This window comes from Arvicola amphibius, chromosome 14 (genome assembly GCF_903992535.2).
Source record: "Arvicola amphibius chromosome 14, mArvAmp1.2, whole genome shotgun sequence".
Classification (NCBI taxonomy): Eukaryota; Metazoa; Chordata; class Mammalia; order Rodentia; family Cricetidae; genus Arvicola; species Arvicola amphibius.
Window position 1 is genome coordinate 23,445,471 of NC_052060.1, and position 60,948 is coordinate 23,506,418.

At 37.5% G+C, this 60,948-nt stretch overlaps 4 protein-coding genes across 8 annotated transcripts in view; 1 reads left to right on the forward strand and 3 right to left on the reverse strand.

Annotated features, from left to right (window-relative positions):
- Positions 1–2,212, reverse strand: part of LOC119800917 (pancreatic alpha-amylase-like) — a 7,952-nt gene extending 5,740 nt beyond the window's left edge. For 2 of the 3 annotated variants that reach the window (XM_038311293.1, XM_038311292.1), the window contains exons 1-4: positions 2,045–2,212; positions 1,581–1,727; positions 668–856; positions 1–60 (exon numbers count right to left, since the gene is read on the reverse strand). The exon at positions 1–60 is cut by the window's left edge. In XM_038311293.1, the coding sequence (XP_038167221.1) occupies positions 1–60; positions 668–856; positions 1,581–1,727; positions 2,045–2,212 (564 nt within the window). The remainder of the gene's footprint in view (positions 61–667; positions 857–1,580; positions 1,728–2,044) is intronic. The other variant, XM_038311294.1, reaches the window with a different exon arrangement.
- A 27,908-nt stretch (positions 2,213–30,120) lies between these two features.
- Positions 30,121–31,191, reverse strand: LOC119800672 (endoplasmic reticulum membrane sensor NFE2L1-like; the record flags this gene model as incomplete). Its single annotated transcript, XM_038310848.1, has 1 exon — positions 30,121–31,191. A coding segment is annotated over one exon (1,071 nt), but the record flags the coding sequence as incomplete, so codon positions are not given.
- A 3-nt stretch (positions 31,192–31,194) lies between these two features.
- On the forward strand, positions 31,195–32,186 carry LOC119800673 (endoplasmic reticulum membrane sensor NFE2L1-like; the record flags this gene model as incomplete). Its single annotated transcript, XM_038310849.1, is given in 3 exon segments — positions 31,195–31,405; positions 31,408–31,685; positions 31,687–32,186. Coding segments are annotated over 3 exon segments (873 nt in total), but the record flags the coding sequence as incomplete, so codon positions are not given.
- Positions 32,187–36,259: 4,073 nt separating this feature from the next.
- On the reverse strand, positions 36,260–44,463 carry LOC119800909 (pancreatic alpha-amylase). 3 transcript variants are annotated; one of them, XM_038311283.1, is made up of 10 exons: positions 44,296–44,463; positions 43,814–43,960; positions 42,902–43,090; positions 41,987–42,052; positions 40,557–40,690; positions 39,726–39,848; positions 39,534–39,633; positions 38,005–38,123; positions 37,772–37,897; positions 36,260–36,449 (listed from the first exon to the last, which is right to left on the reverse strand). In XM_038311283.1, exons 1-10 carry the CDS (start codon positions 44,461–44,463, stop codon positions 36,260–36,262), a joined length of 1,362 nt encoding a protein of 453 aa, XP_038167211.1. The 3 variants fall into 3 exon arrangements, with proteins under 3 accessions (XP_038167211.1, XP_038167210.1, XP_038167212.1); XM_038311282.1 differs by having other exon boundaries at positions 41,822–42,052; XM_038311284.1 differs by lacking the exon at positions 41,987–42,052.
- Between the last annotated feature and the right edge of the window lie 16,485 nt (positions 44,464–60,948).

The window sequence follows — 60,948 nt, forward strand, 5'->3', positions numbered from 1 at the left end:
ACGAACATAATCTTTCTCAAGTGCAAGATCCAGAAGGCCAGACAGACGACAGTTTCTGACCTATTTTTTAAAATGATTAATGTATAAAAAGTCATGCATTGTTTTTGAATTCATTTCTTTCTTCAGTCCCTCTTTCAATTACAAGTGCATATTTTCATATTGCCTTACTTAGAATATAGGATATTGCCTTTCCTTAGAACATGAGAATATGAGAAGTACTGATGTTTTAATTTGGACCGAGATTTTAAAATATATTCTGTGATAGATAAAGAGAATATCAGAAAAGATTGATGAGAATTTTAGCTGGTTTATTCTTTTTATTTCTCTCTCTCTCTCTACCCCTTTTTTATTTAATGTCTCCATCCCTTCTCTCTCTCCTCTTTATCCATACTGCAATGTTTATATAATTGATAAAATTATGCTTTTCAATTTTTCAGATAAGGTCACCAAAGAGCATGTCTTCATTTTATTACTGATTTTTGCTCTATACTTAGAAAATAATACAAAAAAGTCCAGCACATTTTTCCATTTCTAGTTTTCAAGTTTTCTGTCATAGTGACCTCTTTTCCTATGGAATCTGAATATGTCTAGTAGTAATTTATAAATTGATTGTGCACATCTAGATACCTAGATTCTTCTTTATTCTGATTAATATTTCTCTCATTACCTCATTAGCATCATTGTAGTTATAAATTTCTCCGTTGCATTTTCCATCATTAAAATCCCAACCAGAATATGGAACTCCTGGGAAATCCCTGTCATTGGCATTGTAGTAAGTTCCACAGGTACTGCTTGTCCCTGCACGATTGCCTGTGCCACACATGTGGTTGATAACTGCATCTACATAAATACAGACCTGGAGAAGAAAAATGCATGCTTCAGCTAGACTCAGGAATCTAGTTTCAATGGCAAACTCATAACATGCTAGCAAATCTCCAAAATATATCTTCTGATTCCTTATAGATACATTTGAGTAAAAAGAGTCAAGTAGGAAAGGAAACTAATGTGAAGTAAGATCAACAATAGTCCTAATATTTAGAAAAGAATATAGAAATCTTAAATGGAGCTAAACAGAAAGTATTGCAATTATAAACAAAAAAATCAATTTTTGAGAAAGCAAAGCATAGTATAAAATGAGAATATTGTATTTCAAATTTTGCGGGATCACTAGAAAATCTTAGATTACAATATCTGCTATGTATCTGAAGAACGAAAGGTAATTAGATGTCTCTTCATTATAGGATAAAGTAGATACTTACCATTAAAAACAATTATGGCAAAGCAAACCCAAGAATGTGGGAAGAAAATGGAATCATATAAAATGATTTAGTCCTCACATATGTTACAATGCCGAACAGAAATCTCTTAAGTATTTGTAAATATTAATCTTAAAAGTTAATACTTTACTATATTAAAGAATTTTAAAGGTAACAATGAGACAGAAATACCTTTTTAATAATAGATAAAAATGCAATGTAAGATTTCAGAGACTTAAAATATTCTAGTCAATGGTAAAGAACTTGAAACAAAGAGAAATATTGTATATATAATAACTGTAAAGAAAATGTGACTTCACTTACACCAACATTGTTGCACCTCTTCACCATGTCCCTGAATTCATCTTCATTTCCAGATCTTGTGCATATTTTGTAACTAATTGGTTGGTATCTTTCCCACCATGGCCTTGGTGGATCATTAACCACAATGTTTTCATTGGGTGGAGAGACCTACAAATAGAACTATTATAATTAGTGCTGGATTGAAGCTTTATTTGCATAATTAGATCTTGTAGAAATCTATCAGTGATCCAGTGTAATTTTTCACCATCTGCCCATTAACAACCACCTGAAAATATAGAAAGACATTGCAGTCTTCCCACTTACAGTCCCTACAATTAAGTAAAAAGAATCTGTCCCCAGCAAAATGTTTCCTTCCTCAGGAAAGTTATGGGTGAAAAGAAGTTATCCTTCAAAATCATTATTATTAGAATACTCTTTTATGTGAGCACAGTGAACTCTGCATTTAAATTTTAAACAAATCTTACCTGAACCCCTCCGAATCCCTTAGGACCTAAATATCGCTCACATTCCTTGGCAATATCAACCCAGCGCCACTCAAACAGGTGGACAATAGAAGTCCCTCTACAATGAGTCTGTGGGTAATACTGAGCCCAGCAGAACCCAATGAAGGAAAGCAACAGAAAGAACTTCATTTTACTTTGAAGTTGTCAGAGTTCTCTCTAGTGCCTCTTTATATTCTGAAAGAGGTACATTTGGCAAAGTAAATGTTCATGAATAAATATTTAGAGTACAAGCTATAATCTGAACAAGATTAGCGTCAATGGTGTGAGCAGCTGAAGAATACTCAGAAACTCACATGGAGAATAAACTTAATGTTTTTTTAAGGTCAAGTATTATTTGATTGGTATTACATCTTGTTTGTTATGTCCTTAATAGTACTTTGCAAATTAAACCAAATATGTCTAGGATTTTCCATCTTTAAATCTTTTTATTCCCCATTACAAATAGTCATGGAATCATCAATTCAGCATGCTTTACTCCCTAATTTGGTTTTTTTTTGTATTTTAAAAGCTTCTTTGATTATTAAGAAACTGAAAAGCATGGTGGCATGTACCTGATAACTCAGTACTAGGGAGAAAGAGAATTTAGGATATAGTGGAAGCCAGCAGAACATATATATATATATATATATATATATATATATATATCCCTCAAAACAAACAAATTAATAAGAAGTATGTAAGGGATGACATTAAATTTAAATGCTTCTGGTTAATAGATATATGGAACTATCCTTTATCAATCCATAGGATCAATCACTGTTCAGAGCAGTAAAATTTATTTTGAGAGCTAAGTATCTTTCCGTCCTGAAATAGTACTTAATAAAAAGTATAAATTCACTGCCTTTCACAATGAACTTCAAAACCTATGAAAGGAAATATAGTATAGATATAGTATAGGTTAATAAACAACCGACCCTTCCATTTAGCCCGTGATGAGTTAGTGTTCTCATTTTGCCAAAGAAAAAGTACGTGAGGGCTCTAATGATGAACAAAGCAGGTTCCTATTCTAGAAGTTCCTTTTAGTATAAGAAGAAAACAGCATAAATATTACTAAAGCATTAATGGTGTTAATAGCATAACATAGATGAATGAACATAATGAGCAAAATTGACAAAAGAGTGAGTTTAACATGGATGTCTTCCTAACTCATTGTTTGGGGACTACTCACTAAGAATGTGACCTTGCCACTGGTTTGAATAATGAGTAGCAGAGGATGCTTTGAATTCCAGAGAAAAAGGAATCACGGCAAAGTAACTTTTATAGATGAAAAGAATTTTGAATATTGTAGAAATATTAAAAACAGCAGAAAATGTCAATAGCATTAGAGCTTCTATGAGAGGAAAACCTGAAATCAGATGAGGTTACTGAAGTAGGCCATGTGATACCATTCAAAACAGGAAGAGATCCTTTGAGACTATACAGGGAGTAGTTAATGCTATAATAACAATCATGTCCTCTGTGCTCAATAAATGACTGTATAGACAGGTATTGGCCAAGTAGTTGAAATGAGTAACATCCTCATTTTTACATAAATGAACAATAAATTTGAAATTTTCTTATTCACTCAATTGTAATCCTGAAAAATCCCCATACACATAAAAATATGGACCAAAGCAACAGAGGAATTCAGTCATGTCCATACAATAAATATCAGAAAAGCATTTTTAATAGGTCTAATTGCAATTTAGTGTTTTATATTATAATGTACTATTTATTACAATATAAAACTAAAGCTTTGCTTTCCAATATGATACACTATCAATAATTGGCTATTGACTGTGAAATGTTGTTAGTCTAAAGAGAATTCATGAGTAGTAAAAAATAAACTTTGCTTTTGTTGATAGTATACTAATAGAAGGGAATAATCATTTCATATTGTTTACATCTTTTTTTTTCTGTATCTCAACTTGATTGTTTTTTTTTTCATTCTCATGGTTTATTTTTTTTTATATTTAAAAATTTCCATCTCCTTCCCTCCTCCTCCCCCTCCCTCCGCTCCTCCTCCCCCTTCCCGCCCCTCCTTCTCCTCCTTCCCTCCCCTTCCCTCCACCCATACCTCCCCTCCCTCCCTCTCAAGGCCAAGGAGCCATCAGGGTTCCCCACTCTATGCTAAGTCCAAGGTCCTCCCAACTCCCCCCAGGTCCAGGAAGGTGATCGACCAAGCTGAGAAGGCTCCCAGAGAGCCCGTCCATGCAGAAGAATCAGAGCCCAGCGCCAATGTCCTTTGCTTCTCAGTCAGCCCCTGCTGTTGGCCACATTCAGAGAGACGGGTTTGGTCGCATGATCCATCAGTCCCATTCCAACTGGAGTTGGTGATCTCCCTTTAGTTCTGTCCCACCGTCTCCATGAGTGAACGCACCCCTCACGTTCCTGACTTTCTCCCTCATGTTCTCGCTCCTTCTGCTCCTCATCAGGATCTTGGGAGCTCAGTCCAGTGCTCCAATGTGGGGCTCAGTCACCTTCCCCACCTGTCGCCAGCTGGAGGTTCCCTCACGGTCCTGACTTTCTTTCTCATGTTCTCCCTCCTTCTGCTCCTCATCAGGACCTTGGGAGCTCAGTCCGGTGCTCCAATGTGGGGCTCTGTCATTTTCATCATCTATCGTCAGGTGGAGGTTCTATGGTGATATGCAAGAAATTCATCAGTATGGCTATAGGAACTGGCCTTTTCAGGCTCCCTTTCCTCAGCTGCCCAAGGAACTAACTGGGGGCATCTCCCTGGAAACCTGGGAACCCCTCTAGGGTCAGGTCTCTTGACAACCCTCAGGTAGCTCCTTAAATTAAGATATATGCTTCCCTGCTCCCATATCCACCCTTCCTATATCCCAAGCATCCCATTCCTCTGAGCTCCCCCCATTCTCCCCTTCACATTTTTCTCTCCCCATCTTCCCTTGGCCCAGTCTCGCCCAACCCTCAAGTTCCCAATTTTGCCTGGCGATCGTGTCTACTTCCCATATCCAGGAGGATTACTATATCTTTTTTTGGGAGTTCACCTTCTTATTATCTTCTCAAGGATCCCAAATTTATAGGCTCAATGTCCTTTAATTATGGCTAGAAACCGACTATGAGTGAGTACATCCCATGTTCATCGTTTTGGGTCTGGGTTACCTCACTCAGAATAGTGTTTTCTATTTCCATCCATTTGCCTGCAAAATTCAAGATGTCATTGTTTTTTACCGCTGAGTAGTATTCTAGCATGTATATATTCCACAGTTTCTTCATCCATTCTTCCACTGAAGGGCATCTAGGTTGTTTCCAGGATCTGGCTATTACAAATAATGCTGCTATGAACATAGATGAGCATATGCTTTTGTTGTATGATTGGGCATCTCTTGGGTAGATTCCCAATAGTGGAATTGCTGGGTCCTGGGGTAGGTTGATCCCGAATTTCCTGAGAAACCGCCACACTGCTTTCCAAAGTGGTTGCACAAGTGTGCATTCCCACCAGCAATGGATGAGTGTACCCCTTACCCCACAACCTCTCCAGCAAAGGCTATCATTGGTGTTTTTGATTTTAGCCATTCTGACAGGTGTAAGATGGTATCTCAAAGTTGTTTTGATTTGCATTTCCCTGATCGCTAAGGAGGTTGAGCATGACCTTAAGTGTCTTTTGGCCATTTGAACTTCTTCTGTTGAGAATTCTCTGTTCAGTTCAGTCCCCCATTTTTAATTGGGTTAATTAGCATTTTAAAGTCTAGTTTCTTGAGTTCTTTTTTATTTTGGAGATCAGACCTTTGTCTGTTGTGGGGTTGGTGAAGATCTTCTCCCAGTCAGTAGGTTGCTTTTTTGTCTTAATGACAGTGTCCTTTGCTTTACAGAAGCATCTCAGTTTCAGGAGGTCCCATTTATTCAACGTTGCCCTTAATGTCTGTGCTGCTGGGGTTATACATAGGAAGAGGTTTCCTGTGCCCACAAGTTGTAGAGTACTTCCCACTTTCTCTTCTATCAGATTCAATGTGTTCAGATTGATATTGAGGTCTTTAATCCATTTGGACTTGAGTTTTGTGCATGGTGATAGACACGGATCTACTTTCATTCTTCTACAGGTTGACATCTAGTTCTGCCATCACCATTTGTTGAAGATGCTTTCTTTCTTCCATTGTGTACTTTTAGCTCCTTTATCAAAAATCAGGTGTTCATAGGTTTGTGGTTTAAAATCTGGCTCTTCTATTCAATTCCATTGGTTGACTTCTCTGTTTTTATGCTAATACCAAGCTGTTTTCAATACTGTAGCTCTGTAATAAAGTTTGAAGTCGGGGATGGTAATGCCTCCAGAAGTTCCTTTATTGTATAAGATTGTTTTGGCTATCCTGGGTTTTTTGTTTTTCCATTTAAAGTTGATTACTGTCCTCTCAAGTTCTGTGAAGAATTTTGATGGGACCTTGATGGGGATGGCATTGAATCTATAGATTGCCTTTGCTAGAATTGCCATTTTTACTATGTTGATCCTCCCAATCCAAGATCAAGGGAGATCCTTCCATTTTCTGGTATCCTCCTCAATTTCTTTCTTCAATGACTTAAAGTTCTATCTTGGGGTAACTCTAACCAAGGAAGTGAAAGATCTATTTGACAGGAAATTCCCTTCTTATTTGATGACATCGATGTTCACAGACCCAGTCATTGCTACAAGTTGTGTCTGGATTAATGGTCACTTCCTTGGTTACTCCATTGTTATTAGGTGGTCCAATCCAGTCATTCACATCCTTAATTATTGAAAGAGTCAGGTAATTTGAGTGCTCGTGTCTGCCCAATTCTTTCCACTACAGCAAACCCAAACCAAACCTCTCATGCTACTTCTTTCTTTGCAGTGTTTAATTTTAATCTAAGTCCTTCAGTGTTTTACAGACCTCACTGAGTCCTTCACTTCTGTGCAAAGTCATGTTATCTACTCAATTCAGAACTACAGTACCAGTTCTTAAGCATCTCACTTTCGATCAAAGAATTAGCTTTTCAATATCACTAAAAGCTCTTCAATGTCACATAACATCAAGACAATAAGAGCCAAAAACACTGGCTCCTTACCCAGATTAATAACCTAGTAGATACATAGGGTCAGCTGTAATTTTTAATATCAATTTAAAACATTATCTATATATAATGTCATTTAGAAATCCTTATTTTTATTACTGAAATATTCCTAATGGGTTTTTTTATACTAAGATTCTTTAAAAACTGTATGTCATAATATTGAAAGAAACCAAATGACAACGACTTTATCCTCTGGGATGGTTGACAGAGGGGAAAATTCATGAATCTACACTAATATAATGCTTGTTATCGAGTGATCATCAGAAGTGCTTACGAACTCAATAGTGCATTCAAGAAAACAGAGATACACAGGCATCCAGCTAGACTCAATAAGGATTCTAAAGTTTCAATGACAAACTCACAACCTGTTAACAAATCTCCAAAATGTTTTCTGATTGGCATTTTATATATATATATATATATATGTATATATCTTCATATTTATATTTATATTAAATATATATATTTTAGAAAAGAATGTCAATGTACCTCTGTTTATCCAGAAACAAGTAAGAAACTATTTATACCAAACTGTATGTAGAAACAAACAAAATAAAACATAAACTTCTGAAGAATTGTCCTTGTGGAAGTTTACGAGGACATATGGAGAAATAAACTACTAGTAGTGTAGATGTAGGAACAAGAAACTAGACTTCTCTCCTTATTATAGGAATAAAACAGATATTTTCAGCTAAAGCAATTATGTCAAGAAAAAAACCATAAATTGAGGGAAGAAAAAAAATCACATAAAAATGACTGTAGCAAACACATCTAATCCAGGGCATAACCAAAAGGGAAGAATGCAGGTACAAGGTTAGAAATTTAAATTTCATTTTATCACCTCTTATTTTTACATGTAGATATTCAAGAATTCTGAAAGTGTGACTATACAACAGTCGGGAATTCTGATAAAGAGTAGGTGATTATATTTTATTTTTATTATTATTCTATTTTTATTTTGTTTTCAAATTTTGCAATTGAAATATTTCACTTTCCCCATTCCTTTTCATCTCTCAAATCACAACCCTCAAATTTCAAAATCTATCTCAAATGAAAATCCTAAAGAATAAAGGAACAAAATATGTTCACCAATAAGACTTTTTAATCTTTAAAATTCTACATAAGACTTTAAAGAAAATCTCACCTTACTTATATCAACATTTTATCTCAGAAATGGGCCATAGATGGGAAATGTCTCCTATCATATTTTGGAAATCATTAAAAGTCTGTAATCAATTTCACCTAATTTATACACTTTGTGTTCTAATTTTCTATAAACCCATTTTATAACCTAAAAATAGAATCTCCTCACTGTATTTTTTTCAGGAGCAATATGTCATCCACAACAAGACAAAACTGTCTTTACTTCTTGAAACATTCTTTCTAGTGTATCCACACATGAATCAGATGGCAAAATATCACCCATGCTATGGTAAACTATAGATTCTGGAAATTGCTTGCATATCAGTTCCAATGGATGATTCACAAAAAAAAAAAAATGACACAGGTTGGGGATCTTTAACATTTCCTATGTGAGAACCTTCTACTTATATCTTTTAGCAAGCTGAGAAATACTATTAGTAGTCACTGTAAGGCAAATTTTTCTGTTTTCTTTTTCTTGTCAAATTATAGTGAAGGAACAAACTTTTAAATCAGGAGGTTACCCGTTAGGCAATAGGAAAGACAAAGGAATTCCAAATTGTAGAGGACCAATTTGTTGAATCACCTTATTAACAGCTCTTAAATCTGTTACCATTCTCCATTTCCCATATTACTTTTTAACCACAAATATGGGAGAATTATAAGGACTGGTTGATTCTTCAATATGTTGAGATCCTAGTTGATCCTGCACCAGCTGTTCTAATGCCTGCAGTTTCTCTATTGCTAAAGGCCATTGTTTAACTCATACATGTTTGTCTGTCAACCATTTTAAAGGTAGAGTTGTTGGTACTTCTGAGAATTCACCAATTTTTGTTCTGTGTTTTTGTACAGCCTGAATGGTTGGTGTCTGTTTTTTATAGTACCTGGTCTGTTTCTGTAACTGCAGCAAAGTTTTTCTGGGTATCCCATTGATGTAACAGATTGTAACCCCACAGACATACTGCCATATTAGCCACATATGTTCTCAGCCTACTTCTAAGTTCCTCTAGCCCCAATATTCCCATCTTGGCCTTTTGTTTTTTAACCTGAGACAGAGTTCAAATTCCTAAAAATTGAATATCTGCCTCCTCAAGAGGCCATTTCAGATGCCAAGATTCTGGAGTAATAATAGTCACATCTACATAATTTTCCATTATAATGTTATTTATTTTACTCTCAGCTTTGGAATTTGATCATTTTTAGAAGTCTGCCAAAATATATATTTTCTATTTTCTGTTGAAATTTTAAATTAATTCTCCATGGCTGTTATTCCATTCAGAGCAGTACAGTTTTTTTGTTTTTATCATAGGCATTGTATTTTTTAATTTTCCTTGGGAAGCCTGTCTTCCATGGTGGCTGGAAATGGCGGGACTACGTTCAACCTGAGGGACCCATGAGGAGTTTCCTCATGATAATAGGTTGCCTTGTTTGTTCTTTTTGCTCTATATTCATTGGTTCAGTGTTAATCATTGCCTCATCATCTGCATAATCCAGAAGTTTGGTGACTTCTTATTTGGGTGATTTCCAGAAGAAACACTATGTTTAGGTATTCCCTGTCTACAAATACTTTTCAGATGGAGTATTCCACCACAATTTAAGGATTTTGTATTTTGATGTCTTGTCATAACTTTGGAAATTTCTTCTTCTACCCAATCCTCAGTGTTATAGCCACTGGTGCTGAATTGCCTTTTAAAGAACCAAGTACATTTCGTATTCTAATTTAGCATTTTCAAAAACAAGAGATTCAATAAGTACTCATCCATATTCTGAATGTGCTACCACTATTTGTACAGGTTTATTGATCTTTGCAAAACGCCACTAGAGGGCTCTCTTGGGTTTTGTATAACCTTAACATATGATGTAATTTCCTCATTCTTGAATCTTATCCCAAGCATTCAAGGCTGCTGTGCAGCAAAGGGAGGGATAAAAAGTATTTATTGTACATAGTTTGCTTATCCAGATCTCATAAAAACTCAGAGAGAGAGATTGGAAGTCACCCTGAAGGTACAAAAAAGTGAAGCAGCCAGCCACTGGCTCTTAAATCTTCCTCAGTCTAAAATGTTGACCTCGCCTCAAAGAATGTCAGAAAAGGACTGAGGCTGAGAGTTGTCTACTCCCATTTAATAATCCTCCCTAGCTGTGAAATTAAGGGCATGTAGTACTGGTATATAAATCATGCACCACCTGATTTCTGGTAACTAGTGTGTTTTGGCACTGGTGCTTAACATTTCTACCTCTGATATTATTTGTGTAATGACATTGTTTACATTTGGGGATATTGTCCTCATTTATTGCACAGTTGTTTATTCTCTTAGTCTCCAAGTTAGATAGGTATCAAGAATTATATATCAATAGTCATATATGTTTGTCATATTTATATTTAGTATATTCAGGTTTTTTAGATACATAGAAATTATATTTAATATAGATAGTATAATCTTCGACCTCTTTGAAAAGCTGTAGAAAATGGCCTTTAATCTAACCTAGAGTTTGGTACTTATGAGACACAATCACTCCTGGCAATACCACTCTACTCCCGAGAAAATGTTGAGCACCAAAGGCACTCCACTGGGAGCTTGTCTTCTTCTTGACAGAACTGGCCTTTGGGCAAAGAAAAGCCCATACCTCAACTACTGACAAAGATACAGAATATCCATAAGAGGATAAAACAGGATTGTCTTATCTTGCCAAGACAGGGTAGGACAGTTCTACAAAAAGTTCCTTGCCTTTGAAAAATGTTATGTCAGTTGTGTTAGGCCTTAGCCAAAGTTGGTTGCCTCAACATTGCAAAACGAAACTTTGGGTGACTGCCCAGGTAGTCAGTTGTCTCTGACATTTGTTGCACATTTTGGAAGTTTCTTGTTTGTACTTCCTGGTTGCTTAAGTAATATTACTTCCCTTCTCAGATCTTTGATGGGGTTGAAGATTAGATAATTGTAGTTACCCTCTACATTATTTAGACTCCTTGAAATAGAATGTTTAGCAAAACTTTTGTTATATGTTTCTTCTTAATATTATTTGTTGTTTGTAATTTTATATGTATTATTTGTTCCTATTGAATATAGTTGTATTTGGTTTGGTTCTGTCTTATTTAGACAAAAGGGGGAGATGAAGGGGAAGCCTAGCAAAAAACCTTGTTTTGTAAGGCGTGTCCCCCTTTGGCTAAAGGCGTGTCCCCCTTAGGCTAATATTGACTTATAAAATCTTGCCGGCCTTCGGCCTGCCTGCTCTTTGTTTTCCTGCGCTCCTCCCTGGAACCTTGGATCTGTAAGTTCCCTTTCCTTTCTTTTATTAAAACTGAATTATATATATTAAAGCTTGTCTGGTGAATCATAACTGCTGATCAACCACACACCTTCATGGTTAAAGAAAATGTGTTACACAATGGAGTACTACACAGAAGAAAAAAATAATGTCATCTTGAAATTTGCAGGCAAATTGATGGATCTTAGAAGACATCATATTAAATGAGGTGATCCAGACTGAGAAAGACAGATATAATATTTACTCACTCATAAGTGACTTTTAGACATAAAGAAAAAAACAGCCTTCAATTCATAATCCTAGAGAACCTAGACAACAATGAGGATCCTAAGAAAGACAAACATTGGTCTAATCTGCATGGGAAGTAGAAAAATACTAGATCTCCTAAGTAAATTGGGAGCATGGGAGAGGGTAGAAGGGCAGAGTAGAGGAAGGGAGGATAATAGAGAAAAATATATAGCTCAATAATAAATGTTTAAAAAATTAATCTGAAATACCATCTTACACTTGCTAGAATAGTTAAGCCAAAACCAGAAATGAGATGTGGTGGAGAGGATGTAGAGTAAGGGGAACATTCCTCCAATACTTGTAGGAGTGCAAACTTGTATACCTGCTTTAGAAATCAGCAGTATGGAAATTTCTCAGAAAATTTATCTAGGTCCAGCAATACTACTTTTGGGCATATACCCAAAGGATGCACATTAATACCACAAGGACATTTCCTCAACTATGTCCATAGCAGTATTATTTGTAATAGCCAGAAGCTGGAAACAACCTAGATGCTCGTCAATTGAAAATAGATAAGGAAAATGTAGCACATTTACACAATGGAATACAACTTAGCATTAAAAAAAATCTTGAAATTTGCGATCATAAGGATGGAAGTAGTTAAAACCATCCTAAGTGAGGTAACCCAGTCACAGGAAAATAAACACTGTATGCACTCATTCATAATTGGATCTTAGATGTTATCAAAGGCTAACTATCCCACAGTCCACAATGTAAAAGAAGCCGGGAAATAGGACCCTAAGAGAGATATACATGGATACCTCTGGGAAGGGCAAATAGAGAAGATCTCCTGATTAAATTGGGAGTGTGGGGGGATGGTGGATGGAGAGTAGGGAAGAGAGAAGGGAAGGAGGGAGTAGAATATTAAAGGTTGGGAAGGTTTATTGGGATAAGGACAGAAAGGCATAGAAAGAAAAAGATATCTTAATAGTGGGAAGATATCAAAGTAAGGAAGAACTTTAAAATAGAAAGGATGGGCTGAGTATGAGGATCAGTGGATGATGAATTAAAGTGATGAAAGAGGATTAGCCAAACTACATATGGATGAAAGAGCCATATGAAAATCAACTACTTTATGTAACATGAAGGGGGGCCTGCTCATTGGGGTTTCTGTCCTGCCTGGTACCCCACAGTCAACAAGGCCCATGGAAAATCACACAGAGATCTCTATAAGTTATAAAGCTGATTGGCCCATTAGGTCAGGATACTTATTAGCTCTAGTAGCTTATATTAACCCATTATTCTGATCTATTTTAACCATGTGGCTTGGTACCTTTTTCAGCTGGCAGATCACATCCTACTTCCTCAAAGTCTGGGCAGGACTGGGAGGAATCAACTTCCTCCTTCCCAGAATAATCCTGTTCTCATTACGTCATTTCTACTTCCTGTCTGGTTTTCCCACCCACACTTCCTGCCTGGCCAATCAGCATTTATTCAAAATATGATTGACAGAATACAGACAATTCTCCCATACCAACTTTATGTTATATTAAGACCACTTGTTGGTTCCTGGTTGCTCAGCCCCCAAAATAATCACAAAGAAACCATATTATTTAAATCATTGCTTGGCTCATTAGCTCTAGCTTCTATTGGCCAATTTGTATATCTTAATTTAACTCATTTCTAATAATCTGTGTATTGCCAGGTGGCTGTGGCTTACCAGATAAAGTTTCCAGAGTCTTTCTCCAAAGGGTCTACATGCTCCTCTCTGTTCCTCCTTCCTTCTCCCAGCATTCAGTTTAGTTTTCACAACTTAGTTAAGTTCTGCCCTACTATAGGTCCACAGCAATTTTTTATTCATTAATGGTAATCACAGCAAACAGAAGGGAGTCCCACATCAATTTTTATGGCTTTTTAATTTAAAAAACAACAAAGAAACAGAATTTGAAGAAAACTACTCTGTTTAGTTAGATAATACAGCCATAAAAATAAGTATAATATTAAACAAAGGTGAGTTTCAGGCATGACATAATCCCCTAAAATCACTTGGTTACTGACACACACACAAAAAAGAATTCAACAAACAAGGGGCTAGTTCAATAGAGCATGTTTATCTATGAAAAAACTGAAATTTATGTTGTCTGGTCCAATATTGGCATAACAATCTTAGACTTAACTAATATCTTTATGGGTGCATTTTTTTGACATGACCGATAACAGGACTTTTGATCATGGCTGTAAGTTAGTGGTTGTTAAAATTAACAGAAATAGGGGACAATAAACTACTTTTGTTTCGTCAAGTGGCATACCTAAATGTTTCTTACATATACAACCAAAGAAGAATTGGCAGAAAAGAACTGTTAGGAGAGCCAGATTTCTTCATCAGTTTTGTGTCAGAAAGTATATTACTCTCTCATGAAACATGACTTAAGTGTGATGTCACAGTCCATAGAAAAAAGTAAAGAGGCAAAACCATGACACAGTTCAAACATTCCACATACATTCCAATGCTCAGATATAAATATTACACATGAACACATCATAAAAAAGAAGAAAAAATAAAAATAAGGCGCACACAATAAAAATACACATTAATTGATGCTTTATATGTATTTAATATGCTTCTCACACTTTTGCTTCAATATGGATTACAATAAATGGGTCTTCAACAGAGTTACTAAAAAAAATTGAGCTTTGCCATCACTGCCAATATAGACTTTAATTCCAGTGCAATTGCCATCAATCTTGTCTCCAGAAATGAAATCACAGTATGTGCCAGCAGGAAGACCAGTCTGTAATGTTGTTGACAAAGACCTGAAAAAGGAGTATTAACTTAAATTCACCCCACTCAAGTGCAGAAAGATTCATTATCAATAAAACAATAAATGTCTCAACCTTGTGGTTTAGATCACAAAGATTCAGAGTACCACTAAGCAAATCCCAATAACAGGACTGTGAATGGGGAAGAAAGAGAATTCTCCAGACCACAAACATTATTATAAATGTTTGTTAGCTTCATGAGCTATGGTGACAGCTATCAGACAAAGAAAGCCAGAGAACCCAGTGATGCTCAGTAGTAAAGGGCTCCTGTGAGGACGATCATTCTTTCATGTTTGTGCTCTGCTGGATTTAAGTTGATGACTTCAAAATATGTTAACAGCATCATTTTCTCCCCAAGCTTTTAGATTACATGACACCACAAAGTATTTATTATAGAATTAAATATTATCTAGCATTTCTATGGATACATAAAAGTTTGTATTAGTAAACTGATTGTATAGAGTAATTCTGGTGTTCCTAAACCACCAGCCAGGTGTTCTTTCAAAAAATTATGTACCTTAGTTATTTTGTTTTAAACCAATAAAATATGACTTGTGGAAAAAGACAATCTGATAAGAAGCTGATTTTGTATTGAGATATTTCAATGACTCTCAAAGAGATTCTCTGAGTAAGTATTAATTTTGGTATGTTTGTTTGTTTTGATTTGTGAGAGACATGGTCTCTCTACACATCCTTGGCTTTCCTAGAACTCACTATGCAGACCAAACTTGCCTAAAACACAGGGAAAATATGGGTGTCTCTGCCTGCTGGTATTAAAGACTTACTTCAGCTTCCACTCTTGGTATCTGAGCTAGACCACTACTGATGAGTGAACCATATAGTAAGACTCAGATGAAAGAACCTCAGTGGAAGGAGAATAATGAAAGTTTTAAAAGCAACACTCAGCAGCTTCTTGAAGACACTCATAGACCATATATATGTATGTATGTATGTATGTATGTATGTATGTATACATCAAAGAAAGAGATTAACATTGAACATTGTGTATAAGTATAATGGATAAAAAGTAATATTCAAAGGTAGTGGTAAAGTGCTCCAGTACTAATATGATATATAATTTAATGGTGTTAAGTCTTATATTTACTATTTATATGCTTTGTGAAATATGTTAAATAGCTTGCAAATATGAAGTTATGCTACTGCTATTGCAAGCTATGTTAAATGATCTCAAATACAAAATTTTATTGAAAGGATAAATTACGTAGCATGTATTATATATTTTTGGCATAAATGCATTATCTAGAAGATTCACATACAAAAGATATTAATGAGCAGAAATAAAAGATCTAAGAATATAAGGGTAAACAATCCCAGTTTAATTGATACTGACTTACCAGTCGTCATTGTTAAAGACAATGAATCCTTTGTTTCCTCTGCCAAAAGCTACTTGGTTGCTGCCATTATCCCACCAGATTGAGAAAGGCTGACCATTGACTACGTTTCTGAAGGCAACCATGTTCCTAAAAGCACAATATCATGTGAAATGCTGGTACCCTTCAACTTCAACAATTTTAAACAGAAGTTAAGCAACTTTCTTATTAGACAATATCAGTTGGGAAATTCCCACCTTATTTGACACCATCGATGTTCACAGACCCAGTCATTGCCACAAGTTGTGTCTGGATTAATGGTCACTTCCTTGGTTACTCCATTGTTATTAGGTGGTCCAATCCAGTCATTCACATCCTTAATTATTGAAAGAATCAGGTCATTTGAATGCTTGTGTCTGCCCAATTCTTTCCACTAGAGCAAACCCAAACCAAACCTCTCATGCTACTTCTTTCTTTGCAGTGTCTAATTTTAATCTAAGTCCTTCAGCATTTTACAGACCTCACTGAGCCCTTGACTTCTTGCAAATTCATGATCTCTCCTACTCAATTCAAACCAAAAGTAGCAATTCTTAAACATCTCACTTTCTATCAAAGATACAGTTTCTCAATACCACTAAGAGCTCTTAAATGTCACCTAACATCAAGACAATTGAACCAGGAACACTAGCATTAGAGAACAGGCTTCAGTCACTACCTGAGAAATTTCCATCACTATACATAATATGAATGTGCCTCAGTTTATCCATAAAACTGAGGCATAGTTCTTGGCTATTCTAAAAATTCAAGAACATATATAAAAAGGCTTTTAATATAACATTTTCTAAGTTAATAATAGTTAATTTCTTACTACTATCTGGGAAAATGTGTTTATAAAATATCCTGACTTTCATTATTAAACTTATCAAAGTATAAATGAATATTTGATGATTGCTGAATGTTAAATACATTTCTGAAAAAAAGTATCATTGCAAGCTTGAAAGCTCTTCAGGAATAGAACAAATGTCAATAAAACAGAGAGAGGGAAACTCATTTTGAAAAAAAATGGATAAACTGTTTTTAAGATGTCTAAAGTAAAGACATTTCTATTTTAATTTTGATTTTTTTCTGTTAGTTTAGATTCTTGTATTAAAACAGAAAAATTTCCATAGTTGGTCTTATTTCCTAGATTAATTTTGAAATTGCTTAAGCTTATGCACCCAACAAACAACACAAAATGTATGTAATATATTTATAGACCTTAGGTTAATTTTAAAATTGTTTCTGCTTAGGCACCTAATCAACAACTCATAATAGAGTTATTAAGAAGACACCCAAGACTCTAAATGAGATGGGACTGAGGCACTCCAGTTATATTCTGCCTAAGAAAACAAATATAATTTATGGAGAACTTGGTATAAAAGCTGTGTTTAAAAGATATAAATGTTAATATTTATCCCAAAGGAAATTTCTGGGCCAGGAAGTATATTCAGATTCTGGAATATAGGTATTTATATTTTACCTTTTTTGTTCTTTATTTTTTAAAAAAGAAAACAAGCCATCTTTTTTTTCATTATACATAGCAATCAGTTCCCACTCCCTCCCCTCTTCCCATTCCCTCCTCTTAACCTCCCTACCTCAGCCCCCATCCAGTCCTCAGAGAGGGTAATGCACATTGCTTTGGGGAATGTCTAAGGCCCTCCCTACTATGTCTAGGCTGAGCAAGGTATCCATCCAAAGAGAATGGGTTTCCAAAAAGCCAAGACAAGCAGTAGGGATAAATTCGGGTGCCAATTCCAGTCTGCTCCAGCCATGCAACTGTCAACCACATTCAGAGGGACTAGTTTGGTCCTATGCTTGTTCCTTCCCAGTCCAACTGGTTTGGGTGAGCTCCTATAAACTCAGGTAGACTGTTTCAGTGGATGTACCCATCATGATCTTGACCACTTTGGCTCATGTTCTCATTCTTTCCACTCTTCAACTAGACTTTGAGAGCTCAGTTCAGTGCTCTGATGCGGGGCTCTGCCTCTGTTTTCATCATTTGCTGGATGAAGGTTCTCTGGTGATATTTAAAATATTCATCAGTCTGCTAACAGGCAAGGCCAGTTTGGGCACCCTCTCCTTTGTTGGTTACTGTCTTAACTTTTTTTTTTAATAGCATAGGTCCTTTTTCCCTTTTTATAACAATGAGACAAGCCTGTTCCTGGCAACACCAATTTATTTTAGAAGATAATGGGTATCAAAGAAACTCCACAGGGTCTTTATTTTATTTGTAGCAAAAGTAAGTCCTTGAGCAAGAAAAGTGTCCTTGCCTCAACTCCTGAAAGTGTACTGTCTTAAATGGACAAGCAGGACACAAAAGAGAATGACTACCAAATCTTGACCAGACAAAGTTGGACAGTCTTTCAAAAATCCTGATTCATAGAAAAGTCTGTCAGATATTCTAGGCCTGTCAGCTGAATATGGATGCCCCAATATTGGAGAGAAGCTTTGGGTGACTATCCAGGCTGATAACTATTTCTGTCATTTCTCACAATTTTCAGAAGTCACTTTCTCACATTTCCTACTTACACAATTAATATTATTACCTTCTTGGGTCTCTGAGGAATTTGGAGACCAAATAGTTATAGTTTTAGTTTTTCTTGTAAAACAGAGGCAAAAAGCAATTTATAATAGAAAGTAAATTAGGTACAAGACTTTGAACTTACAAGATAGGATAGATAGGGAGCATTTTCTCTGAATTTATAAAATGCAAATGTACTAGACATTGTTGATTTATTTATTGCCAAAATAAATTGCATATACTTATTTTACTTATTATATATAGTGTTTCTTATATTATTTATAGACTTTTTATTTCAATCAAAAATGAAAAATTTACTGATAATTTATTCATGTTTTAATAAATAAAGCTTGCCTGAGGACCAGAAGGTAAAACTAAGCCAACAGAGGCCAGAAGCCAGGCAGAGGATTCACACACCTTTAATCCCAAGATTTGGGACAGAGGCAGATGGATCTCTGTGGGTTTAAAGCCACCCTGAGTTAAACCAGATCAATGCATAAATGGATCCAGGTGGTGGTGGCTCATACCTTTAATCCCAGTACTATGGAGTCATGCCTTTAATCACAGCAGTGAAGGGAAATATAAGATGGGAGAAAACCCGAAACTCTTCTATCTATAGTCACATGGTTTTGGTAGAGTTAAGACTTTTCTGGTGGGTTGGCTGTTCTGTCTTCTGATCTTCAGCTTGAACACCAATATCTGTCTGGGTTTTTATTATTTGTGCTATAGTTTATGATGATCTAAATGACACTCAAAACAATATTAATCATAAATATGACCTTAGTGTGCCATTCATGATTTAAGGGTGTATTACTATTCTTGGAACAATGAACATAAGAAACCCAAGGCTTGGATAAGTAAAGACAGGTCTGTCATTCAAATATATTTCCTGCATTTGACATTCCATGATTCCAGAAATATTAAGCAATCTGCCAAGGAATGGAAACAATGAAACAGTCCTACCCAGCTGTGATATCTGTTTATGCATCCAAAGGAAAGCCTATTTCCCAATAATTTAAAGGGCAGTAGGACAAATGGCTACCTGTGATTCCTATGAGAATTCAAGAGTACTTGCTGTCTTCCAAGATCCCTCCATATCACAAGAACTTGTTATTCATTTCAGAGCCCATACCAATATCTTTGTCGTTTTTACAAAAAAAAAAAAAATCCCACCAGGTCACAGGATTCTCTTCCTTCTGCTACTCATTCTCTTTATAACCTTGTTATTTTTAATACCCTTTCTATTCTTTTCTCTCTCTTTTTCTCCTCATTGCTACCTGTCTGTATCTCTATCTCTCTGTGTGTTTCTCTGTCTGTCTGTAGCTCTCATTTAGTCTCTTTCTCTCTCTCTCTCTCTGGAGGGAGTCCCTCCCTCCCTCCCTCCCTCCATCCCTCCCTCCCTCCCGCTCTCTCTCTCTCTCTCTCTCTCTCTCTCTCTCTCTCTCTCTCTCTCTCCCTCTCTCCTCTCTCACTCTATTCTTTCTCCCCTGAACAGACCCAATCTCCATGCCATATTCAGTCTCCTTCCCCTCTCTTCTCTGGAATCTTCCAAATCCTCTGTCTGTTTTCTCTCTCTCTTTCTCTTTCTCTCTCTCTCTCTCTCTCTCTCTCTCTCTCTCTCTCTCTCTCTCTCTCCTATTTAAAATAAACACATACCCTTTAAGGGTCATGTTATTAGTATATAAACTTTGAAACTTTCTAATTATCATTACAAAAGGATATGCATGTCGGGTCAGTATTTTTTACTAGCATGTCAAAGATAACCAATAGCTGTCTAAGAGAACTCAAGGTTATCTCAAGAGTGTCATGCCTGTACTGGAATGATTGCATGAGATAGTGAGGTCATAAACCTAATTACAGAGTCTACTGCAGAAACATTGCTGGTCCATCATATTTCTCTACTGCATACTAAAACTTATCCTATCATAGACAAGTATGGTTGCCATACTTCATCATAAAAACCTCACTTTATGTCAAATAGATACCATCACAAAGGGCAAGGCATAATAGAAAGATTAACTGATTGTGGGTAAGTCTGCACCAATGGTGAAATTATATGTCAGGTCCTTCTTCTATGGATCTAGCCAATCAGCAGAATAAATGGAAGGGAAATTTTTAAGAACATAAATGTCAAAAAGTTTGCTTGGAAACAGTCACTTCTAGAAATAGCTTCATAAAAATAGTAAAATAATGGCAAAGACCTACCTATGACAGTATAAGAACCTTAGAGAACACAAATAGACTGGACCAGAAAAGTCTACTTGCTACATAATAATCAAAACTCTAAACATGGAATTCTGCATTGAAACCATCTGGTCCTGGGCTTTTTATGGTAGGGAGGATTTTGATAACAGTTTCTAATTTTTCATGACTAACAGGACTATTTAGATTGTTCACCTGGTCCTGATTTAACTTTGGTATGTGGTACTTATCTAAAAAAAATGTCCATTTCTTTTACATTTTCCAGTTTTGTGGCACACAGCCTTTTGTAGTAAGATCTAATGATTCTCTGAATTTCCTCTGTGTCTGTGATTATGTCCCCCTTTTCATTTCTGATCTTATTAATTTGCTTGTTCTCTCTTTGCCATTTGATTAGTTTGGCTAGGGGTTTGTCAATCTTGTTGATTTTCTTCAAGAACCAGTTTTTTGTTTCATTGATTCTTTGGATTGTTTTCTGTGTTTCTATTTTGTTGATTTCTGCCCTCAGTTTGGGGCTCTGAACTGAACAGAGAATTCTCAACAGAAAAAGTCCAAATGGCCAAAAGACACTTAAGGTCATGCTAAACCTCCTTAGCGATCAGGGAAATGAAAATCAAAACAACGTTGAGATACCATCTTACACCTGTCAGATTGGCTAAAATCAAAAACACCAATGATAGCCTTTGCTGGAGAGGTTGTGGGGTCAGGGGTACACTCATCCATTGCTGGTAGGAATGCAAACTTGTGCAACCACTTTGGAAAACAGTGTGGCGGTTTCTCAGGAAATTCGGGATCAACCTACCCCAGGACCCAGCAATTCCACTCTTGGGAATTTACCCAAGAGATGCCCAATCATACTACAAAAGCATTTGTTCAACTATGTTCATAGCAGCATTATTTGTAATAGCCAGAACCTGGAAACAATCTAGATGCCCTTCAGTGGAAGAATGGATGAAGAAAGTGTGGAATATATACATATTAGAGTACTATTCAGCGGTAAAAAACAATGACATCTTGAATTTTGCATGCAAATGGATGGAAATAGAAAACACTATTCTAAGTGAGGTAACCCAGACCCAAAAAGATGAACATGGGATCTACTCACTCATAATTGGTTTTTAGCAATAAATAAAGGAAATTGAGCCTACAATTCGTGATCCTTGAGAAGACAATAAGAAGGTGAACACAAAGAAAAACATATAGTTATCCTCCTGGATATTGGAAGTAGACAAGTTTGCCGGGCAAAAATTGGGAACCTGTGGGTGGGGTGGGTTTGGGGCAAGGGGAGATGGGGAGAGAAAAGCATGAAGGGGAGGATGGGGAGAGCTTGGGGGAATGGGATGCTTGGAATATAGGAAGGGTGGATATGGGAGCAGGGAAGCATATATCCTAATTAAGGGAGCCATCTTAGGATTATTAAGACACTTGACTCTAGAGGGGTTCCCAGCTATCCAGGGAGATGTCCCCAGCTAGTTCCATGGGCAGCTGAGGAGAGGGAGTCGGAAAAGGCCAGATCCTATAGCCGTACTAATGAGTATCTTGCATATCACCATAGAACCTTCACCTGGCAATGGATGGAGATAGAGACAGAACCCACATTGGAGCACCAGACTGATCTCCCAAGGTCCTGACGAGGAGCAGAAGGAGGGAGAACATGAGAAAGAAAGTCAGGACCGTGAGGGAACCTTCATCTGGCGATGGATGGAGATAGAGACAGAGCCACACATTGGTGCACCGGACTGAGCTCCCAAGGTCAAATGAGGAGCAGAAGGAGGGAAAACATGAGCAAGGAAGTCTGGACTGCGAGCGGTGCTCCCCTCCACTGAGATGGTGGGGCTGATCTATTCGGAGCTTACCAAGCCCAGCTGGACTGGGACTGAAAATGCATGCAATAAAACCAGTCTCCCTGAACATGGTGGACAATGAGGGCTGCTGAGAAGCCAAGGACAATGACACTGGAATTGGATCCTACTACTAATACTGGCTTTGGGGGGGGGGGGCGCTGGCCTGTTTGGATGCTCACCTTCCTGGACCTGGATGGAGGGGAGAGGAACTTGGACTTCCCACAGGGCAGGGAACCCTTACTGCTCTCTGGACAGGAGAGGTAGGGGGAATGGAGGGGGGAGGGGGGTAAATGGGAGGCGGGGAGGAGGCGGAAATTTTTAATAAAAAAAATTTAAAAACTCTAAACATACAGAAAAAGAATTTTAAGAGCTGCAAAGAAGAAAGGCCAAGTAACATAAAGGCAAACCTATCAGAATTACACCCGGCTTCTCAATGGAAACTCTGGAAGTCAGAAGGTACAAGATAGACATTCTGAAGAAATTAAGAGAGCACAGATGTCAGCCTAGACTACTATATTTAGCAGAGCTTTCAATCACAATAGATGGAGAAAGTAAGATAGTCTGTGACAAAACCAGATTCAAACATTGCCTGTCCACACATCAAGCCATACAGAAACATTAGAAGGAAAAATCCAACCCAAGAAAATTAGCTACATCTAACAAAACACAGGCAATCAATATTCACACAACAGAAAATCCTCTAAAAGGGAAACACACACAGAGTACCACCAGAAACAACATAACAAAAAATAACAAAAGCCAGCAATCGCTGGTTATTAATATCTCTTAATATCAACAGTCTCAATTCATCAAAAAAAACCAACCCACAGGCTAACCTAATGGATACAAAATCAGAATCCATCCTTGTGCTGCATACAAAAAGTATGCCTCAACTTTAAAGACAGACAGTACCTCAGAGTAAAGGCTTGGGAAAGATTTTTCAGTCAAATAGAGTTAACAAGCAAGCTGGTGTAGCTATCCTAATATCTAAAAAAATACTTCAAACTAATATTAATCAAAAGAGAGAGAGAAAGACATTACATTTTCATCTTGAGAAAATGCATAATGTTTCAGTTCTGAACATCTATATAGAAAGATCAAATTAACTATAAAGCATATGTTAAACAAACAGAAAGGGATTTTAAAAAGACCCCCACAAATAGATTGCATAATACATTATTAGTGTAAAAAAAAATCCAACACCCCTTTTATGGTAATGATCTTGGGGAGATCAGGGATACAAGGCATTTTACATAAACATGTTAAAGGCAATATATTACAGGCCAGCAGCAAACATCAAACTAAATGGAGAAAAACTCAAAGTGATTCCATCAAAATCAGGAACAAGGCAAAGCTATCCGCTCTCTCCATATCTATTTTATATAGTACCCAAACTTCTATTTAGAGAAATAAGACAATAAAAAGATATTAAGGGGATATAACTTGGAAAGGAAAAAGTAAGTCAAACTTTCACTATTTGCCAATAATAGGTAGTATTCATACGTGACCTAAAAAATTCTACCAGGAAACTCCTACAGCTGATTAAACACCTTTAATAATGTGGCAAAATATAAGATTAACTTAAAAGAATCAATTTCCTTCATTTACACAAATGAAAAATGGGTTGAGAAAGAAATCAGAGAAACTTCACCCTTCACAATAGCCACAAGTAACATAAAATACCTTGAACTAACTCTAACCAAACAAGTGGAATATCTGTATGGAAAGAACTTTAAATCTTTGAAGAAAGAAATTGAAGAACACACCAGGAAAAGGAAAGATCTCCCATGCTCTTGGATAGGTAGGATCAACATTGTAAAAATGGCAAACTTATCCAATCTACAGATTCAATGCCGTCCCCAACAAAATCCCAGAAGAATTCTTCACAGAACTTGAAAGAAAAATACTCAGCTTCATATGGAAAAAAAAAAACAGGATAACCAAAACAATTCTGTACAATTAAGGAACTTCCAGAGGCATTACCATCCATGACTACACACTCAACTATAGAGCTATAGCAATGAAAGCAGCTTTGTATTGGCACAGAAAAAGACTGGTGGACTAATAAATTGAAATATAGGTTCTGCTATTAACCCATAACCTATGAAAACCTGGTTTTTGACAAAGATGCTAAAGTTATACAGTGGAAAAAGAAAACATCTGCAGCAAATAGTCCTGGCATAACTGGATATTGCCATGTAGAAGAATGCAAATAGATCCATGTCTATCACCATGCATAAAACTGAAATGGCTCAAAGACCTCAAAAAAATCCAGCCCTATTGAACCTAAGAGAAGTGAAAGTTCGAAGCAGTCTTAAATGCATGGGCACTGAAGAAAACTTCCTGAATATAACACCAGTAGCAAGAACACTGAGATTGTCCATTAAAAAAAAAATGTGACCTCTGAAATTGAGATGATTCTGTAAGGAAAAGGACATGGCCAACAAAACTGCAGCCTACAGAGAGAGAAAATTGCTTCACAAACCACACATGTGACAGAGGACTGATCTCCAAAGTATACAAAGAACTAAAAAGCTGGACATCTAAATACTGAATAATCCAATTAAAAATGGGGCACAGACCCAAAGAGAGATTCTCAAAAGCAGAATTTCAAATAGCTGAAAGCAACTTAAGGAATTGCTCAACACCCTTAGCCATCAGGGAAAGGCAAATCTAAATGACTCTGAGATACCTTACACATGTCAGAATGGTATACTCCAGCTTAGGTCTCTGTCTGGGATTGGAGGTGAACACAATTCCCTAAATCTAACACAGACACCATCTCCAAAAGACTGCTGCTCTCAAAAAAAAATTTAGCTTTCTACAATGGAGTTTCACTGGGTATTCCCAGTACAGTTAAGAACAGGACTTATATGGGTTCAACTTCTTATTTAGCTTCTCTAGGATCATGAATTATAGGCTCAATGTCCTTTGTTTATGGCTAGAATCTGCTTATGAGTACATACCATATTCCTCTTTTTGGGTCTGGGTTATCTCACTCAGTAAAGTGTTTTCTATTTCCCTCCATTTGCATGCAAAGTTCAAGATATCATTGGTTTTTTTTTTTTTTTACCACTGAGTAGAACTCTAAAGTATATACGTGCCACACCTTCTTTATCCATTCTTCTATTGAGGGGCATCTAGGTTGTTTCCAGGTTCTGGCTATTACAAATAGTGCTGCTATGAACACAACTGAACAAATGCTTTTGTAGTATGATTGGGCATCTCTTGGGTATATTCCCAAAAGTGGAATTGCTCTATCCTGAGGTAGGTTGACTCCCAGTTTCCTGAGAAACTGAATAAATTTAAAAAAAAAAAAGAACAGGACTTATGACCAGCAATGGATGACAAACAAAAAACAGACTCAGTGATATATTTGTACTTTTGTGTCTAGTTATACTTTCTCTGGGCTTAGTTATTTTATTTACTGATCTTTCTTTTATGTATTATAGTTCCCAATTTTGCTTTCATGGGTTATCTGTGCATGTAAATGAATGTGTAAATTTCTGAGCATTGCAATATGTTTGTTGGAGTTTTGTTTGTACCTATTTTCTGTTTGTGTAGTTTGGGGCTTGGTTTTTCTCATGCTTATTCAATTCTCTTGGTTTTATATTTTTCCATCATCATCATCATTATTCTTATTAAGGTATCTATTTCTTTTCTAACAAGGAAAAGAAGAATGTGTATGTAATTGTGTAGTGATGTAGGGAAGATTGAGACAGTTAAAACAATTGATAATCAAAATATATAGTATGAAACAAATTGTATTTTCAGTGAAAAGAAGACAAAGAAGGTGTCTGGTTCTGTTCTGACAGTACTGCTCTAGGTCACTCATAAATACACACTTTGGAAACTCAAACCAGGTGGTGCAAAGATATATGCTAAAATAAGCTACCAACACTCCACACGACTGCAGAAAATTATCTTTGAAGCAGAGGTGATAAGTACTAAGCAAACTGAAAATAGAGTAGGACCCAGAAAGTGCATAGATTATGGGCATTGTTTAGGATATAGGCAATAGATCGGAGGGTAAAGGGCAGCATTTTCAGCTGGGAGCAGGAGGAACGTGCACAAATATAAGCAAATCAGATGTTCCAACTTCAAAGCATTGCAATCATAATATGACCATCCCAATAAGAAGAGAGAGGGACAAATCAGGCTTGGAATGTGTCAGAGTGCACACAGGACTCAAATTTATTGGAAAAGGGAAGGATTTTGTAAATGTGATTGCAATTATTCATACATAAATATAAATTCATAAGATACTATGACCATTAAAATGTTTCTGTACAGCAAAACACCATCAACTGAGTATTACTCAAACAAGTAGGCACACACACACAAAAAAATTATTATATGGAGCCGGGCGGTGGTGGCGCACGCCTTTAATCCCAGCACTCGGGAGGCAGAGGCAGGCGGATCTCTGTGAGTTCGAGACCAGCCTGGTCTACAAGAGCTAGCTCCAGGTCAGGCTCTAAAGCCACAGAGAAACCCTGTCTCGAAAAACAAAAACAAAAAAAAAATTATTATATGGAACTGTTAGTGGAGTAAACCCTTCGGTTACTCCCCAAGTTGCCTTTGGTCATAGTGATTCATTACAAAGATAATAACATTAACTAATATAAAAGGTACAAATCTAATCAGTCTTAAAAGCTAGACTTTACAAAGAACACTAATAGTCAATCATCAGAGGGACAGAGAACTGAAGTGAACAAATGGTGGCCATAACTGAAGAAAATACTCAAACAGATGAAAGACAAATGGCTGAGAACCTTTTTTAAAACTTCTCAGTACCCTTGGCTATCAAGATCAGACAAACTAAAATTCCACTGCTATTTCATCTCACTCCAATCAAAATGAATAAGGAAAATAGCAATGATAATACCTAATGCTGCTGCTGCAGATTTGCAAAAATGGGAACATCTATTCACTGCTGGTGGGAGAGCAAATTGGTGCAGCACCTATGTAAATCAGTGTGGAAGGTCTTCACAAGCTATACATATATGGACTACATGGTTTTGCCCAGCTCTTCTCAGGCACATAGATAATAGCAAACTCTACATGCTATTACAGAGACACCTATTTATTCATCTGCTTTTCTGCAGTATTGTATTTGGGTAAAAAAATGGGAACACTCTAAATATTCTTCAACTGAAGAAGAGATAATAGAAATTTGGTACACCAATGCAGAGGTATACTTTACATCCTTTAAGAAGAATGAAATGATAAAATTCGCAGGTGGAACAATGGGGTTGATTGCAAAAATTCTGCATAAAATAATAAAAAAGAGAAAGATAAACATTGAAAGTGTTCTTGAATTTAGGGAGTAATGCTTTGGATACTAGGGTAATTGTTTCCCCATTGGAATATCCTTATAGATAAGGAAGTTGATAAAACACCATAGGGGATATTAAGATACAGAGCTGGGAAAGAGAAGACAGTGCTATACATGATTTACAGATAATAATAAAAGAGATCACTAACTAGGATTGTCATGGTAGGGCAGGGGAAATGAGAGGATGCTGGAAAAGATTACTAAAATTAAAGATAAATTGAAAGAAGATACGATACATGTCTGCTATATAAACAGGCGTGGACATTTTGAATGGTATTTCTAGTTAGACAGTGAGAAAACCAACCTTGGGCAAGTGGAACCTCATTATACTAAAGAATCTGTAAAGCAAAATTCACTCAGTTGAAAGAAGAGAAAAAAGAAAGAATGTGAGAAATTTTCATCTGCTATACATCTCATAAAAGACTGAAGTCCAACCTATTAATTTTATTTATAAATATTCCATATTTTATTTTATTTATTTTGTGAGGCAGGGTTATACTGTGTATGCATAGCTGGACTGGAACACTGAATACATAGCATGGTATATACAAACTCACAGATATCTGCCAGCCTCTGCATCTGCTCCCAATGATAAAAATATAAGAATGTATCAACAAACTCAGCTACAAACAACAAACATAATTTTTCAACAAGAGATTATGGGTGTATAAATCTATAAATAAAACTTGCTGAATCCATTTAATATGGCTTGTATGTATATGATTTCAGGACTGATCACATCTTATCATATGAGCAAAATGGGCTTATCCATGGGAAAAACTAATTCTTCCACTCTCAACAGTCTTACTTCTAGAGATTTGTATGGGGGTGGAAATACCATGAGATTTGCCCTTTCTCCATTAGCATGTCTATTCACAATGTACCTGTTTAAGTCTTGATTAGGCAATGGTATGTTTGGCGTAGCACATGGAAGCTTTCATGTCATTTCTATGAGACACATTCTCACACCAGATGTTTAGGTCCTATGGATCCTAAAAATCTTTCTTCCTCCTCTTCTGTGATCGTACCTGAGCCTAGTGTTTTGGATCTATCAAGTGGAGCTGCACATATCACTCAGTTGGTCTCTGTACTTTGGCCAGTTGAGATTTTCCGTAACATCCTATTAAAAAGAAAAGTTTCTTTAATGGGAGTGAGAACTACATACACCTGTGTATAAGGATAAGTATTTATGAGCATTTTGGAATTTTGCTGGTCTAGTACGATGGTGGGGGAATGTTCTCTAAGATTCATCACCTCGCTGGCCCTGAGTAGATGGCTAGGATTCCAGAACCAGAAGTGAATTTCCTCCTGTAGAGTGAGCCTCAAGTCCAGGTAGATAGTTGTTGGTTACTGCCAAGATATGCCATTGTTTTCATTCATAGGAATCAAAGCTGAGTAGGACTTTTGGTTGTATCTATCACTTGTCAGTATGCATAGAACCTTAAGGAATAAGACTTTCATATCAGATACAATTCAAATCTTCCACGACCATTGTTAATATGATAATAATGATGATGATGGTGATGATGATAATGACAGAAAAATGCTTAAAAATTTGCAACAAATGGTAGAATGAAAATAACTGAAAAAGATGAAGCAGAGTAGAGATTAGAGAAAGAAGAAATTGGGGAAGTAATTACATTTATTTATATTTAACCATTTATTACATAAAATACGATATAGAGATAAATATTATAACATAAAAATAAGAAATAAAATGGCAAGTAAGTATATTTTAAAAAATATACAACACTCATAACTATATGGGTCCTACAAATTACAAGTACCTTTAGGTTCTATCTCACCACTACAGAATGGCTATCACCAAGGAACCAAATTACAGCAATTGCTGCCCTGTCTTTGGGGAGAGGGGAATATAAGTCTTCACCATTTGGAAGAACTTAAACAGGAACAATCACTATGGAAATCAGTGTGAAAAAATATGAAATCTGAGTTACCACATGTCTTACCTCTAGTTTTCTAAGACATAAACCTAACAGACTCCATATGGTCGTAGAGAAAAATGTTTGAAGAAATGAATTTAATTTTACTACTCTCTTCTAAATGCCTAGAAAGTAGAATCAATAGCAAATATCCACCACTGAGAGAGAAACAATGATAATTTGTTACAAATGTACAATGCAATTATATTCAACTGTAAAGAAAAACATCAATTTGAAAAATTATCTCAGCTTGATAAAACTAGAAAATATAGTATAAAGTGACATATCCCGGGCTTAGATAGACAAATGTATGAAATCTCTCATTATGTGAATCTTAGTTTCAAACATTTAATTTTTGTGTAAAATGGCATCTGTAAAAATATAAAAAGAATCAAACTCCTCCTCAAGCTGGGAGGCCTGCACCGGGTTCAAGCCCTCCTCAATGGCCAGGTCCATCAGGCTGATTTCATCCAGCATAGCTTCATCTAACAGCCCCCCCAGGGGGTCAGGCAGCTCAGGGCCTGATGTATCATTGGCTGTGCCATTGAGCTGGGATGGAAAGAAAAGCCCTGCTAGGTTGGTAGAGCCGAAGGTGGAGTTGAGGCTGGTAGAGTTGCTTGGGACAAGTGGAAGCAGTGTGGAGCTGCTGGCCACAGGCAGGTTCTCCACCTCGGGGATGAAGAGGGAGAAGTCCTGGCTGCAGCCCCCCAGGGATGCCTGATGCAGGCTGACATTCTGATTGATAGAAGTGTTGGGCGCAAGGCTGTAGTTGGTGCTAAGAGGGTCTCCAAGAGGGGCATTGTACAGAATTTCACTTGCTGATGTATTCACTTCCATAGCCTGCATTTCCATGATGGACATGAGATCTTGCCACTGCTGTTCCAAATCAAATGGTGACTCTGTCCACGTCAGAAGTGGAGATATAAGGCTGTTCTGAAGGGCGGGAGACTCACTCTCACTAGGCACTGCTTCTGTGATGCTGGAAACGTCTGGAGGGAACTGTGCAGGGAAACTCTCCCCAGTCTCTTCATCTACTAGCAGGTCTCGGGCCAGAGCTTCCGCGCCCTCGCCTGCCCAGGTGACCTCTTGTTCTCCTCCATCTTGCAGTTCCTTATCCACATCCTGCTCCTTCTGGAGATAAATGTAGTCAAAAACCTCACTCCCAGCCCCCAGATCAATATCCTGTCGCCAAAGGATGTCAATCAGATCTATATCCTCTTTGGTTAGGTCTCCACCGACAGGAGGGGCCACAGCCCCCAAATCCTCCAAATCGTCACTGAATCCCTGCTCCGTTTCGCTTTCTCTCACCCCGTTGTCTGGGCCTGTCACGTCTTGAAGGCCACTGGAACTCTCAAGGGCGAGGCCTGAGTTGGGCTGGCTTCCAGAGACAGACCCCTCCGGGTCCCGGTGAACCAGCCAGGCCTCTCCTTGGACTCCAGCCATAGCCCTTCCTCCCTGAGCAGCTCGGAAGGCAGCTCTTCTTCCGCTTCCTCCTCTTCTTCTGCTTCCTCCTCTGCCTCTTCTTCCTTTTCTGAGGAAGGTGCTGTTGGTTACAGCTCTGATTCTGAGACCCTAGATCTAGAAGAGGCCGAAGGTGCAGTGGGCTACCAGCCAGAATACTCCAAGTTCTGCCGCCGAGCTACCAGGATCCTTCTCAGCTCTCTTGCCTTCCCTACTTAGAACATGTGGGCCACAATCACACGTACAATATGGCACCCAGTGCCCTTGACTCTGCTGATCTACCACCACCCAGCACCCTCAAGAAAGGTAGCAAGGAAAAGCAGGCTGACTTCCTGGACAAGCAGATGAGCCGAGATGAGCACAGAGCCCGAGCCATGAAGATCCCGTTCACTAATGACAAAATCATTAACCTGCCTGTAGAGGAATTCAATGAGCTGCTGTCCAAATACCAGCCTCATGAGCGAGGCTCAGCTGAGCCTCATCCGGGACATCCGGCGCCGGGGCAAGAACAAGATGGCCGCACAGAACTGCCGCAAGCGCAAGCTGGACACCATCTTGAACCTAGAACGTGATGTGGAGGACTTGCAGCGAAACAAGGCCCGATTGCTCCGAGAAAAGGTAGAGTTCCTGTGGTCACTGCGACAGATGAAACAGAAGGTCCAGAGCTTATACCAAGAAGTATTTGGGCGGCTGCGGGATGAGAATGGGAGGCCCTACTCGCCCAGCCAGTATGCACTGCAGTATGCTGGGGATGGCAGTGTCCTCCTCATCCGTCGCACGATGGCTGACCAGCAGGCCAGGCGACAGGAGAGAAAGCCAAAGGACCGGAGGAAGTGAGCCTGGGGAGGCAGGGGGTGGACGCTCACTAAGACCGAAACTGGAGAAGGGCTGGGCCTGGACCTAACATTGGGGACTTAAATGCCTTCTTATCCAATATATCTTCTCAGATGGGATGGCTGCGGGTCAGTGCACAGAAGAGGCGGGTGCAGGCGCTGTCTAGCTTAGCTTCCCCACTGGGTGTGGGTGGAAATGACCAGACTGTTTGAGGGATTGGGGTCCCCAGCCTATCTCCCTTCTTTCTCCTGAGGGAAGGGTGATGTTGGCATGCTGAAAGTAGAGGAGGCTGTGTGAAGGCTGACAGAGGGGAAAGGAGGACTTGGGAGAGCAGAGAAAGTAGTGGAACGTCTCATTCCTGGAAGGAAAAAAGGAGGAAATCCCCTAAAATCAAAGCAGTCAGAAAAATCATAGGGACTGGTAAGGGCTTTGGCCGGCATTCTAGGCAGTGAGTGTAAGTGACTCCAGTGGGCCTAAGTCAAGTCACTGGTATGGAAACGTGGAGCCGTGGAAGGGCCTTGTAACTGTTTCTTGAACTCTGTCATCCCTGAAGAGGAAGAAACTCTTGGATGGCACCTATAATGTTTTAGTTACTGAAACAGGAAGCTGTAGGGGACCCAACACTGACTTGTTTTCAGGCCGGAGGGGCGGAGGGCATAGAAAAGTGATAGTGAGGCCTGTGTTGCAGCAGCCCCAACATCAAGCATGTCACTCACTGCCTCCACAGCCACCTCCCTCTCTAGCCTCCCCAGAGCTGAGGCTCCCAATGTCCTCACGAGAGCCTGCATGGAAATGCTGTACCCACCCCCTCCTTTTGTAGTACCCACCCTCACTAGCTGCCTATAGCTCTCTGGAGTGGGGTGCTATCTGGCAGTACTCGGAACTTGGCCTACAGCTTCCTCTGCAGGGGCTAAACAGAAGCAAGGTGATGGTATGGAGGGAGAAGCCAGCTCTGACCTCCAGGCCCTGTTCAGCACAACACTGGGAAGAGGTTCTTCCCTCATGGCCCTCTACCTACAACACCTGGGCTTGTCACTGGGGGAAACAAAACCTATAAACCCCAGCAACAAAACCTAGTCCTCTTAGAATCTCTAGCGCTTTGATTTTCTTAGGGCGTGTGCCCTGTTTCACTTATAGGGCCTAGGATGCTTGTGTTGAGTAAAAAGGAGATGCCCCAATATTCAAAGCTGCTAAATGTTCTCTTTGCCATAAAGACTCCGTGTAACTGTGTAACACTTGGGATTTTTCTCCTCTGTCCCGAGGTCTTGTCCTTTTTTTTTTTTTTTTTGGGGGGGGGGGGTTCTTTCTAGGAGAATGAGAAGTGCATGAAGGGGCTGGAGATTTTCTCCCCTAGGCTTCCAGCTTCAGGAAGTGCTTTACAGCCTGGAGGACAGACGGCCCTGGGAGGGGAGTGAAGGGCTGCTCCAAGGTAGCCAGAAGGTTCAAGGACCAGTGTCTTTTTTTTTTTTTTTTTTTTTTTTGTAACTTTGCCACTGCTGAGCCCCTACCCCCCATCCTGGTCAGCTCTGGAGTACTGTCTGCCCCCTAACTAGCTAGCAGGGGTGAGTCAGGGAAGCCCTCCTGTGCAAGGAGGGCTTTCCTAACCGAGAATAGAGATAGAAAGTGTGAGCCTGGGCGTGCTTTTTATAAATTATTTTCCTTGTAGATTTTATTTTTAATTTATCTCTGTGACCTGCCAGGGAGAGGAGAGAAAGAGAAATGCTGTGAGCACATGACAAAATAAAATCAAATAAAATCGATGTTCAGTTTTTCAAAGAAGAAAATACATAAAGAACTAGAGAAGGAACATTAAAATGACACTGAAAATGGAGCACAGGGTGTGTGGTTATAATACATGTGACATGAAAGTAAGGAAGAGCAAGAGGGTAGGAAGGATGGGATGATGATGAGGATGAGGATGAGGATGAGGATGAGGATGAGGATGAGGATGAGTGGCCGATGAATTAAATTGTTGGAGGCAGATTAACCACACTACATATGGATGAAAGAGCCATATGAAAATCCACTACTTTGACATCTTTTTAATTTAAAACCCAACAAATAAACAGAAACTGAAGAGAACTACTCTGCTTAGTAGGAAAATACAACCACAGAAACATCATAAAATTAAGCAAAGCCAAGTGCCAGGCATGACATAATTTTGTAAAATCACTTTGTTACTATTATGCCAAAGAATTTAATGAACTATGGGATGGTTCAATTGGGCTTGTTTGTCATTGAGAAAAAATTTAATTTAGTGCTATCTGGTCCAATATTGGCATAGCAGCTACAGACTTAACTAATATCTTTGTGGGTGGATTTTTGACATGATTTGTAGCAGCACATATGATCATAGCTGTAAGTTCATGGTCATTAAAATTAACAGAAATAGTGTACAATGTATTGCTATTGTTTCATCAAATAGGCATAGTGTTCAATTGCCTAAATCTTTTCTACATATACAACCAAAAGAGAATTGGCCAAAAAAAAAAAAAAACCTGCTAGGAGAGCCAGGTTTCTTCATCAGTTTGGTGTCAGAAAGTACACTACTTTCTCATGGAACACCACCTCTCAAAAAAAAATAAGTGAGAGGTAAAGAAGTAAGCCACAAAACAAAACAATCCCACACCAATTTGGAATTATGATTAATAAAAGGGTTATTTATTGAAAGGGAAAAACTTATAGATCACCGTCCTAGACAACAGCCTCCTGCATGACCAGGAAAAGCATCTGATAGCCAGAAGTCCGAAGCAAGCAAGAGAGAGCAAGAGAGCTGCTGCCGCTTATTTTTAAAGGGAAAGATAACACACCCCAGGGGACTGGTATCTCAAAGGCTATTGGCTGAAAGAGCAAAAGTAGTTCCCGCAGCAGAGAGGCATAAAAAGAACTCGGTAAGTCGTAAATAAAGGGTCTGCCATAGTTTACTGAGCTTTGACAGGTTTGTGTTTGCAGTTAGTGACAGCTAGTGCTGATAGTCATAATCATTCAACTGCAAACATAAGTAACTACTGAGCATTCCTCCCTAAAAGCAAGTTCTTTGTAACCATTTCTAGGCAAAATAGATGATCAAGGAAATGATCATGTAAGAGTCAGAGAATGAAAAATAATAGTGGGAAGATGAGTCATCTGTTCAGGATGTTACTGTTCTACCAAAGCATCCACAATATCACTGTTTGCCTGCATAAGTCCCACAGAACACTAGGGACGTAAGCATTCCACTGTGGATCATCAATGACTTAAAGGTTCCAAAGCTTCATGAATGGCTTCTTAGCTGTCAGTCATTGATGGGGGGTATAAAGTCATATTCTTCAGTGATTTAATAACTGGCAATTGTTATTAACAAGTAAATAACTTTCCACTCTCATTCATGGAGGTATTGTACTTACTTGCCAGACATCAAAAAAATATTTGAACATGAGTGTGCATGGTTATGGGTGCATTAAAATGAATGGGAAAGATGGAAGTTAGAAGATATAAGTGAACAAAATGAGACTTTGATGTATGATCGACATACATGTGTATATATACTGTGAAATTAGGAAAATTAATTTTTTCTTGAAATAAATATTTATAAGAAAAATTTGAATAAAATGGTAGCTAGATAAAATTAAACAATGATGCATTTCAAGGTAGTTAAAGGCATGTTTAATAAGTGATTAGATTGTGAGTTAATTTTTATTAAAAATAGTTTTTCATACAATGTTTACAATTACTTGATGGGCATTACATTAGTGTTAATCCAATGTATTTCTCAGGATGAAATCAAAGTTCTGAGAATTTTCTTGGAAAAAAATAGATTTTCTGCTAATACATAAGAAACTTTGGATATTGTTATCTAATGAATACATGTGATGTTTGTGATTTCTGCCTATTTCAGTTCATTGTTTATGTCTTTTAACTAAGGAAAAAAAATTAAATTTAAGTTACTTATGAGCTAACAACATTGCACAGCATGTAAAGGTGCTTTCCTGGGAAGCCTGATGACTTAAGTGTGACCAACAGACCATGGCAAAAACAAGAGAGGCAAAGCCATGACACGGGTTGTTCCAAAATCCGGCATATAGTCTAGTGCTGAGATGTAAACATGGTGCATACACACATCATAATAAAGAAGATAAAAACAAAAATAAAAAGTCACATATGAGAAAAGAAACACACTCAGTTGATGCTTTATATGTATTTAATTTGGTTCTTACAATTTTGCTTCAACATGGATTGCAATAAATGGGTCTTCAGCAGAGTTACTAATAGAAAATTGAGCTTTACCATCATTGCCAACATAGACTTTAATTCCGGTGCAATTGCCATTAATCTTGTCTCCAGAAATGACATCACAGTATGTGCCAGCAGGAAGACCGGTCTGTAAAGTTGTTGACAAAGACCTGAAAAAAAAGGGAGGCTTTAACTTAAATCCAACCCATTCAAGTGCTGGAAAATCTGTTATCAATAAAAAAAAAAAAGTCTCAAACTTGTGATATACATCAAAAAGGAATCAAGCGAGCGTCACCAAGAGAATCCCAATAATAAGACTGTGAATGGGGTAGTAAGAGAATTCTCCAGACCAAGGACATTATTATATATGACTTTTAGTTTCATGGGCTATGGTGACTGCTACCTGACACAGAAAGCCAGAGAACCCAGTGATGCTCAGTGGTAAAGGGCTCCTATGAGGACCTTCGTTCTTTCCAGTCCATGTTCTGCTGGATTTAAACTGATGACTCAAAATGTTAACAGCATCATTTTCTCCCAAAGTTATTAGATTACAAGGCACCACAGAGGATTTATTCTAGAATTAAACCTTATCTAGCATTTGTATGGATACATACAAGTTTGTATTAGGAAACTATCTGTATAAAGTAATTCTAGCATTCCCAAACCACCAGCCATGTGTTCTTTCAAAAAATTATGTACCTGATACTTTGTTTTATACGAATAAATTATGACTTATGGGAAAAATCTGATAGACAGCTGATTTAGAATTGAGACAATTCACTGACTCTCAAGAGTTTCTCTGAGTGAATATTATTTTTTGACTATTTGTTTTATTTTTGGAGAGACAGGATCTCTTTATGCATCCTTGACCTTAAACTCATGGCAATATGGGTTCTTCTGTCTGTTGGTATTCAAGACTTTGGCCTCCACTCCTGGTATCTGAGCTAGACCACTACAGATAGGGGAAGCATAAAGTAAGACTCAGATGAAAGAACCACAGTGGAAGGACAATAATGAAAGTTTTAAAAGCAGAACTCAACAGCTTCTTGAAGACACTCATAGACCAGATTTAAAGTACATATTTGTTAAATATATAAAAACAAAGATCTAGAACATTGAAGACAGTGTATAAGTAGAATGGATTAAAAGTAGTGGAAAAGTACTCCAGTCCTAATTTGATGCATTGTTTAATGATGTGTACATTAAACATACTATTTATATGCTTTTTCAAATGTGTCAAATGAGTTTGCAAATAAGAATACATGCTACTACCATTTTAAGCTAGGTTAAAAGATCTCAATACAAGATTGTGCTAAAAGAAATAATATATAAACAAATATTGGTTTTCTTTGTACCCTGAACATTTATTTTTTGGCATGAATTCATTATTTAAAGATTTTTCACATACGAAAGATATAAATATACAGGAAAAGCAAAGAAAAATCGAAGCATATAGTAGTATATGATCCCACTTTAACTGATACTGACTTACCAGTCATCATTGTTAAAGACAATGAATCCTTTGTTTCCTCTGCCAAAAGCTACTTGGTTGCTGCCATTATCCCACCAGTTTGAGAAAGGCTGACCATTGACTACGTTTCTGAAGGCAACCATGTTCCTAAAAGCACAATATCATGTGAAATGTTGGTACCCTTCAACTTCAACAGTTTTAAAAAGACGTTAAATAACTTTCTTATTAGACAATATCTGTTGGGAAATTCCCACCTTATTTGACGCCATCGATGTTCACAGACCCAGTCATTGCCACAAGTTGTGTCTGGATTAATGGTCACTTCCTTGGTTACTCCATTGTTATTAGGTGGTCCAATCCAGTCATTCACATCCTTAATTATTGAAAGAATCAGGTCATTTGAATGTGTGTCTGCCATATTCTTTCCAATACAGCAAACCCAAACCAAACCTCTCATGCTACTTCTTTCTTTGGAGTGTCTAATTTTAATCTAAATCCTGCAGTGTTTTACAGAACTTCACTGAGTCATTCACTTCTGTGAAAATTCATATTTTCTACTACTCAATTCAAACAGACAGTAACAATTCTTAAACTTTTCACTTTCTATCAAAGAAGTACCACTAACATCACTTCTCACACCACTAAAATCTCCTCAGTGTCACCTAATATCAGTACAATTAGAGACCGGAACACTGGCATTAGAGAACAGACTTCAGTCACCAGCTGAGAAATCTCCATCTTCATACATAATCTGAATGTGCCTCAGTTTATCCATAAAACTGAAGCATTGTTTTTAGCTACTCAGAAATTTCAAGAGCATATATGGAAATGCCTTTAATATAACAATTTATACACTAATATTAGTTTATTTCTTACTACTTGTTGGTGAAATGTGTTTATAAAATATCCAGACTTTCCTTATTGAGCTAAAGAAAGTATAAATGCACATTTGACAATGGTTGAATAGTAAATACATTTCTGAAAATTAGAAAGGCTCAGTCCAAGCCTGAAAGCTCTTCAGGAATAGAACAAATTTCAAAAATAAAAAAAAAAACCAGAAGGAAACTGATTTTGGAAAGAAAATAAGAAAAACTGTTTTTTAATTGTCTAAAGAAGAAACATTTCTACTTTATATTTGATATTTCTCTGTGATTCTAGTTTCTGGAACTAAAAGAGAAAACTTCACATAGTCTTTCAGATATCTGGTGGTCTTATTTCCTTGATTAATTTTGATATTGTTTAAACTTCTCCACCTAACAAACAACACATAATGTTTGTATTTCTTAGATTAATTTAAAAATTGTTTCTGCTTAGGCACCTAATCAACAACTCATATTGTTTATACTTCTATAAACACATATTGTTTACAGACTCCCTACCAAATCATTGTCCTGTAATTTTCAGAAATTTATATCTATTATATTTCTTAATTTTCTTCAAATCAACTACCTTTTTTCCCACAGGAAAAAAAATAAAAGTATCTTAATACACTAACATTGATTTGAAAAGAATTTGAAATTCTATTCAACGTTAGCAGACATTATGTCCCGTTAACTGCTTTTGGTCAAACTTTATCAGAAACAGCTGTTTTCATTCTGTTTTTTTTCTCCTATTTAAATTACTGCTTTTCCAATCAGGTACATTTTCAATGTTCTTACTGTACCAAAGCTTGGTAAATAAACAATTAATAATAAGTATCACATGTTCTAACTTAATGTAAAATTAAAACAGAACCTCTTCCTCTTCTAGGTTAAGATATGCTTTGAACAACATCAAGACATACTTGTCCATTCTGGATGTTTCTTGCCCAACGGTAGCTTGACATTACTCGTGTGAATCCATAAGGATGAGCCAACATAAATCCAACTGCCATTTTATACATTCTGAAAGTTTAAAAATGGTATTAAAGCAGAAGTACATAATGTAATGCCATTGTTAAAAGCAGGTTACACAACAGCAAAGAATGTTCTCCCACCTAGCATCCCAGAAGGTCAGGATGGATGCACCACCAGCTCCATGTCCTCGCTGATTATCATGGTTGTCCACAAATACAAGGGCTCTGTCAGTAGGCACAAAACCCCAACCTTCTCCCCAGTTCCTACATTTAAAAAAAGTAAATTATTATTTCACAATGCTTAGACTAACTTTACATATGGCATCCTGAGTTGTCTAAATAAATGACAATTACATTTTAAATCTCTGTTATAGGTACATATAAGCATATAGATATAGATATCTATATCTATATATGTATAAAATCTCATTTTCTATGATTATATATCCTCATTTAGGGGTTACAGTATAATCTTTGTGTCTTAAAAAGTTTATTTTCTTTAAAATTTTCATTGAATTGTAATGTTATGGACTTGAAAAACAGAAAATCCATTTAATGTTTTTAGAGTAGAAATCTACTGTTCTATTATCGTAAAAACACTCAAATTTTCAAATTAATTCTTTAATATAACATATGTAATCACATACTTGACAACATTATAAGTATAATTTATGAATATAGCTATTCTTGTAATAATAATCTAACATTAATAGACAATAAATAAACATTCCTGGAATGCAATGGATATACTACAAACAGACAAAAATCCTTAAGTAAAACTTTGATTTTCCAGGGCTACCTGGTGATTGACATCCCACATGAAAAGATTATTAAGCACTGTTTAAAAACATTACGCCTAATAATCAACCACTTCAGACTTGTTTAAATGTGAATAGTTGAAGTTATAACGTACTGATATCAAATGACATAAAAATCTATGACAGCTCAAATGAAAAAATGGTGTATATTTACTTTAAATAGGCCATCTTCTCTCCACTCCACTTGCGGATAACGGTGCCAAGTTTTGCTCCATACTTGAATTCTGTCACACGGCCATTTCCAAAGTACTCACTACTTTTAATTGCCTCACCACCCAGATCAATGACCTAGTAGATACATTGGGTCAGCTGTAATTTCTAATATAAATTCAGGGCATATTACTTAAATATAATGTCACTCAGAACTCCTTATAATATTTTTGTTATTTGAAATAATAATATTTTTTCTATATACTAAGATTCTGATTCCTCATAAACTGTCAGTCACAATATTGAAAGTAACCAAATGACAGGTTCACTTTTTATCCTCCAGGTTGACTGACTGGGAATATTCATTAGTTCACACTGATATAATATTTACTGTCAAGTGCATATCAGAAGCGTTTATGAACGCATTAGTGTTTCCAAGGAAATAGGCTTCAAAGGCATTATCCCCAGTACACTTCAAATGATATTACTGCCATGCAGAAAGCTTCATCAATTTGTCTAAACACTTACAAGCCTGATACAATGAGACAAATCTTAAACTCTGAAAGATTGACTTGAGACAAAAACAATTATGATTACTCTTTTATAACAGTATCATTAATGAAGTTTGCACTAACTTAGAACCTGCTGTGGTAAATAAATAAGTGTGCTACCTATGAATAAGTGCAATCCTATTAATAAACAATTGAGTTCTACAGTGTATAATTGATATAAACCTACGTTATACATTTTATGCTTAGTAAAATCTCCTATCTACTGTCTGATTTACAAAATGATGACATATAAGAAAAGGCCCACAATGCCTCAACATTACACTACAAAATACAGAAATAACTATAGGCTAATGGGAAAATTGGGAGATAAAAATCAGGGAAAACCATATCAATGGTTGGTCTAGTACCAATATATAAGTATATTTTTAGCAATATAGACTGTTAGTTAAAATTAAAAGCATATATATTTATATATACATATACATATATTCTTAAATTCAAAATGTTTAACAATGTTAAAATATTTAGGAACATATATATGTAATTTGAGGACATATGCTCCTAAATATGTATATATAATATATAAGAACACATATATAGTATGTGTGTTCAATAACAAAGAGTCAAAAGAAAGACCACAAACTTTAAGGAAAGTATGGAAGGGTATATGAAAGAGTTTAGAGGGAGGAAAGAGAAGGAAGAGACATTGCAAATTAATTATAATATAATTTATAAATGAACGTGTATATTGTTTTACCTCTTGGAAAATGAAAGGCCTGCTTCCTGCAGAGAACCATTGTGTATTTAGGTTATGCAGTTTGTCCAAAATCGCCTTTATGTCTCCAGGCCACATGTGCTTAGCAGCATCAAGTCTGAACCCTGCTACACCCATGTCGATGAGACGGTTCATGTAGTCAGCCACGATGCCACGAACATAATCTTTCTCAAGAGCAAGATCCAGAAGGCCAGACAGACGACAATTTCTGACCTATTTTTAAAAAAATGATTGATGATTAAATGTTATGTATAGTCTATGAATTCATTTCTTCATTCAGTTCCTCATTCATTTACAAGTGGATATTTTCTTATTGCCTTTACTTAGATTATAGTATATTGCCTTTCCTTAGAACATGAGAAGTACTGATGTTTTAATTTGGACACGGATTTTAAAATATTTTCTGTTGCAGATGCAGAAAATATCAGATAAAATTGTTAAGAATCTTAGCTGAGTAATTCTTTTTTCTCTCTCTCTTTCTCTACCTTTTTTTCCTCTGTCTCTTCTCCATTCCTTCTCCCTCTTCTCTATATGCTTCTGATCTCCACTTCCTCTCCTCTCTTTCAATTTTTTTATTCTTTCTTTATTTTTCATAGTTCACAGATTCTATTCTGAGATCTTCCATATGTTAAGTAAGTGTACTACTCCAATTGTGAAAACACTTCCTAATATTTGAAATAGTTTTAAAATATTTATTGTGTTTCTAAAATTTATTAGATTTATTTATAATTTATAATAATTTATTTAGACTCATTGTTGATTCTAGTAATTTTCCATACTGCGATGTTTATATAAATGATAAAAATATGAAATAAAACATTTAAGCTTTTCATCCAAGGTAACCAGAGCATGTCTCCATTTCATCATTGACTTTTGGTGTATCCTTGCAAAATCATGAAACAAAAATCCAGCACACTTTTCCATTTCTATTTTTCAAGCTTTCTGTCATAGTGACTTCTTTTCATATGATATTTGAACATGTCTAATGGTAATTTATAAATTAATTATGCACTTCTAGATACCTAGATGCTTAATTATTCTGATTAATATTTCTCTCATTACCTGATTAGCATCATTGTAGTTATAAATTTCTCCGTTGCATTTTCCATCATTAAAATCCCAAGCAGAGTATGGAACTGCTGGGAAGTCCCTGTTATTGGCATTGTAGTAACTTCCACAGGTACTGCTTGTCCCTGCACCACCGCCTGCGCCACACATGTGGTTAATAACTGCATCCACATAAATACGAACCTGGAGAAGAAAAGTGTGTGCTTCAACTAGACTCAGGAATCTAAAGTTTTAATGGCAAACTCATAACATGCTAGCAAATCTCCAAAACCTATCTTCTAATTATTTACAGATTCATTTTAGAAAAGAAAATCAAGTGGGAAGGGAAACTAATGTGAAATAAGATCAACACTAGTCCTAATATTTAGAAAAGGATATAAAACTGTTAAATGGAACAAAACAGAAACTATTGTAATTATAAACAAAAAATCTATTTTTAGGAAGCAAAACAGAGTATAAAGATGGAACTATTGTATTTGAAATTTTGCAGGATCACTAGACAACTGTGATTACAATATCTGCTGTACATCAGAAGTCCAGAAGGTAGATATATATCTCTTCATTAAAGGAGTAAGTAGATACTTACCATTAAAAACAAAGACGGGGAAGAAAACCCAAGAATTGTGGGGAGAAAAAGGAATCCTATAAAATGAATTAATTCTCACATCTGGCTCAATGCCTAACAGAAATCTGTTAAGTATATGTAGTTATTAATTCTAAAAGTGAACATTTTTATATTAAAGAATTTAAAAGGTGACAATAAGACAGAAGTACATTTTTAAGAATAGGTAAAGATGCAATATAAGATTTCAGAAATTTAAAATCTTCTACTCAAACAGAAAGAACTTGAAACAAAGAGAAATATTGTATATATAATAACTGTAAAGAAAATGTGACTTCACTTACACCAACATTGTTGCATCTCTTCACCATGTCCCTGAATTCATCTTCATTTCCAGACCTTGTGCATATTTTGTAGCTAATTGGTTGGTATCTTTCCCACCATGGCCTTGATGGATTATATACCACAATGTTTTCATTGGGTGGAGAGACCTACAAATAGAGTTAGTATAATTAGTGCTGGATTAAAGCTTACTTCACATAATTAAATCTTGACAGAAACCTATCAGTGACCCGATGTTATTTCTCACCCTGTGCACATGCAGCTCTGTTGATTAACAACCATGTAAAAATATGAAAAGACCTTGCAGAGTTCCCATTTAAGGACCCTACAACAAAGTATAAAGAGGCCACCCCACCAAAATGTTTCCCTCTAAAGGAAAGGTATGTGTGAAAAGAAGTTATCCTCCAAACTTGCTAATCTTGATTAGAAAACTCTTTTGTGTGAGCACAGTGAACTCGGCATTTAAATATTAAACAAATCTTACCTGAACCCCTCCAAACCCCTTAGGAGCTAAGTATCTCTCACATTCCTTGGCAATATCAACCCAGCGCCACTCAAACAGGTGGACGATAGAAGTCCGTCCATATTGAGTGTGTGGGTCATACTGAGCCCAGCAGAACCCAATGAGGGAAAGCAACAGAAAGAACTTCATTTTGATTTGAAGTTGTCAGTGTTCTCTCTACCACCTATTTATTTGCTGAAAGAAGGACATTTTGAAAGGAAATGTTCATGAGTAAATATTTAGAGTACAAGCTATAGTCTATAAAAGATTAACATAATGGTGTGAGCAGCTGGAGAATTCTCAGAAACTCCCATGGAGAATAAACTTACTGATTTTTAAGGTCAAATATTATTTGATTGGTATGACATCTGGTTTGTTATGTCCTCCAAGAGTACATCACAACTGAAACCAAATATATCCAGGACTTTCCATCTCGAAATCTTTGTATTGCCCCTTACAAATAATTATGGGACCATCAATTCAGCTTTTTTTCTCCCTACTATGATTTTTTTCTCATTTTAATAATTTCTTTGAATTTTAAGAAACTGAAAATCATGATGACATGTACCTACTATCTTAGTACTAGTGTGAAAGATAAATTAAGATAATGTACACTTCAGCAGAATATATATATATATATATATATATATATATATATATATGGAAAGTCCTCAAAACAAATAAATTAATAAGAATTATATAAAAGATATAAGGGATATTAAATAATAAATAATAATAGTGAATAATAGAATGAATACTTCTGAGTTATTATATATAGGTATAGATTCTTATATATTGATACAAAGTTAAATTATATTGAATATTGTACGCATTCATGCTTCTACCTCTGCTTAAGACATTTTTTTCTTTTTAAAATTGATTTATATTGAGCTCTACATTTCTCTATGCTCTCCTCCATGCCTCTCTCCTCCTCCATTCAATTCTCCCCCAAGGTCCCCACACTCCCAATTTACTCAGGAGATCTTGTCTTTTTCTACTTCCCATGTAGATTAGATCTATGTGAGTCTCTCTTAGTGTCCTCATTGTTGTCTAAGTTCTCTGGGATTGTGGTTTGTAGGCTGGTTTTCTTTGCTTTATGTTTAAAAACTACATATGAGTGAGTATATATGATAATTGTCTTTCTGTGTCTGTGTTACCTCACTTAAAATAATGTTTTCTAGCTCCAAGCATTTTCCTGAAAAACGTAATTTTTTTCTGCTGTGTAGTACTCCACTGTGTAAATGTACCACATTTTCCTATCCATTCTTCAGTTGAGGGTAATTTATGTGTTTTCCAGGTTCTGGCTATGACAAACAAAGCTGCTATGAGCATAGTTGAGCACATGTCCTTATGGCACGATTGAGCACCCTTTGTATATATACGCCAAAATGCTATTACTGGGTCTTGAGGAATATTGATTCCTCATTTTCTGAGAAGTTACCACACTGACATCCAAAGGGGTTGTATTTATCATATTGCAATGAACATTTCTACCTATAATCAAGATACTTATACATTGTTTACATTTTGAGGTCATTGTCCTCACTTGATGCATAGTTGTTTATTATATAATAGTCTAATATGAAGTCTTATTCCATAAGTTATATAGATATTAAGAATTATAGATTAGTGGCTATCTATGTTTGTCATACTTATAGTTAGACTAATCAGGTTCTTGAGATACATAGAGATTATATTCTGCATGAATAGGTAATCTTCAACAACTTCAAAGAGCTGTAGTCTATGGTATTTAAATAATTTAGGGTTCTGTTGAAGTGAGTCACGATTGTTCCTGCCAGCACCGATCTGTTCCTGAGAGAACGCTGAACAGCAAAAGCACTCCACTTGGAGCTTGTTTTCTTCTTGGAAAAACTGGCCTTTGGGCAAAGAAATGCCCATGCCTCAATCAAATGCCAAGTACATGGCCTCCAGAAATGGATATGTAGGACTACCAAACCTTGCCAAGACAGGGTAAGATGGTTTTGAAAAATTTCCTGCCTCTGAAAATGGTCTGTCAGTTACTCTAGGCCTTAGCCAAATTTGGTTGCTTCAACATTGCAATTGAGATTTGGGGTGATTGCCCAGGTAGCCAGTTCCCTCTGTCATTTGTTGCACATTTTGGAAATTGCTTGATTTCACTTCCTGCTTACTCATGTAATATTTCCCTTCTCCAATCTTCAATGGGGTTGAAAACTAGATAGTTGTATTTATTTTCCTCTCAAGACTTGGCCAAGTCATTTATTACACAAGAACTAAACTAGTTAGGATAGAATAACTATTGAATATATTTGTTCTTATTGTATATAATTATGTATTGGGCTTAGTACTATCTTACTTAAACAAAAGGAAGAGGTGCTATAGGAAATCCTCTAGCAAGTAGTTACCCACCCACTGGAACGTGGTCTCTTATACTATTTATGCCAATGTAGAGCATGTATCCGGCCTCTCTTTTTCTGACTGCATCATTCTGTTTCTGATCTCTGTTCCAGCAGAGGATTCTAATTTGTGAGTCTACCTCTAAATAAATAAACATCTATTTCTCAATTCTGAGCTAGTGTGGGACTTTTTTTATGTGTGCTTCTTATTCACATATGAAAAAACAAAAAACCGAGGATAGCCAAAACAATCCTGTACAATAAAGGGACTTCCGGAGGCATCATCATTCCTGATACCAAAGCTCTATTATAGAGCTACAGTAATGAAAGCTGCTTGGTATTGGACATCTTTTTTTTAGGTGACCACACAGGTCAACTGGATCAATATTTACAAAGACAACTAGGTTCATCATTTTTCCTCAGACAGGGAAGTATGCAAAGTTTTTTTAAAAAAGATTTCTGAGAAGATGGGAACTCTGTGTTGGGAAAGATCACTGAAAACAAATGTGAGAAGAAAGAAATAAAATATGTTATATGTTTATAAAAAAAGGTTGGCCAATGGAATCTAATCGAAGGCCCAGATATTAATCCACACACTGATTTTTGACAAAGAAGCTAAAATTATACAATGGAAAAAAAGAAAACTTCTTCAACAAATGGTGCTGGCATAACTGGATGTCAACACGTAGAAAAATGCAAATAGATCCATATCTATCGCCATGCACAAAACTCAAACCAAATGGATTGAGGACCTCAATATAAATCTGACTGCACTAAACCTGAAAGAAGAGAAAGTGGGAGGTAGCCTTCAATGCATGAGCACAGGAAACAACTTCCTAAATATAACAGCAGCAGCACAGACACTAAGAGCAACAATAAGTAAACGGAACCTACTTAAACTGAGAATTTTGTAAAGAGCACAGTCAACAAGACAAAAAAGCAACCTACTGAATGGGAAAAGATCTTCACCAACCCCACATAAGACTTAGGACTTATCTTCAAAAAAATCCAGCTAGACCGGCACTGAATGAGCATGCCATCAAACAAGACTCTCTGGATGTGGCTGAAAATGGGGGCTGACTGAGAAGCCATTGATAAAGGCACTAGGACTTGTTTCTACTGCATGTGCTGGCTATTTGGGACCCTATTTGTCTATTTGGATGCAAAACTTCTTAGGACTGGATGTGGGAGGGGAGGGCTTGGACTTCCCACAGGGCAGGATTCCCTGCCCTCTCTTAAGAAGGGAGGAGGAGGAAGGAGGGTGAGTGGGGGAGCGGGAAGGGAATGGGTGGAGAGGAGGAAGTGTAAATTTTTTGAATGGAAATAAAAGTAATTGTAGATATAAAGCCCATGAAAACAGTGGGCCATCTCAGTGTGTGAAAATCTGATATTTTATGTGTATTTAAAACTGTTAAATTCTTTGTAGCTTACTACTAAGAAATAAATTGGAGAGCAATTTGAAAAAATATATATATAAAGAAGTCAAGAAGTTTGATAACAAAATTCCAAATAATTCAATTTAAAACTGGGTTACACAACTAAACAGAGAATTCTCAACAGAGGAATCTCAAGTGGTCAAAAGGCACTTAATGAAATGTTCAACATCTTAGCCATCAGGGAAATTCAAATCAAAACAATGTGAGATACCAGCTTACACCACTCAGAATGGCTATGATCACAAACACCAACAATAGATTATACTGCAGAGGATGTGGAGTAAGGGAAACACTACTACATTGCTGGTGGGAATGCAAATGTGTGCTACCACTCTGAAAATCAGTATGGCAGTTTCTCAGAAAGTTGGGAATCAACCTCCCTCAGGACCCAACAAAGCTACTCTTTGGCATATACCCAAAAGATACTAAATCATAATATAAGAATATGTGTTCAGCTATGTTCATAGCAGTATTATTTATAATAGCCAGAATCAGGAAACAGCTTAAATGTCCCTCAACCAATGAATGAATAAAGAAAATGTGGTACGTTTACATATTGTAGTACTACTCAGTGATTAAAAAAAAAAGTCTTGAAATTTGCTTGCAAATGGATGGAACTGAGAGAGATAACCCAGATCTAGAAAGATGAAAGATGAAAACAGTATTACTCACTCATAATTGGATACAAACTGTAAAGCAAAGAATATTGAGCCTGTACATGATCCTAGAGAAATTGAGTAACAAGGTGAACCCTAAAAAATCTTACATAGATCCATCAGAAAAGAGGAAATAGACAATATTTCCTGACAAAATTGGGAACACATGGGTGTGAGGAAGAGAGTTTGGAAGGGAAAGAGGAGGGGAAAAGTGGAAGGGGAGGAGAACTTGAGAGAACATGGTAGTCAAGATGGAGGAAAGACAGAAACAAGAGCAAAGAAAGAGATATTTAGATTGACTGAGCCATTATGGGGCTAGTAAGAAACTAGAGAAATTTCAAGGAATCCACAAGGAGTCCCTAGATAAGACCCTAAGCAATAGAGGAGAGGGTGTCTGAACTGGACTTGGCCAATAGACTGATGACTATCTTAAATGTCACCATAGAACCTTAATCCAGCAACTGATGGAAACAGATGTACACACCCTCAGTGGAGCACTGAGCTGTGCTCCCAAGTCCACCTGAAGAGTTGGAAGAGTGAGAATATGAGAAAAGAGGTCAAGACTATGATGGGGATACCCATTGAAACAGTTTACCTGGGCTAATGGCAGTTCACTAACTCCAGCCAGACAAGGAAGGAAACAGCATAAGTCAAAAGTGGAGCCAATGAATGTGGCTGAGTTATATGACTGGTGAAGACTTAAAAGACTTATCACCTGGACTTATCTCTGTTGTTTGTACTGGCTTTTAGGGAACTTGTTCTATTTGGATAGATACCTTGCTCAGCCTAGATATAGTAGGGAGGTCCTTGGACCCTCCTCAAAACAATGTGCCTTACCCTCTCTGAGGATTTGATGGGGGTGAAGTGGGAGGGTATGTGGAGGGAATGAAAGGAGGGGAGGGAGTGGGTACTTGGATTGATATGTGTAATGAAAAAACAAAATATTTAAAAGAATATAAAGAAAAGTAAGTAGATATTCCAACAGGATTTTTCTAGGGAATCCCTGAGACTATTATAACATGTGCCTAACTTGTCCACGTTAAAGACAACACAAAGAGATCCAGTTGTCCCTCTTCATATGGAAGATTTGTGTTGTCTGTCCATTTATCTGCAACTGTGTGTCATGTTCATGCTATTTCAGTTGAAGTACAATCTATTCCACCCGTACATTTATGATATATAATTTTTTCTTCATCAAAAGCAAAAAATGTACAGAGAATAGAAAGAAAGGCAGATCAGGGTTAAAAATAAGACGGGAAGTAAGGTATTGTGTTCTAAATATGAATGGTAAAATGACCCTTAAATAGGATCACATGTTGGAACACTTGGTTCCAAGTTGGTGGTTCCTTTTAGAAAGGTAGAACAATTCAGAGTTGAATACTTGCCTACTGACCTTTGTATCCTGCTCAAGAGATTATTTCCCTTATTTCTACATTGTCACTGCTGCTGCTAGTGTGTTTGCTGTTACTGTAAAACATTAAAACATAAATTCATTTGCCAACAAAAGTAGACTGAAGAAGAGAGGCTCTCCAGAAAAACTGTTCAATTGGGACTGGTCAGACATTCGCACACATGGTGAGAAGCTGATGAGTCTCCAGTCTGGAAGCAGCCATTATTTTAAAACCCAGAGTGAAAACTGAAGGGCAAGCCACTGAAGATCCATTTATTTAAAGTGTGTTTTGCTTTGTGGTAAGACTGAATGTCCTTTGGGTATATACCCAAAAGTAGTATTGCTGGGTCTTGAGGTAGCTTTTTTTCTAATTTTCTGAGAAATCACCATACTGATTTCCAAAGGGGTTGTACTAGTTTGTATTTCCACCAGCAATGCAGGAGTGTTCCCTTTACCCACAACCTCTCCAGCATAAGGTGTCATCAGTGTTTTTAATCTTGACCATTCTGACAGATATAAAATGGAGTCTCAGAGTTGTTTTGATTTGTAGTTCTCTGATGCCTTAGGGATGTTAAGCATTTCCTTAAGTGTCATTTAGTCATGTTTTATCTGAAGCCACTTCATTTTCTTTATTATTATTATTATTATTATTATTAAAAATTTCTGCCTCCTCCCCACCTCCCATTTCCCTCTCCCTCCCTCCACTCCCTTCCCCTTCCCTTTCCAGTCCAAGGAGCAGTCAGAGTTCCCTGACCTGAGGGAAGTCCAAGGTCCAACCCACACCATCTAGGACCAGGAAGGTGCGCCTCTAAACAAACTAGGCTCCCCAAAAGCCAGTACATGCGATAGGATCAAAACCCAGTGCCATTGTTCTTGGCTTCTCAGTCAGCCTTCATTGTCCGCCACGTTCAGAGAATCCGGTTTGATCCCATGTTTTTTTCAGTCCCTGTGGAGCTGGCCTTGGTGAGCTCCCATTAGACCAGCCCCGCAGTCTCAGTGGGTGGGCGCACTCCTCGCAGTCCTGACTTCCTTGCTCATGTTCTCCCTCCTTCAGCTCCTCATTTGGGCCTTGGGAGCTCAGCCCTGCACTCCAGTGTGGGTCTCTGTCTCTATCTCCATCCATCGCCAGATGAAGCTTCTATGGTGATATGCAAGATATTCATCAGTATGGCTACAGGAAAGGGCCATTTCAGGCTCCCTCTCCTCAGCTGCCCAAGGAACTAGCTGGGGACATCTCCATGGATACCTGGGACCCCTCTAGAGTGAAGTGTTTGTCTACTGGTGTTATATTTAAGAGTTGCTCTCCTGTACCAATGCATTCATGTGTACTTCCCAATTTCTTTTGTATGAGGTTCAGTATGACTGATTTTATATTTTGAGGTCTTTGATCCATTTGGACTTTAGTTTTGTGCATTGGGATAGATATAGAACTATTTTCATTCTTCTACATGTTGATATCCAATTATGCCAGCACCATTTGTTGAATATGCTTTCCTTTGTCCATTTTACATATATTTTTTATTTTTATTTTTTATTTTTTATTAAAAATTTCCATCTCCTCCCCTCCTCCTCCCCCTTCCTTCCTCTCCCCTCCACCCATACCCCCACTCCGTCCCTCTCCAGGCCAAAGAGCCATCAGGGTTCCCTACACTATGTTGAGTCCAAGGTCCTCCCAACTCCCTCCAGGTCCAGGAAGGTGAGCAACCAAACTGACAAGGCCCACACAGAGCCCGTACTTGTCGTAGAGACCAAGCCCATCGCCATTGTCCTTGGCTTCTCAGTCAGCGTCCACCGTCAGCCACTTTCAGAGAGTCCGGTTTGGTCGGATGTTCCATCAGTCCTATTCCAACTGGACTTGGTGATCTCCCGTTAGTTCTGTCCCGCCGTCTCAGTGGGTGAATGCATCCCTCATGGTTCTGCCTTTCTTTCTCATGTTCTCTCTCCTTCTGCTCCTCATCAGGACCTTGGGAGCTCAGTCCAGTGCTCCAATGTGGGGCTCAGTCATTTTCTCCATCGTCACCAGGTGAAGGATCTATGGTGATATGCAAGATATTCATGAGTATGGTTATAAGATCTGGTCTCTTTTGGTTGGCTCCCTCTCCTCAGCTACCCAAGGAACTAGCTGGGGACATCTCCCTGGACACCTGGGAACCCCTCTAGAGTCAGGTCTCTTGACAACTATCCCTTAATTAAGATATATGCTTCCCTGCTCCCATGTCCACCCTTCCTATATCCCAAGAATCCCATTACCCCAAGCTCTCCCCATCCTCCCCTTCACGCTTTTCTCTCCCCATCTCCCCTTGCCCCCATCCCACCCCACACCCAAGTTCCCAATTTATGCCTGGCAATCTTATCGACTTCTAACATCCAGGAGGATAATTGTATGTTTTTATTTGGGTTCATCTTCTTATTGTCTTCTCAAGGATCACGAATTATAGGCTCGATGTCCTTTAATTATGGCTAGAAACTGATTATGAGTGAGTACATCCCATGTTCATCTTTTTGGGTCTGGGTTACCTCACTTAGAATAGTGTTTTCTATTTCCATCCATTTGCCTGCAAAATTCAAGATGTCATGGTTTTTTATCGCTGAGTAGTACTCTAATATGTATATATTCCACACTTTCTTCATCCATTCTTCCACTGAATTGAATTGGTTGTTTCCAGGTTCTGGCTATTATAAATAATGCTGCTATGAACATAGTTGAACAAATGCTTTTGTAGTATGATTGGGCATCTCTGGGGTAAATTCCCAAGAGTGTAATTGCTGGGTCCTGGGGTAGGTTGATCCTGAATTTCCTGAGAAACCGCCACACTGTTTTCCAAGGTGGTTGCACAAATGTGCATTCCCACCAGCAATGGATGAGTGTACCCCTGACCCCACAACCTCTCCAGCAAAGGCTATCATTGGTGTTTTGGATTTTAGCCAATCTGACAGGTGTAAGATGGTATCTCAAAGTTGTTTGATTTGCATTTCCCTCATCACTAAGGAGGTTGAGCATGACCTTAAGTGTCTTTTGGCCATTTGAACTTCTTCTGTTGAGAATTCTCTGTTCAGTTCAGAGCCCCATTTTTAAAATGGGTTAATTAGCATTTTAAAGTCTAGTCTCTTGAGTTCCTTATATATTTAAAAAATCAGACCTTTGTCAGTTGCAGGGTTGGTGAAGATCTTTTCCCAGTCAGTAGGCTGCCTTTGTGTCTTAGTGATAGTGTCCTTTGCTTTACAGAAGCTGCTCAGCTTCGGGAGGTCCCATTTATTCAATGTTGACCTTAATGTCTGTGCTGCTGGGGTTATACGTAGGAAATGGTCTCCTGTGCCCATTTGTTGTAGAGTACTTCCCACTTTCTCTGCTATCAGGCTCAGTGTGTTACCATTAATACTGAGGTCTTTAATCCATTTGGACTTGATTTTTGTGCATGGTGATAGATATGGATCTACTTTCATTCTTCTACAGGTTGACATCCAGTTATGCCAGCACCATTTGTTGAAGATGCCCTCTTTCTTCCATTGTGCACTTTTGGCTCCTTTATCAAAAATCAGGTGTTCATAGATTTGTGGGTTAAGATCCGTGTTTTCTATTCGATTACATTGGTCAACTTCTCTGTTTTTATGCCAATACCAAGCTGTTTTCAATACTGTAGCTCTGTAATAGAGTTTGAAGTCAGGGATGGTAATGCCTCCAGAAGTTCCTTTATTGTATAAGATTGTTTTGGCTATCCTGGGTTTCTTGTTTTTCCATATAAAGTTGATTATTGTCCTCTCAAGATCTGTGAAGAATTTTGTTGGGATCTTGATGGGGATTACATTGAATCTATAGATTGCTTTTGGTAGAATTGCCATTTTTACTATGTTGATCCTCCCAATCCAGGAGCAAGGGAGATCCTTCCATTTTCTGGTATCTTCTTCAATTTCTTTCTTCAAAGACTTAAAATTCTTGTCAAATAAATCCTTCACTTCCTTGGTTAGAGTTACCCCAAGATATTTATGCTATTTGTGGCTATTGTGAAAGGTGATACTTCTCTGATTTCTCTCTCTGCTTCCTTATCCTTTGTGTATAAGAGGGCAACTGATTTTTTTTGGAGTTGATCTTGTATCCTGCCACATTACTGAAGGCGTTTATCAGCTGTAGGAGTTCTTTGGTGGAGTTTTGCGGGTCACTTATGTACACTATCATATCATCTGCAAATAACAAAAGTTTAACTTCTTCCTTTCCAATTCGAATCCCCTTGATCCCCTTATGTTGTCTTATTGCTATTGCTAGGACTTCAAGTACTATATTGAAGAGATAAGGAGAGAGTGGACAGCCTTGTCATGTTCCTGAATTTAGTGGGATGGCCTTGAGTTTCTCTCCATTTAGTTTGTTGTTAGCTGTTGGCTTGCTGTAAATAGCCTTTATTATATTTAGGAATGACCCTTGTATCCCTATTCTCTCCAAGACCTTTATCATAAAGTGGTGTTGAATTTTGTCAAATGCTTTTTCAGCATCTAATGAGATGATCATATGGTTTTTTACCTTCAGTTTATTTATATGATGTATTACATTGATAGATTTTCATATGTTGAACCAGCCCTGCATCTCTGGGATGAAGCCTACTTGATCGTAGTGGATAATTTTTCTAATGTGTCCTTGGATTCGGTTTGCCAGTATTTTATTGAGAATTTTTGTATCGATGTTCATGAGTGAGATTGGCCTGTAATTCTCTTTCTTGGTTGGGTCTTTGTGTAGTTTAGGTATCAGGGTAACTGTAGCTTCATAAAAGGAATTTGGCAATGACTGTTCTGTTTCTATATTATGAAATACCTTAAGGAATATAGGTATTAGGTCTTCTTGGAAGTTCTGGTAGAATTCTGCATTGAAACCATCTGGTCCTGGGCTCTTTTTGGAAGGGAGGTTTTTGATCACAGTTTCTAATTCTTGGCAACTAACAGGACTATTTAGAATGCTCACCTGGTCCTGGTTTAACTTTGGTATATGGTACTTATCTAAAAAAAATGTCCATTTCTTTTACATTTTCCAATTTTGTGGCATACAGGCTTTTGTAGTAAGATCTAATGATTCTCTGAATTTCCTCTGTGTCTGTGGTTATTTCCCCTTTATCATTTCTGATCTTAATAATTTGCGTGTTCTCTCTCTGCCATTTGATTAGTTTGGCTAGGGGTTTGTCAATCTTGTTGATTTTCTCCAAGAACCAGCTTTTTGCTTCAGTGATTCTTTGGATTGTTTTCTGTGTTTCCATTTTGTTGATTTCTGCCCTCAGTTTGATTATTTCTCGTCTTCTTCTTCTCCTAGGTGAATCTGCTTCTTTTTTTTTCTAGAGCTTTCAGGTGTGCTGTTAAGTCTCCAATGTGTGCTTTCTCCGTTTTCTTTAAGTGGGCACTTAGTGCTATGAACTTTCCTCTTAGCACTGCTTTCATTGTGTCCCATAGGTTTGAGTATGCTGTGTCTTTGTTTTCATTAAATTCAAGGAAGACTTTAATTTCTTTCTTTATTTCTTCCTTGACTCAGGTGTGGGTCAGTAGTTGACTGTTCAGTTTCCATGAGTTTGTAGGCTTTCTGGGGGGTAGCATTGTTGTTAAATTCTAATTTTAATCCATGGTGATCTGACAGGACACAGGTGGTTACTAATATTTTTTTGTAACTGTGGAAGTTTGCTTTGTTACCGAGTATGTGGTCAATTTTCGAAAAGGTTCCATGAGCCACAGAGAAGAAGGTATATATTTTTTTTATTTGGGTGGAATGTTCTATAGATGTCTGTTACGTCCATTTGGTTCATTACCTCCATTAAGTCTTTTAAATCTCTGTTAGGTTTCTGTCTGATTGGCCTGTCCATTGGTGAGAGAGGAGTGTTGAAGTTTCCTACAATTAATGTGTGTGGTTTGATGGATGCCTTGAGTTCTAGTAATATTTCTTTTACATAAGTGGGTGCTTTTATATTAGAGGCATAGATATTCAGGATTGAGACTTCATTCTGAAGGATTTTTCCTGTTATGAGTATAAAATGACCCTTTCCATCTCTTCTGATTGATTTTAGTTTGAAGTCAACTTTGTTAGAAATTAATATGGCCACACCCGCTTGTTTCTTAGGTCCATTTGCTTGATAAACCTTTTCCCAACCCTTTACTCTGAGTAGGTGTCTGTCTTTGTGGTTGAGGTGTGTTTCTTGTAAACAGCAGAATGTTGGATTCTGTTTTCGTATCCAATCTCTTAGCCTGTGCCTTTTTATAGGTGAATTGAGTCCATTGATATTAAGTGATATTAATGACCAGTGGTTGTTAACTCTGGTCATTTTTTGTAGTAGAGTTTGTGTGTTTCCCTTCTTCTAGTTGTGCTGGTGAAGGGTCGCTAGATGCCTGAGTTATTGTGGGTGTTGTTGGACTCCTTGGTTTGTGATTTTCCTTCTATTACTTTCTGCAAGGCTGGATTTATGGCTACGTATTGTTTAAATCTGTTTTTGTCCTGGAATATCTTGTTTTCTCCATCGATGGTAAATGCAAGCTTTGTTGGGTATAGTAGTCTGGGCTTGCATCCATGTTCCCTTAGTGTCTGTAGCACATCTCTCCAAGACCTTCTGGCTTTCATGGTTTCCAGTGAGAAGTCAGGTGTAATTCTGATTGATTTCCCTTTATATGTTACTTGACCTTTTTCCTTTTAAGCTCTTAATATCTGTTCTTTATTCTGTATGTTTTGTGTCTTGATTATCATATGGTGCGGGGATGCTTTCTTTTGATCTAGTCTATTTGGTGTTCTCTAGGCTTCTTGTACCTTCATAGGAATATCCTTTAGGTTGGGGAAATTTTCTTCTATAATTTTGTTGATTATATTCTCTGGGCCTTTGAGTTGTATTTCTTCTCCTTCTTCTACACCAATTATTCTTAGGTTTGGTCTTTTCATGGTGTCCCAGATTTCCTGAATGTTTTGTGTTAAAAATTTGTTGGATTTGATTTGTTCTTTAATCTGTGAGTTTATTTCTTCTATAGTATCTTCAGAGTCCGAGATTCTTTCTTCCATCTCTTATATTCTGTTGGTAATACTTGTCTCTGTAGTTTCTGTTCGTTTACTCAGAATTTCCATTTCCAGTCTTCCCTTGGATTGTGTTTTCTTCATTACCTCCATTTCATTTATCAGGTCTTATAATGTTTCCCTTACCTGTTTGATTGCTTTTTCTTGTTTATCTTGTTTTTCTTGGGTATCTTTGAGAGATTTATTTATTTCGTCTACCTTTTTGTTTGCCATCTCCATTTCTTTATGGCAGTTTTTTATCTCCTGTTTAAGGTCCTCTATTATTTTCATAAAGTACTGTTTAAGGTTGATTTCTTCTATTTCCTCTGGAGTAGGGTGTACAATTCTTGTTGTTTCGGGTTGCCTGGATTCTGGTGATGTCATGTTGCCTTTCTGGTTGTTGGAGGAGTTCTTGCATTGGGGCCTGCCCATCTCTTTCTTCAAATGGAGCTAGAATAGACTTGGTGTTTTGGTCCAATCTTTGCTGTGACTGAATCTGGGTGGCTCTCCTCAGTGCCGGAGCAGGAGCTATTCCTTGCAGCACAATCTGAAGGATCCAGCACTCCCTTGCCGGAATCCTCAGACCTGCCTAGAGGGCAGAGGGCAGCCTATCTCACCTCTGTGTGGGTGGCCTTGGTACAGGAGCAGGACACTTGAATATACTAGGGTAGGCTTGGGAGAGATAGGGACATGTGTACCAAAGACACCCCTGCACCAGGCGCTGGAGGAGGGGGGATGTGCTCTCTTCCAGGACAGGTCGCTCCAGGTTCGCATACACTCACCCGTCCAGACAGCACTGAATCAGGGATCCCTGATAGCCGAGGGACACCGCAGGGATAAAAGGGCAAAGGGGGGGGGGGGCAGGGTGGGATGGAGTATCCCACAGCGAACCTTGCAGCACAATCGGAAGGAGGAGGAACTCCCTTGCCAGAATCCTCAGACTTGCCTGGAGGGCAGCCTCTCGCCCCTTTCCCTCCACTGATTCTTCTCTTTCAGGCTAAAGGCTCCTTGATGGGCAGGTATCTCAGACAAAGGCCCAGCTTGCCAGCAGCAAGCTGAGTGAGATAAAGGAACTCCCCCCTCACCCCTGACTCCCGCCACTCACCACCAGATCCCAGCCCCAATAGGAGCAGAGCAGGGTGGTTTTGCTGGGCAGGTATCTCAAACAAAGGCCCAGCTTGCCAGCCCATTTTATATGTTTTTGTTTCTTTGTCATAAATAAGGTGTTCATAGGTGTGTGGATTAATATCCTGGTGTTCAATTCGATTCCATTGGCCCTCCTGACTGTTTTTATGCCAATAACAGGCTGTTTTCAGAAATTTCAGTAATTTAGCTCTATGGTAGAGTTTAAAGTTAGGAATTATGATGCCTTCAGAAGTTCCTTTATTGTACAGGATTATTTTGGCTATTTGGGCTTTTTGTATTTCAATATGAAGTTGAGTATTGTTCTTTCGAGGTCTGTGAAAAATTTTTCTGTGATTTGAATGGCCATTGCATTGAATCTGCTTAATCATACCAAAAGGACATGTGTTCAACTATGTCCATAGAAGCAGTATTTGTAATATCTATAACCTGGAAACATCCTAAATGCCCCTTGACTGAAGAATGGATAAAGAAAATGTGGTACATTTATACAATGAAATGTGAGTGTAACAACATCTTGAAATTTTCAGGCAATTGGATGGATCTAGGAAACATCATATTGAGTGAGCTAACCTAGATCCAGAAAGACAAGTATAATATGTACTCACTCATAAATTGCTTTTAGACATAAAGCAAAGAAAAAACATCCTACAATTTACAACCCCAGAGAACCTAGAAAACAAATAGGACCCTAAAAAGGACATACATGGATCTAATCTACATGGGAAGTGGGAAAAGTCAAGATCTCCAGAGTAAACTGGGAGCATTGAGAACATGGCAGAGGGTAGAAGGGAGGAAGTGGGGAGAGTAGAGAAAAATATATAGATGAATAAAAACAATTTGAAAAAGCTAATAATACTTATGAGTCTTTGATTTGATTGTTACCTACTGCTAAATGAGGCTTCTCTAACTAAAACTGAGAGTTTCTCTAGTCAATGATTATAAACACAAATATTTAAAAAATATACTAACTACATCTCCATTTAGGAAAATATTGGTAAGATAATCCAGTATGTGACCTAAAATGTTATAGGGCTCCAAGAAGGTTTACAGTAAAAAAACATGATATGTCCCATGGAGCAAACTTCAGGTCCTATCAGAAAGTGGCTAAGAAGGGTGGATATGGGAGCAGGGAAGCATATATCTTAATTAAGGGAGCCATCTGAGGGCTGTCAAGAGACTTGACTCTAGAGGGGTTCTCAGGTATCCAGGGAGATGTCCCCAGCTAGTTCCTTGGGCAGCTGAGGAGAGGGAGACGGAAAAGGCCAGATCCTATAGCCATACTGATGAATTTCTTGCATATCACCATAGAACCTTCACCTGGTGACGATGGAGAAAATGACTGAGCCCCACATTGGAGCACTGGACTGAGCTCCCAAGGTCCTGATGAGGAGCAGAGGGAGGGAGAACATGAGAAAGAAAGTCAGGACAGTGAGGGGTGCATTCACCCATGGAGACGGTGGGACAGAACTAATGGGAGATCACCAAGTCCAGTTGGAATGGGACTGATAGAACATGCGACCAAACTGGACTCTCTGAATGTGGCCGACGGTAGAGGCTGACTGAGAAGCCAAAGACAATGGCGATGGGCTTGGATTCTAAGGCGTGGACGGGCTCTGTGTGGGCCTTATCAGTTTGGTTGCTCACCTTCCTGGACCTGGGAGGAGTTGGGAGGACCTTGGACTTAACATAGAGTAGGGAACCCTGAATGCTCCTTGGCCTAGAGAGGGAGGGAGGGAGTAGGGGGTATGGGTGGAGGGGAGGGGAGGGGAGGGAGAGGAGGAGCGGAGCAGATGGAAATTTTTATATAAAAAAATTTAAAAAATAAAAAATAAAAAAAACAGAAAGTGGCTATAATGATTCTGGAAAATGCTACTATTATACTTATAGAAATATCATGCCTGGCAGTTCTTTATTGTAGCACAATAAGATCAAAATTCGTTTATATCACTGCTAACTTTTAGAACTTACATTTGATAGCTTGTAAACTGTCAAGATTCTAGATTGAAAGCTTGATAAGGCAGGTAATGTTCATTGACCTCCGCGTGGTAAATGACAAAGAATTTTATCTATTATGATCTGATATCCTGATAAATTAATACTACATAATTTTTATGCAATCTCCTCTGAACTCTCTGTTTCTTCCACTCTCCTTACACATTTCCCTATCTCCATTGTCTCCCCAGTCTTCCTCCTATCATCCTGAATTAGTAAGGATTCTAGAGCAACAAAGTTAATGAAGAAAACATATTTCTTATTTCTTTTTTGCTTTCATTTTATCTTGTTTTAAAAATTGTTTTGATTGTTGCATGAACACACAGCAGCTGAGACTATCTTTAAAGACTTGCACACAGAAGGTAAAGAGAAAGAAAGTGAAAGATTGATTACTCAGGAAGAAGAAGGGAGTCAACAAGTATGAGAAGAAAAATAAAAGAAGGAAATTGGAAGGGAAAGAAGATATAAAATATATGTTATATACACTACTGGTCAAAAGTTTAAAAATGTAAAACAGTAGGGATGTAGGTCATGTTAAAATATCTGCTTAGCACTTATTTGCTTTGAATTCAGTTTTTAGTAACATACACACACACACACTGAGACATTTGATAAGAGCTTAAGAGAAAAATAATTATCT

Excerpts from the sequence above, each read along its gene's own strand:
- LOC119800909 (XM_038311282.1), bottom strand. The coding sequence starts at position 44,463 with ATGAAGTTCTTTCTGTTGCTTTCCCTCATTGGGTTCTGCTGGGCTCAG. Across the intron at positions 39,849-40,556 it reads GAGAAGATGGCCTATTTAAA|GAACTGGGGAGAAGGTTGGG; the intron begins GTAAATATACAC and ends TTTTAAATGTAG. Across the intron at positions 37,898-38,004 it reads CATCGATGGCGTCAAATAAG|GAACATGGTTGCCTTCAGAA; the intron begins GTGGGAATTTCC and ends TTGTGCTTTTAG.